This window comes from Manacus vitellinus, unplaced genomic scaffold (genome assembly GCF_001715985.3).
Source record: "Manacus vitellinus isolate BGI_N305 unplaced genomic scaffold, ASM171598v3 scaffold_19_pilon, whole genome shotgun sequence".
Classification (NCBI taxonomy): Eukaryota; Metazoa; Chordata; class Aves; order Passeriformes; family Pipridae; genus Manacus; species Manacus vitellinus.
The window spans coordinates 6450799-6522887 of NW_021939395.1; the positions used below are offsets into that span (position 1 = coordinate 6450799).

Genomic DNA, 72089 nt, shown 5'->3' on the forward strand with positions numbered 1-72089 from the left:
AGCAGGTCTGGGAGCTCTCTGCCTCAGTCTGGAATGGGATCTCCTGCCTTGGTTTTACATGCTGTGAGAGAAGCCCAAATCTTATAAAGAAGCACCGGTTATGCACTGCTATAACAAACATGTTCTGCCCTTGCCCTGGTCCCCACATCTGAACACTTGTTGCTGGTGAGCACAAGATGGGGTGTTGGTAGGGAAGGCTGAGTGAGCTCTTCCTTTGGGAGCTCCTTGACTTTAAGCATCCATTCTTCTGCTTTTCTGGGGCTAGAGATTGGCTGCTACGTTCATTTTAGACTTCTGCGGAGCCAGCAGTAAGATAAGGGCTTGTGTTTACATGAAGAGACTGACTTACTATTTTATTTCAGCTTTGGTAACAAGTTCCTGACTTGGAGGTAGCAGCAGGTTCAGATTATTTCTATATGCATCAGCAAACCAAACTAAAATGAGCTGAAAGATGCACGTTGCTGAATTGCCCACTCTCTACCAACATATATAACTGCAACTAATTGAAAAAAGACAAAGCCATTAATATGTTGCACTTTAAACTAAAGAACTTCAGTTTCATACTTGGTTGAAAGCTTTTGAAATCAGCACCAATCTCATTGTATCACTGCCACCTGCTCAGTCACCAATCCTATGTCTTTTGTCAAATGTGCATAAAACAGGGAGATGTCGGATGCTCCATGTTTACAAGGATAACAAGGATCACTGGAAGGTAAGAACGAACAGCCATTAGCAGATAAATTACTGAACAGTAGTCAATAAACAAATACACATCACCTGTATGGAGCAGTACGTTAATTCCCAAGTTAGGCTGTATTGGTAGTGGAGGTGGCAATAAACAACGGAAATATTAAAGGATCATCACTTGACAAATAGTCCTGCATTGTCAGGGAGCTGTTTATACACGAGGGTAAATGAAACGGCACTGACCATAGAAGCTGAACAGTCATGCATACAAAAGTGATCACTTTTCAGCTATTGCACAAGGAGTGACACTCTTAAGACATACACAGTAGGATTCTTACAAACTGACATCAGAAAGACTGCATGCACCATCTTTCAAGGCCTTATGTGAACTATACATACACAAGAGTTGCTGTATACTATAAATACACTGTGGATGTGTATAAATTCACATAAGATTAAAAGATTAATCTGTAAATAGGAAAGTTTCCACCATCTTCTGCTTTATTTTATTCAGAAGGTGTTTTAGCATGTACACTATTTAAGATAAAATGTAGGACACCACTTCAGAGTTGAGGTTTTATGTGAGCATCATAAATGCTTCGGTAACTGGATATTCCCAAGGGACAGGTTTGGTTAAACCAAACTAGTAAAATGTGAATGTGACTTCTGAAAAGAAGGATATAGAATATGGCTAATAATTTCACATATTTTCACAAGATTAAAAAAAACCCTTTTCAAGTGGATTGGGATTTCTAAGCACAAATAAAACCACTGATAGCGTGGTGTACAACATTTAAAACCCTGATCGAAATTACTTCAGAATAATTGTGCATTCCCCAAATATATTAGGTTGGCAACAGAGGAAGGAAATGAAAAATTAAATGCATAAGTTGGTCTAAGAGGGGTAAATTCTCTCTGTACCACAAGTTTCATAATAAAATACTGTTGTATCTTTTAATTTTAGACATGAGAATTTTTATATCAGTCTGGTTTGTTTTCTAAATGACTGAAAATTTCAACTAAAAAGGTGTTTACACAATATACACATTTCATTACTTACAAAGAGAAATAAGCTTAAAATTTCATATTAAAAACCTGGGATACAGTAGGGTTAGTAGCACCATGAAAAATGTTTTTCAAAACTGCAGTCTCGTTATTTTAAACATACTCAGTGCGTCGTGTCTTTCTCTGTTCTCTTGGTTGATCAAAAAGGTGCCATTTTGGTACAGGGAGAGAAATGAAAAATTTCATCTTCTGATCCTTTATGAACCTCGAGTGTTCTTTTCTGTTTCCAAGAGGTCAATTCTTTCATCTTAGTCCTGTTGTCAAATATGTACTGAACAACCCTTAGTTTGGCACGTGAGTGAGGTACACTTGAATTTGCACGGTTAAAACAGTTTGGATTAGTTCTTTTTCTTTTCTTTCTGCACAGTAGCACCATTGTTGCAGCTGGAAGACAGTGCATCTTAGGAATTTTCAACTGTTTTATAAAACGTTCTCCAAGACGTTACGTCTTCTTCATACAAACTTGACAACGACTAATCCGCGTCCTCAGGTCTCCAGCTTTCAGTGTCTCTGACTGAGGTTTGCTGGTTGACAGACGCAGAGGAAAGGTTGGGTTAGCTTTTTTTTTTGTTTACAGACCTGTTCCTTTTAACTTCTACCTAATTCACATTTTAATACAACACTTAAGTACATGAGTGGGGAGTGAATCCTGGATTTGAGAGTTTTCCTTAAGAGTGATTTTTTGTCTGTCCCCAGCACCAGGTGACAGATGCTCAGTCATGTCCAGTGTCAGTGTCCCCAAGGTATGGTAACCACCTGTTTCAGGCTGGCAGGTGATGGAACACAAACACAAACTGAAGGGGAGGTGAATTTTGTACATTTGAGATGATATTTCTGAGGTCTTTGTTTCTGTCCTTTGGGTTTCTTAGTTGAAGAGTACTTCATATAACAAGTACTGCTACAGTAAGAGCTGTATTTAAGTGATGGCTTTACCATATTATTTATTTTTATTCTGAAAGGGTAAGGAGATGGGAGATTAATGTGATTACTTTGTGTAATGTGTGCATACACAGAGTAAGTCCAATTCTTAAATGTTTCTTTAAAAAATATAATAAGGAAGTTGCTTTTATGGGATAGAGAAAATACTAGAGACAGAAAACTCAAAGGTGCATGGTAGTTCCTAGTAGGAAGTTTTTACTAGAGAATTACCACTAATCAACTAACCAGAAATCTGAAGAGTGATGATTAATCATGGCAAGTATCCTGACTGTAGGGGTTACACAAGAAAAGCTTAGGGGCCACCACTGCTCTGTAACACAGTGCACAGTGCCAGCCCTCTGTGACAAAGCTACACTTTTCAAGTAGGTGGCAGTGGGAATATTATGAGGTTTTTATCAGCACACAAACAGGGCAGTAGTTATTTATTCTATGAAAGCAGATGACTTTTCAAAGAAAAAGTTTTGCTACTCCAGTTGAAAGGGAAAGAGTTTGAGGAGCTGAGGACAGAATGGCCACTGGCTTCCTTGCAGCCAAAATGTCATCCTGTTTCCTTCTGCAAAGTGTGGGGGAAAATGCTGGCCATGGAGGGTAGGAAACCTCCTTCACACAAGACTTTTTAAAAACAGTTTAAACATCTGCCTTAAAAGGTTTAAGTAGAGTTGATCTTGCCCTTCATACCTGTCTCTTGTTTGTCTGTATTTTTCAAATATGAGTTTATTGAAAGGTCTGCTAAGGAAAAACCCAACAAATTGTTCTTTTAGGCTCCAAATAGAGTAAATACAGTAGGACTACTTTCAGAGAAAGTACTGCAACAAAATGTGAATAAGGATTGACACAGAAAAAAACTGACTCCTTTTAAAACAGCATGTGCCCTAGCAAGTTTTTACATATTAAAGGCTTACCAAGGAAACACTTGAAAAACTGGTTGTGAGGGGGAAAACAAGCTAAATTATTTCCCTATACCCCTGTAAACAAATTTCTTTGATCTCTGGAATAAATTCAGTTTCCAAAGTGCTCATTCTGGAATAAAGCAATAGACAAGAAACAGGTTTTCTTACCTGAACATTTCTGACACCTCTACAGTTGCCAGCCAGAAACTGTATGAATTGGCATAGTAATTACAGGTGCCCCGACCGTGGCACTCGATGAACGGCGCTGAGCGGAATTCCTCCAAACAGGATCCAGGCGATGCCAAGGCCTGTCCAGAGCCCTCTGCTCCAGCACTAGTGTGCTGGTGGAGGAAAGAAAGACACAAACAAGAATCTTAAGTACTGAAAAATTCAATAGCACAGCATTCAGCTACTAAGAGTCGCTGTCCATTCTTGGTAGAAGTGATGCGATGTCAGACACCTCCCAGTTACACTGGGATCTGTGTGCTGGAGAATCCCTGTCAGTCTTGGCTACCTTGGTTAGTGATGGAAGGTAAAGGCTTTCAAATGACAACCCTTGCAGTTCTGAACAACATCCCAAAGCAGTCAGCAGAGGACACAGGTGGGCAGTGGCTGCCTCTGGAGTAGGAGGCAGTTCTTACCATCATGAAAGAGTAGCCGATCCAAAGGGAGTCCCAGCCTGGAGGACATGAAGGAATCTGAATGGTCTGGCTGTGGACAGCTATCACCATAGCAGGAGCTTCACACACAACACATCTGGACACAGGGGAAGTAGCAGAGAAACAAATGACATTGAAATATTATAGGAGTATGTTTTATTAAGAATTCTTACATAGAGAAAGGGAAGAAAACTAGCCTGTGAGAGGCCCTCCTATTAATCTAGACTTCTACTTCTCACATATTTTGTAATTGCAATAAGACAGTATTTTGGAGTGTGAGATCTGTCTGTATTTTCACTACATGGGGTAAAATACTGAAGCAATTCCTGAAACAAAAGCTGGAAGCTCAAAGTCCCCAAGTGAACACCATACTCCTAGAGCCAATGTCTCCCATGTTCTCTCTCCTGTTCATGGCGACCTTGCTCTGGTTACTACAGAGATCCCCTGGTTGAGGGGAGCTCTTGCAGCCTTTCAGCCTCTCATTACCACTGCTGCATGGAGACAGACCCTTTAAGATAATGAATACTTTTAAAACAAGCTATTTTCCTTGTTTTTCCCAGAGCAAAACAAGGCAGATTCATCTCCTAGTACCCAACCTGCATGTTGGAAACACATGGATAAGACATTCTATCTATCCAGATATTAAGAGACCCGACAGCCTGCTTTGTCTCACCGGCTAATGAAGGGCTGGATGCTTTGCCCAGTCAGTGGCTCCATGCTCATGGGCATTGGCTCTGGAGTGGACAGCCAGTAGGAATAGTCATTCCTTGATGCAAAGTTACAAACATTGTTGATGTTGCAGAACATGAAGGGCATGGTGCTGAACCGCCTGAGACAGCTCCCAGCAGTACCTACAGAGTAAGATACATAAAATGTGACAGCGAAGTTTTCACTTCATTGCTTTTTATAGCAATTCTTTGAGAGCAGTAATTGTGTATTCTTCCTCTCCTCCTGTGAGTGCACAGCATGTGCTATCAGATTGTCACATGTGGGAAAAACTTAACGTCTGTGTTCTGGTTTACATTCTTTCATCCCGAATTATCATGTGCAGCCTCTGGAGACAGCAGATCTTGGTATGCAATCCCCATCCTCCTCCAAGAAATCTCTAAGACTGTCGTATCTTCAGAGAACCAGAGCATTCGAAGAAACAGCTACAACCTCTTTCCTCTTAAAGACAGCACATACAAAATATCTCACCCAAATCCTGGCCATGTGCTCTTTCATTTCCTTGCACATAAAGAAGAGAGAAGCCATCATATATTCTTGATGTTCCCTGTGGACAAAGTGGTGTATCCCTGGTCTGGCTGTGCCGAGTTATAAGGAATCCATGAGCAACAGAAGCTGTTCCAGGAGGGCCGGGTGGGCCTTGCAAGCCATCAGGGCCAGGAGGTCCCTGTACTCCTCGTGAACCTGTTCACATGAGAGAAACACAACACACAGTAGTTATTAACACCATTTCTTGCTCTTTTAGGACCAATGTAGCTCTGAAAGGCAGCACAGTCCTGTGACTGAGGTGCTGGTGAATTCGGGCACCTGGTATCTGCTCACACCACCCCCTGACATTTTCTCTGTGTTGTAGGGGTATTGTGAAGTTAAGTACATTCAGGGCTGTGAGGCACTAAGATAACTGCAGAGGACATGACAGCCAGTAGAATGAGTTCAAATTAGCTTCCCAATTGCAAAATATATCTGTGTGTGCAGCTTAATAAGATGATGTTGAAACATCTTGCTCAAGATAACAAAATAAATGGCAGAGGCAGAAACAGGAGCAAGTCTCACTTTGGGGACATACTGTGGTAACACTTGAGCCAAAGGCCATCAAAATGAATAGAAAAGCTGCAGCCAGTTTTGGAGTAGGTTACAAAAAGTGGGAATAAGCTAGAACAGCCTTGAATGTGAGCAAAAGTGAGTCAAATGGTTGAGAAATGTATCAGAAAAGGACGTTCTAGAACAGCAATACCAGGAATTATAACTACATATATTTAGACTATGTTATTCTACAGTCATTATTTACATTTTTTCCCTAAAATAACGCTAACAGATTTCATAGAGCTGCTCAGAGAAAAAGGAAAAACAGGCATTATGGATTTTTGTATTCTTTTAACTATTAAAATTCTAAACTTTTTCTCACAATTTTTAATATAGAGCTACTTAATATCTATCATCATCTTTAGAAAATTGTCCCAGTGCCTATTCTGATTTCTCAAATCCTAGTTCAGGGGTTCTAAGTGATAGCTGCATGGTAGCTCGATCTCTGCCTTGGGTGAAATTCTTTCCTTTATGAATCTGTTTTTCCCCATTCATGATTTGCATGCAAAATAAAAATGATTTAACTAATCTCTCTCTTCTGTTTCTTACCATCTTCATTATCTCCTCTACATCATCTGTGCTGCAAAGAAGATGCCAGTCAGCTTGAGATAAAGCACTCGACAATATTAATCAGCAATGACCAAGTAATGTGTTGGTTCTGAGAATATTCCAAACCAAAGTATGTTCAGCTGCTTTTAATATTGTTGCATTAAGAAAATCCCAAAATTGTGATTCTATCATTATTCCCACGAGGCAAAGATCTTACTTCCCAGTATTAGCTTGCACTCAGAAATGGGAGTATCTCTAAACACCATACCTGGTTGGCCTGGAAGACCCCTCTCTCCTTTACGTCCTGCTGGACCATCAAAACCAGGTAGTCCATCTCTCCCGGGGTCACCAGGAAGACCAATTGGACCTAGAGTAGATAAAAACATAACTGAAATAAAACCTCTTGAAATCTCACTACAGAATCTTTAGATTGCCTCGGACTTATCTTTTGTTTCTTCATGATATATAAGAACAGCCCATTGAACCAGAAATATATGGTGGAACCCTGCATTTATCAATTAACCCTGCATTTATCTGTTATCTATTAACCCTGCATTTATCTATTGCTTTTTGCTGAGCTCAGTCACTCATCTCTGCAGCCTCTGGGCGTGACTGGCATTGCATCCTGCACTCAGCTCTACCTCTATCATTTCCTCTGCAGCCACTCAGGATCATACCTGGCAATCCCTGTGGCCCTGGCAATCCAGCTTCCCCTTTGGACCCAGGCTGTCCTGGAGGACCTGGGGGACCAGGATCACCTTTGACAACAATGCTTCGTCCAATGGTACCTGGTAAACCTGGTGGACCTGAGAGAGAACAGACTAGTATTAGATAAAGCAAGGTGGAAAAGAGCATTAGAAACAGTTTGTTTATTGCAAGATCAGAAGCCAAGAGCTCCATCAATGCAAAGAATAAGTGTATATATAGGACAAAAAAGTGCTCTTGGTGAACCCCTCAAAGGACCACTCCTGCAGGAGTTAATCCATGTAGACTGGATACAGAGAATAAAATATTTTAGGATTACTTGTAGGGGCTAAAAAGTACAGCCTGGAGCTGTGTTGAAGCTGTTGCTCACTTAACTACTTTCATTGCTGGGTGAGACCAACTCAGTCTTACATCTGTGCAACAAATTCTGCTGGCAGGGAGCAAATGTGACAGTGCCACTACCCAGGACTCCTACCTGGTGGGCCTGGCAGTCCCTGGCTGCCTGTGAGGCCAGCGGGTCCTGCAGGTCCAGTGGGACCCTTCATACCTGAAACATCAAATGCACACAGTCACACAGTGAAAGAACATGCTGTTTTACAAACTCTGCTGCAGGAACGGCCAAAACAGGCTGTTACTGTGTCTGGAGGTTTTCACTTGAAAGGCTATTTAAATGCCTGGGAATCCCCAGTTAAATACCTGGGAATCCTGGAACGCCTGGAACCCCGGGGTCCCCCTTCATTCCATTCAGACCCGGCCGGCCAGGATCCCCCTGGAAAAACAGCCTCACGTTATTCACTCCTCTCCTCTCAGTTTCAGAAACAGAATGAAAGGTGCCTGTGCACAAACAAGCAAACTGGGGGCTGTGAAGGGCTGAGGCACACGGGAACGTGAGGCTGCATCAACAGCTCCAGCTCCCACAGGAATACAGCAGGGACATCCTGCCCAGATACTGGGGGATAATTAAGGAAAAGACTCTTTTCCTTGCTACGAGACAGGGTGTAGCTACCACATTTTGGTTTTTATTTTATTATGGAAAACTGCATATTCCACCCAAATACATTCCATTTTTATTGCATTTAAAAATTAACAAGGGGAAAACTCCATTTCTTGTCCTACCTGGCGTCCAGGTGGTCCTTGATCTCCCTTTGGACCGGTCAGGCCAGGTGGACCAGGTGGACCCGGGTTCCCTTTTTCCCCTTTAAGTCCTCCAGGGCCTGGTGGCCCTCGTGGACCTTCTGGGCCTGGTGCACCTTAACATTGCAGAACAAATATACACATATCAGTACATTTCAACCATTCTCCCCGGGTTTGTGCCTTCAGAATGAGAAAAAAAAAAAAAAACCACAACATATTTTGGCTTGACTTCCCAGCTCTATTTCAATGCTAAATTCAGGGTAAACAAAAAGGAAAACAAATAGAGGGATCATTTGCACTACCCAAATCAGGAACCAAGGCTCCTTATCTCGCTGAGGTCTTCCCAGAAGGCAGTGCAGCTCACCTGCGTTAGCAGCTTTCCAGTGACCAGAGCCGTGCCTTTACTAGGAGCCAAGAAACCCAAAATTAGATGGTACAAATATCCCCTCTGCTGACCTGCATTGCATTCACCATGTCTTAAGTGCTATTTAACAGCCTGGACTCCTTTTGAAAGCTAGTCTCAACAATGTAAAATGCTGCTGCTTTTTTGCTGTTAGGATATGACACACCTATTGAGCAGCCCTTATATACTGTCACCTGACTGCTGGACAGCAGGAAGCTCATCACTCTGCCTTCCCTAAATAATAATCTGAGTTGCAGAAACTTCTTTATGTTGAATCTCCCTCCGACTGATTTGTCTTTCTTCAGTAGAATTACACTCTATAAATCCAATGGAGGAACTGGGCTGTTCTTTAAATATTTTCCCTTTGCTACAGCCCATTAAACCAAAGCAAAGCAGTGGATTTAAAAGAAAATTAGGTATCTGCAGAGCTGAAAGATGAGACCTCTACCTTTATGCCACCACCTAAATAGAAGGTAACAGTAATTTGTGGCAAAACAAACTGTAAGCAAATGCAGGAACAGCTAACAACATTTTACCAGTTAGATCTCATAACTGGATTAACAAAAGGATCTCTTTGCAGGCCAGTGCTATGACATTCCCCCCTGCAGTACAACAAATCCAATAATATTTATGAGTGTGCTGGATTTTCAGCTCTTCTGCAACCTTGAATAACTTAGCATCTCCTTTGACATCCTCATAGTCTATATTCAATGAATTAATTTGATGACTTGTATTTCTGCATGCAAATTTGAGTACAGAATTCCTTCCCTTTTTAAATCAACAGCAATTTTGTACCAGATTTCACACGTATCCTGTAGCAGTTTCAGCTACAGAAAGCATCCCATCATGCAAGGATTTTTTGTGTTCATTTTGTTCTTTTATACCGGTCTAGTACTGTACACATGCAAAATAATACCAGGTTACCATCCAAGGCATGCTAATCAAACACATATGGTCTGCAGGGTAACCATAGTCCTTAAAGAGACAATCACAGAATTACAGGAATACATCTGTTTCTCTTACATCAAGTGCAAGGCAGTAAAACAAATTGACCGAGTTAAGAGTCTAACCTGGAGGACCTGGAAGGATCAGAGTTCACCAAAGCCCAATGATCGATGTTAGAAGGGTCAGACATCACACAGTACAAAACAAGATTACTAGTTAGAAATAGTACAGATGACAGCATATACACTACACAACAACCCATTTCACCAGCATATTTTGCATTTACAATATAATCCACAGGCATGCATAAAACCACACATGAATACGACAGGAATTTTCAGATACAAGTTATTCTGGTGACTAGGCTCTACTAACTTGACACTTCATTTAACAGCAAACTCAGAGCTTTACTAACAAATGTGTTATTGCTCTAACATTACAGCTAAGGCCTATGGCTGGTTAGTCCTGGCTCACAAGAGGTTTGGACTATGTAACCATTTCACTGACAATATTCAGCCTCTCAGGGCCTGGAACTTGGCAAACAGGCAGGTGAATTGTGAATGACAACTTAGTCTTGAGCAAAATTCTGCTCTGGGTAAGGGGGAAGTCTGACTTAACAGAAGGACTTATCACCACAAATCAGGTGTGAACCTCATCTATCTGTGAATACAATTCTAGGACTGAAAAGTAGGCTTACACCCACTTGGAAATGGAAGGCAGGATTGACATGGATCAAGAGGGCTGCAAATGCTATAGGCAAAAATAAAGCAGAACTTGCAAATTTAGAATTTGCTGTCTTTACTGTTGGCATTAGTCTTTCCTGATAAAATTATTCCAAGATGCTGATTTACCTGTTAAAGGATATTATGGAGAATGGCATGTGAAAACATCCTTGGAAAAATGATTTAAATGTCCTCTTTCAAAAGGTAAGCTGGTTGTCCCTACTATGCTCCTAACTTAATACATATTTTAGCTCCTGTGCCACTTGCATCTTTCATGTCAGTGAAATGATTTAAATATATCAACATACCACCATGCAATTTGCAGCTAAAAACTACAATAAATGCACAACAAGTTTACCTCACAGCACTACTTCTTACATATTTGATAAATTATTTTAAATACTAACTGTAAACAGTTGTTAAAAATAATGACATGGACATTTCATTGTTACTGTTAAGTACTTATAAACTATATTTCACTGATAGGTAAGTTTTGCTATGATTTATAAATCTATTCATCACTGAATTCTGGCTGAGCACAAACACAGGGTGGAACAAAATGTGAGGCAATTGCTGAGCTCCTCCCAGCACCCCCATGATGGCAGCACTCCTTTAAAGTGTGGTTACTGCTTGGGTGACCACAGTTAAATTAAAAGGTAAAGCCACATTCATTTTTTTATATGACTGCATAAAGCTGGGATTCAAACTTTAGGGGCTGCCACATTTGCTACCTCACAGTGCTTAGGACAGCAGGCTAAAAACTGAAATGTATCCCTCTATGGAATTTTCCTGACGTTTCTTTGCTTCCTGAAAGTCATCATAGCAAAACCTAAAGATATCATTATTATTATTAAGTAGATATACCAAGTCATTTTCAATCCAGACACAGACGTTAAAAATCCTCCTAAGTGCCAGTTTGTGTTCCATGTTGATACTCTAAAGTTAAAATAAACTTCTGAAAACAACCATGTTCTCACCAATCCTGTCCCCCTGCCCTAGTGCCAGGGAGGGGAGGCCTGTGAGCTTTATTTTAATTAAATACTTGTAAAAGGAAGAACTTTCCTCGTTTCCTCTAAATGTTCTGATGAAGCAAAGCAATGGAACTAGGGATTTCTCTTCACTGAAAAGTTACAGTGCTCTAAGTTGGGAATGTAAAGCATCACTCTTAGTCTGTATAAGTTTTCTACAGACACTGTTGGTATAAAACAAATATCTAATTTATTTAAGCCACTTGAGAGTGTCCAAAATCAAGAGTGGCAGGTGTTACAAAAATGAATGGTGCCACTTGCCCAAGCTGCAATACACAATCATACAGCAAAGGCACAGGAGGACAGTGCAATGTGCTTTCTAAAAAAAGATGAAAACCACTATATATTATTTTCAACTGCACTGAGAATAAATTTGCTAAAACAAGTTTCGCAGCTGGGGACTTTATAAAAGCCTTGCAAATCTGGACCCACGTGGTTTTCCACCACGGGCAGAGCAATTCTATGTCCTTCCAGTGTTGGTCCCACAACAACATGGAGGAGGTGGCTGAAAGCAAACTCTGAGGGTTTTTTTTCCACCACAAATTAAAAGGTACATCTGAAAAATGACTCCGCATATCTACTTTTAGACAATACAAAAGTATATAAGTTCATTTTCATGCAAAGTTATTATTTTGGAGTTACAGGGCTAACCTGAGGGACCTGGGAGTAGGGGGTCAGAATTCACCAAGGTCATCATTAGAACAAGGGGAAAAACATCAAAATTGTTAGAAATATCAACAAACTAACATATTCAACTAAACCTTTCTTTTTAGATTTAGCTCAATATTCCTTTACACACAGTGTGCAAAACACCAAACTATTATTATTCAGAGCAATGAAAACAGACATGTGGAGTAACAGCAATATTCTGTTGCCCTGGAAATTGGCTTAATTTTATAATCAATTAATAAATCTGTCCCCAAACCATCTATCAATGTTTATTTTAGGGACAACTCAACTGAAGTCAGAGAGCTACATCATGTTTGACTTCATCACTGTTACTAATCTTAGAATATACACAGAAGTCAACAACAAACAGTGTACGCAAACAGCTTCTGGTTTTATTTCTGTCCCTGGAAGGGGTAATTTGACAGCCACACAGCTGCTTTTATGACTAACTGCCTTATGTTGAAATGTTACAAAATCAGCCTTCCAACAACAGACTGTGTTATCATCAGAAACAAAAGGCTGGAGTGCTGATTGTACCAGAACTGCAATAATAGTTTGGTTTATCCACATTAGTTCACACATAACTGAGCAAAACAAATGCTTCACTTTATACATTGCATGCAACAAAAATGGAAATAAGAGAAAGAGAGAGAGAACATGGCTGAGCAGAACCTCACTGATTGTTCCCCCCCGTGCCAATGCTCATAAATCTGCACAAAACGAGCCCCATCATTTCTCCACCTCCCCAACTGATTGGAATCAGTAAGAACCTGATTTCTATGGGGAAGTGTGAACAGGATGAGAAGCTCCATAAAACCCCAGTGCTGCAGCAGAACAGAGAGTCTTAGTTGGCACTTTTATTATACATCAGATACTGCTTAGCTGATTTACTTTACATTTTTTTTTAGAGTTTGGAGATATCCTTTACAAAGAATCTTCTAAAAAGGAAAGCCCATACTGTTACAGACCAATCAGGTTCCTGGGCCAAAATTTTAATTGCTGCACCACTCTACATACAGAAAAATTACAGAAAGTCAAAAGCAAACTTGGAGGACCAATTTGCTGCAGGGATGCTCCACTGCCTGGTCAGAGCCCCTGGGGTACAGCAGGGAGTAGGTTCCTCCAGCAGAAAGGGGGAGGGCATGCACGCCTCATTCCACTGACCAACCAGGAAAACAGGAAGACATTGTAACTGGCTGTGCATTATTAACCCATGGGGCTGTTTCACACCAGTCACACCCAAAGCATGTTTAAGATACAACACAATTCAAGTATTTTTACTAGGACTAAAAGAAAACCTCATTATACTGGCAAACAGCAACCCAGTTTTTAAGGTGTTATAAATTAAAAGCAAATGTTGTTTACAATGACTCATTTTTTGAATGCACAGTTAGGGTAGATGAAGATGAGTTCATAGCCCACTCTGCACAAGAAAAAGCTCATACTGCCATTGAGAATAATAACATGACAATTCCAGTTCTGGGGAAAATATTTTGATATAATTCCATTCTAAAAAACATTTTTCAGTGGGACAGCCTCCTCTTGTATCAGAAGCAAGCATGAGGAAAAAGCAATTCTTAAAATCTTTCCAAATGTGTACTGCAAAACTAAACTCTCCCTTGATACCCAAAGATGAACAATATATGTGTGTAGCAGCGATTTTACCAATATACTAACTCAAAACTAACTCTCCTCAGAAAAGTCTTTAAATAAAAGAATAGTATGAGGGCAGTAAAGGGCAATAAATAAAAATATTACTTCACCATTAATATGCAAAGAAAAAAATCTGTCATCAACCAATGGCTTGGTTTGAAAGCAGTCTCCTTTAGGGAGAATATCAAGCCTGTTAAGTGAGATGAGTCTCGTTGGTAGCAAAGTACTTCTGGATTCAAGATACAGCAATAAGCTTGAGCCAGAGCTGTGACAGGTTCATTAAAGTTCAATATTTTCAAGAGCAGTATCTAAATTCAAATGAACATTCTGTAACACACACACACAAAAAAATCAAACTCTAATACAGGCAAGGTAGTTGCTCAGCCATGTTAACTCAGTATAGAGTTTTCTCATTCCCAGAATTAGTTGGTGCAGGAACAAAATGCAAACATGGAATGGGAAGATGAACACGGAGTCCACGGGAGCCACGGGACACAATGGAGCAATGACTTGTGTTACATGAGACGGAGATGAGCAGCCATCCGACCGGACCATGCTGTGGTGCTAGTGGGAATTTGATTGCCATGACTCTTACAGTGATGGGGTTTGTTACTTTTGGGTTTTGTGCACGATGACATTTGCTGACCATGTGACAAGTACTGCAAAGGTGTCAGACGTTCAGAGGTCGGTGCCGTGCTTGCGAGGTGATTACTGGGACAGCATGCGGAGAACCGCCCGCTCAGCAACGCCTTCGATTTTTGCTGCCAGGTATCAGAAACTCAGAGAAACTGGGGCTGTTTCATTTTTTAGACACTGTTACTTTTGGCAACAAAATGCTCTGGTTGCCCACAGACCTATGCCATGAGGCTTGAACTTATCCATCCAAATAAACTGAGAGAGTTTGAAGGCTGATGACCTACCAGCAAAATATCAAAGTGTCAAAGATGTTTGCAGGTATGGATCATGCTCTTACCTGGCCTTCCTGGAACACCTGGTGGGCCAGGGCTACCTTTAGGACCTTCCAGAGGTGGCCCTGGTAATCCTGGTGGACCTGGTGGACCCTGTAGACCAGGGAATCCCTGGAAACCTGGTTCTCCCTTCAGACCTGGAAGTCCAGGGGGCCCTGGTGGGCCAGGTAACCCCAGTTCTCCTTTTTGCCCTGTAAAACCAGACAGCCACGTTACACTGTTACATTCTGTTACAAAAGGCCAAAGTCAATTTGCAGAGCCATTTCTCTCTCCTGCAGAAGGTCCAAGTCTGGCCACAGCTCCCCTGTCAGTCAGACAGGGTAAAACTGTCTAACATTCAGGAAAGAGTTAAGGCTAATAATTCTTGCAGGAGAAAGCAGTGTACCTTCTGACATGTTAAAAAGTCTTACTAAGTGTCAATTCACTACTCGGTGATGCTGTAAGTCAGAAACATCCTCTGAGATTGTAAGTCTATAAGCAAAACTCTCTGTGAAGAAATCTGTCTATATTAAGCTTCATAATTTTTTTTAGATATTGCTGAAAGTTAAGGCATACTTGCAAAACTTTAAAATAAGCTGGAGGAATTTAGGAACTTTAATGCTACTGGAAAGGAAGCAATATAGCAAGTAGCTATACTTTTAAAGCAACTTCATTTCTCATCTGTTGTATGAATGCTTTATTTACTGAGACAAATCAGCAAAGTTCCACACAATGCACTAGGCTGTAGTCCTGTGTGCATTTATTCTGGCTGCATAATTGCTAGTTTACAAAATTCAGTGGTCAGTAATAAACGTCTTTATTACTGTGGTTAATTTAAGACAGTCTGCTGAGAAAAAAAATTGTTATTTTAGTTGTTGCCATGACATTCATTTGTTGCAGAGCATACAACACACCCTTCTTTTTTTTGGTGTATAAATGTATTTTACATTCAACCTTTTAACAAGGAGCAACAGGGAAACTTTACCTGACAATCCTGGGAGTCCTGGAGGTCCTGGGCGCCCAAAACCTGGTAAACCTGAAAAGAAACACATTCAGTTAATAATGAACATCTAGCTTTCAGGTCTCCAGGAATGGGAATGTGAGGCTTAGAACCATGAAAATGCAGTTCATCTAAATCTGTGATTCCTTGAGATTCCTGGGATTCTCATGCGCTCACCAGTCTTCACCAAAGGCAGAGGTTTTGCTGTTGAATGCATCTGTAACTTTCACAAGCATTTCCATCCATTCCCAATCCATGCTCTTTCAGATTTTGGGAGATGCTATGTTTGCATTTTTTGTTTGGGGTTCTATTTTTAGGGCAGACATTACACTGTTTATGCACCCTGTAACTGAGCTGAAACAATACAGCCAACATGGAATACAGGAACGGGGGCTGGTGTTGAAGTCAGGTAATAAAATTGAATTCTTGTCCTGTGCTTCACTGGCACCTCTGTGAGCCACCCAGCAGCTGGGAACCACAGGAGCAGCTCTGGAGGTGTAAGGGCAGTTACAGGGAAGAAAGGACAGAGTAAGCAGAACATCCCAAAGCAGAGTCAAGAGGAGAAAACAAACAGGAAGGACACCTAACCTGGTTCACCCTTCTGACCCGCTGGTCCCGGGATCCCGTCTCGGCCGGGCTGTCCCTTCTCCCCTGAGGGACCGGGAGGGCCAGGACGACCAATATCACCTAAGGGGGGAACAGAACACATTAGCACAGCCATGCCTAACCTACAGCAAAAAAAAGCAGCATCCCCCCTCCCCACCATCTGAATCTGAAGGTGTGGCAGTGCAATACAAGATTCACAGGAGTGTAATCTTAAAATTAAGACCTTTCTCTCTCTCTTCTGGCAGTTTAGAAGAGGCTTTTAGGCATGTGACCTTTCAAGCAGTCACTGTTTGCTAAAAATAATATAATGCTTCCCTTTAGAATAAATTAAGTCTTTGCTCCTATATAAACAGGTTAGACCACTTGAGTACTTAACATAAATAAAGCTGGTAAATACTGAAACAATTAACTTGTTGTTTCAATAGTCAATAATGAATTGACTATGACAGTAGACACAAGTCCTCAAAAGAAAGTTAAAACTTCTTTCTTTTCTGTTTAATTTCAGTGAATTATGTGTCTGCAATGACAGCACCCATGTACATATAGATGCATTTTCAAGATGTTAAAAAGAAGATGTTAAGAAGAAAGGAAGTGGCTTCATGTGTTATGTTTTTCACAGAAGCTGCTGATCTCTGCTGCTCTGTTCATGCTCACCTACTGGCCCAGGTGGTCCAGGCAGGCCAGGATTACCTGGAGGCCCCTCAATACCTTTTGGTCCTGGAATTCCTGGTGTTCCTGTGAAGCAAAGGCATTTCAATAAAATTAAGCACAAAACTGGTTTTTCAGCAGATCTTGAAACGCCACAATCTGAGATGCCCGGAGTAACAAATGAGCTAATTTTACCAAGAGATTGTAACTGTGCTCATTTTGCAGATTTACAGCTGACCAAGGATGTGAATTGTAAAGCAAAGAGTGTACAGAAACAAAACACACTAGCACAGCTGTCCTTACTGGAACTCTCAAAACTGTCTTCCTAATTGCTGAGTGCCCATGGCCAAGGACACAGCAAGTCCAGCAGTCTGCTAGAAAATTACTATTTTAGAGACAGGTGTTTCTGCTTGACAACAAATTGGAAGCATTATGAACTGTGATTGGATAGTTCTTCCCCAAACCTCTTTTCCTTTTCCTGAAAAAGGATCTTAATAAAAACAGTCTCAAGAGTTTAGACTGCATTCTCACCCCTACAGCATGAGCTGAGTGGGAGGTAGGAAAACCAACGATCTGTTCAGTGTCTGCTCTGAACAGCACCTGAGCCTGACCAAGGCAGTGTCTCATGCACTGTTCTGGCTGTTCAGACTCTTAGGCACAACATGAAGCAGAGGGTAAAACCTGTCAGGTTCATGGTCATAGATTTGTTCTCTTCTGAACTTCCTGCTGCCATGACCAAAGTTATAAATTCCCTAATTTCCTACATCAAAGCAGCTCAAGCATAATTGTAGAACAGGTAAAAACTTTGTTTCTTTAAATTGTGAATGAATAACTGAGATATACCTGTGAACAATCTCTACTAATATTTTTTAGAGAAGATCACAAAACCTAACAATTATGTTTCAGAGATTTCTCTTTACAACATACTTTTAGACAGAAAATGGTATGAAAAACAAGCTCTGTTTTCCTGATAGCACTTCTCTATTGATTCATGAAGGAAAAATATGGACACAAGTATTTGTGGGTCAGAGGATGTGAGAGTCTGATTGCTGTGGAGAGTGAGGAGCATTAGCTAACACAACTGCTACATCCCCTCAGAGCAGATGAATAATTTCAGAAGGCACTCTTAAGAGATGCATTCCCACACTTACTGTTGCCAATTCCAACAGCACAAAGCTTAGAAGCAGCAGACTGCCAGAAACTCTGAAAGAAGCTGGAGCCCTCCCCCAGTTACCCACTGTGTTTAGCTGTGTGTACCAATATAAGCAGGAGGGAAAATGAAAAAAATCTGTTGAGAATTACCTGGGAATCCAGGAAGGCCTGGTTCTCCTTTTGCACCTGGACTGCCTGGAAATCCAGGCAAACCAGGATTTCCAGCTATACCTTTACTGCCTGGACTACCTGGGTATCCAGGCAAACCAAGGTCACCCTAGAAAACACAAAGCAGAAATAAGAACCCAGTCCTTATAAGATGGGTAAGCCTTTCTTGTATGTTCCCTGTCTTACCATCACATAAAGGTCATCATTATATTGAGTAATTGAGTACACCTCTCCTTATATCCAGGTAATGTCAAACATCTCAACAGAAAATTCATTGGAAGTAGCAAGAGTAAAGACTTCAACAGTTTTCCCCTATAATTTTGTACAGAGTATCACAGTTTTTCCTCAGAACTGGCCTACATTGAGAAAAAAGTGTCTTCCTTTTTTCAAGAAGAAACAGAGATTTTTACCCCATGATAATGCAGAATAAAAAAAAAAAGAAGTCTGTGGAGCTTTAATCATGCAATGTTTTTGCTAAATTAATTGTGCTCAACATCAGGTGTAAGGCATCACTGAAGACTGCAAGATATTCTGAAGATCTTTTTATCCCTTTTTTGTGGCTGGCAGAAAGGATGACATACATAAATGTTAATGCAAATATTTTATATAGACTTAAAAATTTTAAGCAGTAGCAATCATGCTATATTATTAGTAATCTATTCTTAAATGCAAGTTGTCTTATTTTTTTAATAATTAACTACATAATTAGACACAGGCACAATGTGATACTAATTGTATAAATCCCTAACAACTATGAAAGTGTCACAGGGAAGACTAGGCCACTAACTGAACCCAGCTTGAAAAGTCTGATAAACTATCTTCTCCTTTAACATGATTAAATTATATATAAATATTTTCACCTTTAAAATTAGAAATTTTTGCTCCCACCTGAAAAGAACAAACCACAGTCAACCCTGCTTGTTATTAATATACTTATATACATATTTACAGTTATACATAATAGATATTAAGCAATAGTTGGAAAAAATAATCAACAGAGAGTCTAATTTCCTCATGGACTTTTCAATCAAAAAATTTTGTAAAGGTACCTTTGGTCCAGGGGGACCAGGAATACCAATGGTTGAAAGCCCAGGGTCACCTTTCTCCCCTTTCAATCCAGGAAACCCCGCAGGCCCAGGCTGCCCTGGACGTCCTGCTATTCCTTGGCTGCCTTTAATCCCTGGGGGGCCTGTCCAAGAGAAAAAGTACAAGTTTTATAAATATAAATAAAACTTCTGCAGTAATTTACAGAAATCACTCAAAGTACAGTAACTGAACTAGAAATGACTAACAATTTCACTGGCTGGCTTTGAATACCTAATGTGGTTTTATTTTTAAAAACAAACTAAACTAATTATCTAAAAATCTCAATTATGTATTTAGGGCTTTATGTATTCCTCAACTTTATTGCTCTTTATTATTACATAGTACATACAAGCAGATCCATCTTTGTACTATATAAAAGGAAAACACTGTCCCAAATTAAGTAAAATACAAGCACAGAAACTAACCTGGAAGGCCCATCTCTCCCATAGCACCTTTTAATCCTGGAGGTCCTGTTGGTCCTGGCTGCCCAGGAAGCCCCATGTCTCCCTTGATGCCTAGGAGAGGTGTGATTTAGTTAATTAATGGCAATAATTAAAAGTTTCAGATATTCATGCATTCTCATATGAATCTGCTTGTCATCTAATTACTAAGGCAGTGGATTTGAAGTTGCTTTAGGCCTCATACTGCTCCTACATGCTTTTTCACACTCATTTGTAGTAAAATATTAAAGACCTTCAGTTTGTTCCAAGCAAAAATTCAATCAGGGCAACTGCTAATTTGTTTTGAAGATTAGTCTAATGAAATGGGTCAAATTTCAGTCCATGATTTAGCCACCATCTGAAAATATTTCGTACTGGTGTGACTTGGTCTCTCCTGAGTTCTGAGTTCTGCAGAATGAACACATTATCTCTTTCTTACCTGCAACAGGTATTGAGCAGCTTCTATTACAGAATTAAATGCAACCTACAATGCCCAAACTAGTTTGAATCCTGGATGGTTAAAAATATTCCCCAAGCCCAACAAGATATTTAGAGCAAGGCCTACATTAGACACAGCAAGCAAGGACTCAAGATCTTGGAGAAATCGTTACAGCTGTGGGGAGAAACAGTGCAAAATAGAATTTGTTTTCCTGATCCTTGCAATTCTTTAAAGCAAAGATGTGACACCCAGAAACACCTTCTGCAATACATTCATTTGGCCATTTGCAAAGTATAATCGTTAACAATATAAGAAATAAACATTTGAAACAACAGGTCCTGTTGGCAGATCCTGCAGTTGTGTTGCTTGCTGAACCAGCAAAGCACTTTTCCAGTCATCCTAAAAGCTACCCTAATCTTCAGTGGGATCAGCTTAAAGCAGCTTTTGGGTCTGTTTGAAGGAAAGAGGTCCAAGCATGCTGTTTGGATAATGACTTTGAATGTCCCAAAACTGTGCTGCAGTTTTAAGTGTAAATTTCTAAGCTTTGCTTAGATATACCTGGATTAACATCCCAATTCCGTGTTATGAAAGCTCATGCAAATTCTTACTCAAAGCTGTCCCTCTGAGGCCTTGTGTACTGACCTGGCAATCCTGGCACACCTGGTGGGCCACTAAGTCCTGGTGGGCCTGGGTCACCTGGGAGTCCTTGATAACCTTTCTGTCCTGATAAACCAGGAATACCTCAAAGGAAAAAGATACAGTTTATTGTTATTACTATTACTACTACTGTATGTTTTCTTTCACCTTAAAAGATCAGATGTAGCTAGAGGTGAACAAAAATCCAAATAGGGATTTTTCTTCAATAAATATAATTCCTCCTACTTTAGCAAAGAGAAGTATCACAGAACACAAAATATTGGTTCTGGAAAGATTAAAATTACTACAGAACAGGAACAATATAAGAAAGGAGAGGAAAAGGTAACTTTCTGACTACTGCAAATACACTTCATTCAGAAGGACTGTCTTTCAGATGAGCAGATTCCATGCTAACCTTTCTGTATTCACCCTGATTATTTATATACAAGTTTAATTACATTGCTACACCAGAATCACTTTGGGACTAATACATTATAAAAAGCAAAGCATGTGTTTTAGCAGATTTTTCCAAATTCCATGTGGTAGTTATCCCATACAATGACTTTGTGTTGCCCTGCCTTAAACCTGCTTCTACAGCTCTTACTTAACAGAGGGGAAAGAAAGAAAAAAGAAAGTAGTGTCTTAGGATCCTACCTAGGCTTCACAGAAATTAATACAATAGATAAATTAGCACAATAATGGCTGGGACAACATTAGGGAAAGGCATTCTGGTTCTCTGCAGGGTAGAATATTTGTACTCTTCTCAAGACTCAATTAGAGTTCAAAGGAGGTATCAGAACCCCAAGTGGGGGAGGAGTGGAAAGCCACCAAAAGTGAGAGAGAAAACAGACTTGAGTGGACTGGGAAAAACTTTCAGGCTGCCAACTTCCCAAGTAGAAACACACACACAGATGACATATAGCTCAGAGGTGGGTAAACTTAGAGACACCCAAAGGGAGAATCTGGAGGTGGTGCATGAGCAGATGACCTGTGTAACTTCATCCTAGAAGGGAAAGGCCCAAAGGCCTTTGAGGCAGCAGGAATGCAGCCAGTGCAGCAGCCATGACAACTATCTCTCATCATGCTTAGGAATAACACCTAGAAGACTGAACTGTAATCCTGCTGAAAGCACCTCAGTGCTATTACAATATTGCCATGTGCCAAATAATAGTACCATTGCAAACTAACCATACAGAGGAACTTGGCCATATAACCCCTTTAAAAAGGCCTAAAATATAAGACCCGTAAGCCACAATCATATTCTCAGTTTATTTCTTTCTGTAAGAAAGAATGAACTGTAATGGATTCAGTCACAGCTCACTTTTATCTGTAGAGGACAAACCACCTCCCCAGACCACATGCAAAGTTCTTTACCTGGAACACCTGGCTCTCCTTTTTCTCCTTTTGCTCCCAGCTGTTTTGGATCAACTTTTCCGGGTGGACCTGGCAGACCTGCTTCACCTTTGATGCCTTTCTGTCCTACCGGTCCAGGAGGCCCCGGCGGACCAGGCAACCCACTGTTACCTACAGCAGGAACAGATAACAAAAGGGAAAAGAATATAATCCTTAAGGTAGGCTAATACATTTGTAATGCTTTTTCTTACCCAGGGAGTCCATGATTTAGTCATGAAGTTGGAATTCACTAAATGATCAGTCAGTTTATGCAAGGCTGCTCACAAGCACCTTGAGCCCTGGAACAAAGCTGAGGGATGGAGTGCACGGGGGTGTCTGTGAGCTCTGGGCAGCCCAGCACAGAGGAACCAGCTGTGTCTGTATGAGCCACGTTTACAGCTCCCAGAGCCCCACCACAATGGGCCACCAGCAACAGCTACAGCAGCTTTGGATTCACAGCCTCCCTGTTCCAGGGAGATAATTGGGGTTTTCTTCTACCAAACTCTTCTTCTCCTACGAGGGGGTTAGGAAAATGCAGATAGAAGAGTTTCTCTGTGATACCTACAGAGCTGATTTTGGATAACCCCATAACCCAAAGCTACTGATTTTCTTTCTGTTCCTTTAAGCAGACTTCACAACACACTTCAGAAATATTGCTTTACTTCAATGCCATCCATCCAAAGGAAAAGTTTAAAATAGCTAACAATTCATGACATCAATTAAGCAGTGTGACTGAATGCTATGGCTCAAAACTCCAAAGCAATTCTGAACATCAGCACTGTCAAAAGAAGATAACTTAAGCAGGTCCCAATAATGAAGATCTAGATGTTAGTATTACAAATCCTCCTTCCACACAGGACATGGAAAACAGCATTCTGCATTCTCTTCTGGGGTGTATAAAACAAACATTACCTTTCAAGCCAGGCAGGCCATTTCTTCCAGGAGTTCCTGGAGGCCCTGGAGGACCAGGAGCTCCCATGACGCCCATCTCACCCTTGGCACCTAAAGGCATTGAATCACCATTGTCATTCTGAACAAAACCTCAAGACCTACCAGTACCTTAATTTTACTTTCCCTGCCCCTCTATGGTATTTATGAACCAGCACATACATATAAAGCCTGTGTTAAGGGAATTACAAGCACTCAGTTCTTGTATAGATCTAAATCAGATACAATGACACTTGAAAATTGTGGCACATTTTCCACAGTTAAGTCCTGGGAAGAAAATTTGCAGTGCTCTGTTATGGCAGAAAGCATATTTGTACCTTCAAGAAGTTTAGTTCCCTGGTTTGAAACACAAATACTTGTTTGAAGCAAACTTGAATTTAGTGAAAGCCAAGAAGACAATTAAGCACACACTACTTTTAGAATGTTTTGTATTGTCCCCTCTATCAAAAGGAGGGACTCTCACTTTTGAGATTTCTGTTTCAAAGGACAAAACAGACTAGCTTAACTGAGTAGTCTAACATGTAGAATAAGGAAAGTAACATTTAAGACTATGTAGCATTCTTAATTATTTTCTTTAAAAAATTTTATTTCTAAATTGTAGCAGTGACTAGAAAAAAAATCACAAAATAAATTAGAAAAGTTTCATAACAAAGATGATCAAAGTCACATTTGAAAGTTATGAAACAGAACAATGTGTACAATATTTGAATCAAGTTACATGGAAAAGTGGAAAGGTAACAAGGATTTTAATGCAACAAATTTTGTTACAATTTTTTTTAAAAGTATGAGATGTAACAGTTACATGTATCCAACTTTAAATAGGTAGGATAAACATCAAAGTTCAATAAGCTGTCATGGCCAAGCATAAAGAGCATCCATCTGTAACTACAGCTTGGTCTTTGTCCACAAGTAAAATATATGAACTTACCTGGAAATCCAGGTATTCCATCCCTGCCAGGTGGCCCAGGTGAACCCTGAGGCCCTGGTAGACCAGGGGGTCCTGGATATCCGGGGGTTCCTCGGTCACCTGGAGGACCAGGAACGTCGAAGCCTGGAGGACCTGGATCCCCTTTCTCCCCTGGGATGCCTTGCAATCCTAGAGAATGTTGTTAAGACACAATCTTTTAGAAAAGTCAGGCAAGGCTGAGATCTGTGTGTCTCTGGGTGCACTGCTGTAGGAATAGCTGTTTTATTTGCAGTCCATTCCTAGCAGTGATGAAAACCCTGCAATTCTTCTAAAGCAATTTATTTTTAATGGCTTCCAAGTGTTAAAAGGCCATATTCTCCTGAAGATAGGCATTACTAAAATTTTACCAAGGTGTAGCAAATGCAATTAAAAAAAATAGTCTCTAAAGAAAAACAATTGTCTTCAACAACCCTTTAAGCCTGACTTATAAAGCAAAAAGCTAAAATTGATTAGACTGGTTTGTGTTTTATAACTAAATATTGAAATTCTTATATTTCCATTAATGACTCTGTTTTACTACATCCTAAGATAACATTGGCTGAATATTTTTGAAGGCTAGCAAAATTTTGCAAGGCCTTACATTTCCCTGAATGAAAAATATGAATTGTCAAAATATGCTTAAGATTGTTTAATGCTAATGACACTGAGCTCGAGGCACTGCTGGGGTTTCCCTCCAGTGCACAGTGGTAGTGAAGATGCTCACTCTGGAAATGTAGCTGACAAAAAAGGATTATTCATAAATCTAAAGTTAAGAAAAGGCTTTGGTAAAGAAACCACAGTACCTGGGGGACCTGAGGTTCAAAAGCCAACGAGTTAGAGCTCATCAGGAAGTTGAGACAGGTAGCAGTAAGGAGTTGTAATAGTCGTTAAGTTAGGAAACAAAATAAAGCACATACACATTAGAACAAGGAAAAAAAAATCTACCTGAAGTTACAGAAAGCAGATCTAAGTACAAAGAATTCAACAGTAATGCAGTTAAGAGAAACCACACTGCAAGGACACTCCAAGTTTTTTCAAAGTCTTTTTCAAAGTGCAGCCACCACTGTATGCAGAAACAACAGTGAGATATTTTCAAATATTGATGGTACATTTTAAAAATAAAATTGTTTTTGCCTCTCTTCTTGTCTAGTATTCTCTACAAAAGTAGAGAATAAGCTTTTCTGAGATGTTTTTTTACAAAACTGCCATACTAGATACTGGCTTGGACATCTTCTGAACACCAGAGAACATCCTACCAATCAGCTTCTTGTTGGCTGGCCTCACATTCTTCAAACAGGGATTTTCAATAGATGCTGCTTCTTTACTACACAAAAAGCCTTTAAATATTTTCCCCCATTCTTTTGGTTCTATTATGCAAATGTACATTGTTACACCCACAGACAGTATATTGAATATGTGCTGTGACATAATCTACTGAGATAATGACACCACCGTGCCAAAACCTCCTAAGTAACTCCCAGGCAGCAGAACTTTGTAATGGTGACCCCACTCTGGGCTGCAGGAACAAGTTTAGGAGTGATGTCATCATGTGTTCTTTGCACACTGAAAAGGCAGATGGAGTTTTCTTGATGGCATAAGCTGTAGACTTGTATTTATTTAATGATAAGTATGCTCCCCTTTGGCAGCAGCTTATCACTGCACTAAACTGTGGGGTCATGTGCCTGGAACTGCTTCCTCTCCAGAGGAAAAACAGTACCAGATGATGCTTAAGGGAATGCACATGCTGTGTGTTTAAGGGCTTTCTATCAGCAGGAGGAAAAAAAAAAGAAAATAATGTATTACCCAATAAGAGGACAAACTTCTTATCTAGAACGATAAAGATACTTTTGCAAATAGAAATTAATTCTAATTGAATTTCTAGTTCTCAAAAATTTAGCCACATCATAATTAAAATAATACAGACAACACAGTAAATTCTAAAGTAATTTGTTACATATTTAAAAAAAAGAAAAATGTTGAGCTACTGCAAACTATTTGAATAAATGGTGGTGCAGAGAAAGGAAATTCTGAACAGGGAAATTCTTACAGGAATTTTCCAAATTATCTGGAAAACAGAGCCTCAGAAACTTTACCCTAATGTTGCATAAAGAAACAGAATTAAAACAGCCTGGTAAAACAAGCAAGGGATGGGAGATGGGAATGTAAGACATTGTGCACAAAACAGAGACAGAGCAGTGCCAAGGGAAATAACAAGGATTTCTCAAGCATGCATTAGAGTTCAGAGCCACCATGCTGTTAGTAGCCACAGTGATTAGTCAGTACAGACATGAAGAGTGAAAACAGAGGCATTTCAAATCCATCAGCTCTAGTGATCATTGTGCATTTGCCAACATTGGTGTTTTGTGGAATAAATCAGTGATCACATGAAATCAAGTTCTGGCTAACACCAGAGATGTTACAGGAAGACAAAAGAACATGCACTGGATGAAACATTCGAACTCATGCTAACACATCCCACCCCTCACCCCAAACACACGCCTGTGTTCCCTGCTGTTCCAGTTTAGCCCCAAGTGCAGCTCAGGACTGTACAGTCAGCACAGCAAGCCAGGCACAGCATCCATCCCCTGGCTCAGGGAACCCCTGTGCACATTGCCCAGACCCCTTCTGTCCCTGGCTCTCAGTACTGGGCACATTACAGGCTTGCTGGTGCACTGACCACATGTTCCTTCCCCGCTCAGAAACCTGTGAAAAAACAGCCCTAGACATGACCCACACTTTATGCATGTGAGTAGAACTCAAGCTCCACGGGTCTACTTATTCAAGTGCTTGCCTACCTTTAACTTAAGCACTTTATGAACTGGGAGCTGAGATTCGGCAAAGATCTGAATATGATCAACTAATCCACGACCCATGGTCTTAACAGCTGGCCATGAATTTGTCAGCATGCATTGCAAACAATGCCAAACCCAGTGCTGGCATACAAACACATTCAGAAAGTGTAGCTCACAAACATGCAATGCAAACATTCACACAGGCATGGCAAGAACCAGATGGATTTTGAAGGGTTTGTTTCAGGGCAAGGCTGCTCAAGTCCACAGAAATGTTCTCACTGTGGTGACTGCCACATATTTGCAACATCAAGGGTTGATGCACAGCAAGCCCATTCACTGAATGAAGGGGAAAGGAATTTCCCTAAACAAACTTTGTGAATAGAATGATGTGCATGCATGCACATGTACCCTTTGTGCACAGAAATGGAACAAGTTCATATCTTCATCAGTCACCAGTCATTTTGGACAAAAGATAACCAAACTCACATCAGAGACATTATTCCTAATTATCACCATTCTTGGATTCTACTTTGTCAATCTAATTTAAAGCTATCAGGACTCATAAAACTTGTTGGTTTTGCAGGGGAAAAAAAAAAGTGCATGAGGGAATCAGGAATCCCAGAACTCAGAGGTTTCTGTAAGAAGACTTCTAAAGCTCTTTTCTAGCTGGGTTTATGACAAGATGAATGTGTGTGACCTCTTTTATTGACAGGCTTTTGTTAAAACAGTATCATGTCACTACCTGAAGAACACTTTCTCCTCTACAAAATAATGAACCTGCTAGTTTGGAATACTCGTGATTTCTTCCTTTCCACATTAACTTGAGTTAAATTGTGCTTCAGTTTCCATTAAAGAAAAAAAAAAGAAAAGAAAAAGTGCCTGGCCATGCTAGGGAGAACCTGAATTACTGACTTGATTTTGCACTCAACAAGTAAGTAGAGGGAAGACAAAAAGCATTGTATAAGGAATTGAGTTTGCTTTTTTTCCAAACCAGAACTTAATTTTCTAGATCAAAATGTAAAAAAAATATTAAAAAATACCTTTCATCCAGTGAATTTGGAATACAGCTTGGTAAGCTAGAAAACCATTTCAGAATTTAAGAACCATCTTGCTGTTTGAAAGCAATGTAAAAATAGCACAGTACAGGCAGCTCAAAGCAACTTTCCTCCTCTTCTGTATCCCAAAACCTCTGCACTAGCATTGTGCTCCCTTCTGTCTTGTCCTGAAGAATATGAACTCTAAGGATAAACTCCTTCACAGAGATTTTGGCACTATCTGTGCACAACACTTTCTAGAATTTCTGTTGAGACTCTAAGCTCTCTCCAAAGTGGGCTTTTACACCCTTGAGATTTATGCAAGTTGTGCAAATGGCAGGGCTGAATGTAATCCCACTCTGATTTCAGTAAACATCATGATGTACCAAGTTTTGCCAGCTTGACTGGCAAAACAGCCAAGCTAATAGACATGAAGTCTCTATCTTTTCTTGCTGCCTTGTGTAGCTGCTTGGTGCAGGCCAGAAATAACCTAAGGGTACAATTCATGCAAGTTTTACCTGGGGGGCCAACTGGACCTGGAGGTCCTGGAGATCCAGGTGGACCTTGACCACCAATGCCAGGGATGCCTGGTGGGCCTGGGAGTCCTGGTGGTCCACTTGGTCCAGGATCACCTAAAAGAACACTCTTGTTTAGTTAAATACTGAACTCAGTTCAGAGACACTCACTTTCAGAGCAGAGTGCCTGCACATTGTACTTGATGTCTCGTTCTTGCAAGCAAACAAATATTGATCCAACACAGGAAAAAACACACTTTGGAGGCTATTTCTGAAAGCCAGAGATTTGTCCTGACTCAGTGTGGAATGCTTGCAGTTTAGGTTTCTAGGCTACCCACAGACATATTGCATCATCATCCACCTCAAACTCAACAGGTGCTCTCCAGCAAACCAGGCTGGGCAGGTCAATACAGACCATGACCAAGAACAGCAATAAGTGAATTGTAATGCTCTGCATGTTGAAGCACAGTGTATCTAAATGACAATTATCCTATTGATAAAGTTTTACCCCCACGTAAACATGATTTGTCTTTAGAACACAGACTTTCAGGTACTGACTCACAGATTGGTATTTACTCCCTTGCTTGCCTTTTGAGAACACAATCTTCCATTTACACAGGTGTGTCTGATTTGGAAAAATGGACCCTGAAGTAATTGCTCTGAAGTCAACACTGCTTGTATTTCACTGCCATATGCCTCCCAGCACATCTTCATTTTTAAAAGTTCAATAGGAACAGAAAGAGGAGAGTTCTCCATACCTTTGGGCCCTGGAGTTCCATCAAAACCTGCTCGTCCTGGGAGACCAGGGTTTCCTGGGAAGCCAGGATCACCTTTAGGTCCTTGAACTCCTTTTATGCCTGGGGGTCCTGGGGGTCCAGGTGGTCCTGGAACTCCGAATCCACGATCCCCCTATTACAAATTAAAAAAAAAAATTAAAAGGGATTTTTCTAAGTTTATCCTCTCCTAAAAACATTCAAGTAGCAAAGGAAAAATGACCATCATCTTACAGTGCAATTTCTATTTTACTACTCTCACTCAGACCTCAGGCAGAGAATGTGACTTCCCTTCTCATCAAAAGCTGAGAACAAGAGGTGAAATCCTCCTCACCATCTTCCCACTGATCCAGAAAAATCTCTAAGATAAGGAAGTTTTATACTAAACACAAATACAGACCTTCTGTCCCGGGAAACCAGGTGGTCCAGGAGGTCCATCTAGTCCAGGGCGACCTGGAGCTCCTGGAGCTCCGGGGGGGCCTGGAGTCCCTGGGAAACCTGCACATAACATGAAGGTTAGGGCAGGAGAAAGGACACCAGAGAGCATTAAAACAACTCTTCCAGACACGCCTAAGGCCCATGAAAAGAGGTTCTGTGCTAGCTCAAGTGTCCTTGGGGGTACCTGTTTGGCTGAGGTAACTTTTGAGCATAGTCTGCCACAGAGGATCTCTGGGACTCTCAAAGTGGGGCACTGCCCATACTGTGTGCTATTGCAAAAATTACAGTCAACATCAGAACCATTAACATCTTGAGACAGCATTTGGAGATCTTTTATTGATTGAAGCTCACTTCCCAAAGTTTTATCCATTTGCTTTTTGGCCTTGATTTACTGAAGAATGTAAGTGATTGGGAAGGAGCAGGACAGTGAACAGTGAACAGAGAAAAAAAAAGAGCTCAGCAGTTTTTTCTCCTGATATTTCTGAAACTATTATAAAGATGTATAAACATAAGACAAACATCTTTTAAAGGATTCTAGAGACAGAAAACAACTCACTAGGAAAAAGTGCAGACACCCCCCCCCTATATACCCTCTTTCAACCACTACAATACAGTACCATGGCAGTAAACACACCTTTTGGGCCTGGTGGTCCTGGAAGTCCAATGCCAGGAATACCTGGCTCTCCCTTTGCACCTGGGATGCCAGGTAAACCACGCTGACCTGGCTGGCCAGGATCTCCTGTGAAAAGAAGAACATCAACGTAGTTATCCAGAATCAGTCAGAATAAAAAGATCTTGGAATTCCTTGGATATCTAGCTGCTGCTTTACCTGGAAGACCTGGATCACCACTTCGTCCTGGAGGACCAGGGGGGCCAGGAACTCCTGGTTCTGTAATAGTCTGTCCAGGGTCACCTTTTGGACCTAAAACAAAAAAGCAGAAATATGAATCACTAAGTAGGAGTTTCTTTTCTGTTTTTCTTTCAGCAGAAAAAGATGCTTACAAAGAACTCAAACACCAGCAACACTTTACCCAACAGGTTTTCCACTCCCAAGCCCCACAGAGCACCCAGAGGCTCAGAAGCCTTGTTCAATGTTAAGACAGTTTTCTTGCAATGTTATTTTTTTCTAGTTTTGTCCTAGGTACCATCAAGTGATTAGTATTTTCCATAGCTGACACCAGCACAGCTTGATTAGGATCTGTGTAGTTGACAAGCAAGTAACAAAAGCAAACTTGTTCAAAGCAAACCCTTGTTTTCAAAAGCTGTTGTAACTGCAGGATGGTTAAGCACATGCCAGACAGTTACAATGCACTTCCACTGCAGTCAGTGGGGAAGGAGAAGCTTCTCTGGAGGTCAGAGCAGAAGGTGAGGCACAGCAGTAACATGGCACAAATGCTGCTCACTCTGTGATTCTGTGATGACCCTCAGCAAGGGAGCTCATAAATACCAAGTCTTACAATGCCTCTGGGAAAATCTTAAAAGCAGCATCGTGTTCTGAGAACTATCTGGAGCAAAAGGGCAAAGCTTGGTTTTGCAGTGTTTGCTCAATGGCACACAGAGACCCACTCACCAGGAACACCAGGAGGCCCTGGACGGCCGGATACACCTTGGATGCCCTTTTCACCAGGTGAACCTTGTGGACCAAAACCAGGAGGTCCAGGAAGCCCTTTTTCTCCAGGAAGACCTGGTATTCCTGGATCACCTGGAATACCCATTTCTCCTTTGAATGCAACGCTGCCCTGAAAACAGAAAGAGTAGCATGGGAAAGATCATGTATTTACTATCAAAGGAGTAAAGTGTTTCATCACTTCTGTTTTGAAACTCTTGGGCACTTTCTACCCTTCCAGCTCTTAAGACCATGAGCTGCCTACATCTTACTAATATGGGAGAGAGCAGGCCTAAACCTGGCTCCTTAATTCTTCCCACTACATATAGACAAGGGCAGAAAGGACCATCTGACACTGCCCAAGAGAAGTCTCAGCTTATTTCTAGAGGCACTGACAGATTTAGGAGGTACCTCAGTGCATCATCAGTAGATTGGCATCTACTGAAGAGCCTTATCACACTCAGAAAAAGTGCATTGCCAGTCCTCTTCTCTGCACTATGTCAAATGCATGCAGGACTTCCCCAAATATCCATCCAATCAAAGACAGCATAAAATGGAACTCACAGGTTCCCCCTTAGGGCCAGGTAAACCTGGCAGTCCATCTCGACCAGGAGTGCCATCTATGCCAGGGAGGCCTGGAGGTCCTGGGAAGCCGGGGTCACCTTTGTCACCTTTCATTCTTGGAGAAATTAGGACATCCCCTGGGTCTCCTTTAGGACCAGGTCTCCCAGGAGCACCTGGGGACCCTGGGAAGCCCTGAGGGAATTAAAAAAAAAAAAAAGAAAAGCAGAAAAGCCTTTTAGTTTTTCTTTCACTCCATCTCTAAGTTTGGCACAATATAAGGATTATGCATTCAAGATAGTTATGGACAAAAAAATTAGTATTAGACAAGAAATTATCTTGACTCTTTACAGATCTATGAATCATGCAAGACAAATGAGACACTATTTTCCCACCAGAACATAACACCACCACTTACTGGTGGCCCTACAAGGCCAGTTAATCCAGGAAGCCCCTTTTCACCTTTTGGTCCAGGAAAACCAGGAGAACCTGAGTAGTGCAGAAAAACATAAAACAAAAACCTAAATCTGGAGAAGCTGTAAATATCAAGCATGCTGATTGCATAGATAATATGTAAGTTGTTTTAAAACCAGGCAAAGTTTACTCGGGGTTGTTTGTTTGGTTTTTTTTTTGAGAGCTCAATTTTATTTTAGCAGAACCAAATTTGCAACTCTAAGTTAAATCAGTAGTATCAAAAAATATCACGCTTTTAAAAAGCTCCAGCTCCTCTATTATTCCAGGAATAGCAAGCAGTAGAAGTTAATTTTTGTCTTTCAGTTAAATCTACAACAGAGCCTAAACCTTCAATACACAGAATTCTTGCAAGGCTGTCTTTGAGCAGAGAAATATTTTTGAAAGACTAGATTTTCAAAAAAAGAGTGATTGTTTTACACGTCTCCAGCCCCTTCCTTCCCAACACTCCCCAACTGTGCAAAATACAACCTGTACCAACTACATACTGGAGCTGGCAACTGTGCCTCTGAATTTGTACCCAACACACAGATGTATTGTTACCATTATACACAGATACTCAGCTAGAAGGGTGACTTTATGGAATATATTAAGCAGACTAGTGAAGCCCAAAGCCTCACCTGGACTACCCGGAGGTCCTGGTGGTCCTCTCTCCCCAGGAGGCCCAGTTACTCCAGTTCCTATGCAGTTGAAGCACGTGTCTCCTCGATCACCTAAAAAGGTTTGCATTGAAAAATCATACTTGAGCATCACATGTTAGGAAACATTAAAAGAATTCAGCACAACAGCAATTGTCTTCTTCCTACTGTTTTAAAATTCCAGGTCCAAAATGACTATTTTAAATAATTATTGCTTAAATATTAGGTTTCCCCCATGAAAGCCAAAATGAATCTTTTTGGTGACTAGGAGTCAGACAGTCAATATCGGATATAATTAGAATTGATTTAAGATGACAGTGCAAAATAAATTAAAACAAAAAAATGCTTTCAATAATAGAAAATAAAACTATGGACGTTTTCCTCACCAAATGAGTCCTAAAGTAGGTACTTGACACTTTAAACTACAACTCTAAAACACATATATCAAAATTCCAAACTTTGATTGAACTCCAAGAGTGCAAAATAAATGCTGGGAATGTTTCACTGATTTGACAATAAACTAAAATTACTTCATTTTTTAAAAAGAGTGGTTTCAAGGAGTTTAGGAATTTTCTTCACAACAGAATTTCTTAATATTTGAGCACTTCATTTAGGTTAATGAATTATTCTCTACAATCTCCATGAGGAAAAACAGTTCTGTTTGAAAGAGGTACAAAATTAAGTGAGATGCCCAAAGTCATATAAGATGTCCATGGATGAGCTAGAAAAAGATTCTCACTTACCCATATCAGCATCCTCATTGCAAGGTTGTCTTTTTGGAAACAAGGATACATATTAAATATGACTTTCTTTTGCTTACCAAACAAAGAAACTCACTGTAGATTGACCAACTCAATTTCAGTGTTGCTTTCCATAAAAAAATCTCAAACTTATTAATGAAGCATAGAAGGTTTTCACACAGACTTGGCAACTGCTGTTACAGAGCACTCAGTTTCTGTCTACCTGGGAGATACTCATAAACCTCAAGTTCCATTTTACTTCATTTTGAAGCACCTGATCTGTGCTCAGCCCTAGCACTGGTTGTACCCTCAGTCACTTTGGGACTCCTGTGCTTTAACATTAGATGAAGGAGTATCCTATGCCCAAAGAAACAGCTGTCTTACTCAGAAACAGAAAATATCTGCACTCAACCCTACTGGGAAGAGACACTGTTAATCCTTATTTAATGCAGAGTTTACATTTTTTAACAAGCTTCAACAAAAAGAGAAAAACCAAGACAGCCATGACACTGCACCTTTCTGGCCTCGCTCCCCTGTAAAGCCTTGTTGTCCCGGAATTCCTGGAGGACCTGGTGGCCCCTGCTCACATAACCCTTCACCTAAGGAGAATCAGGAGAGGTTTAATGATCAGATTGTGTATTCTGACAGCAGCACTGAACACATGAATTCAGGACAAAAGTGTACTTCCTAGTATTTGTGTGGATATTCTAATATATCCCCCTAATCACAGACCAAACATTTTGGCAATTCAGACAGAGGACTGCTGGTGACAACACACACACATAATCCAAACTCAAAAGGAAAAAGTCAGTGATATTACACATCATCAGTTCTTCACAACCTCAACTATCTCCCACTGCTTCCCATTTCCATCTCTACACTACACTCGGATATTCAGCCTCACATTTTGAAAACATGCATATGAAACATCAGAGTAAGGGGACTTACAGATGCCAGTGCCATCTAGACAATAAAATCCTTCCTGAACCATGTTAGTCTCCTCTACTTGCTGTCTGTGTGATCCTCACTTACCAGGAGGAACAGATGGTGCTGGTGGCCCTGGGGGACCTGGTGGTCCTGGAGGTCCTCGTGGTCCAGCAAGTCCTGGCTGCCCAGGAATAGAAACACCAGGTAAACCTGGATCTCCCTTCTGTCCTCTCTCACCAGGTAAGCCAGGTGGGCCAGGGGGTCCAACAGTAGTGATTCCTAGGATGAAAATAACTTAATTCTTTGCCAGCTCAAAGGTGTACATCACATTTTTGCAAGGATGACAATGATATATGAAGACTAACATGCTACAGATAAGACTCTTTCCATGTGAGTACTCCATAATATTACATTTATGGAATCAAACTACAAGTTGATGTGCAGTGTTTGCCATATGCACATCTTACATTTTCAGAGATGTTTGTTTGAAAAATTGACCTGACATTGAACATCTGAATTTATGAAGAGAAAAAAAACCAAAACAAGACTAACAAAAGGAAGTATTGATGGGAAAAAAAAGAATATATACAAGCTGTACCACAGAATTACAATGTTCTTCTCTGTGCATGTACAAGGCACATACAGGTGTCACTGCTCACTCCCACTGCAGACTCAGTTCATCTCCTCCTTTACTACTGGCCAAGGACAGCAGAGAATAGGTTTGATGGCCAGGTACCACACTTATGGTAGACAATACTTTCTCTGTGTAATCCAATGGATAATGTATGTTAGGGGTAAATGATTAGAGATAAATTATCCCCAGGACTATTAAGGCAGAATCTGATTTGCATCCTCAGTTCACCACAGCAAAAGCAATGAATGTTCAGAAATCCTCACGCTATCCCCATAAGCTCGAGACCGCCCTTCAAGCTCAAAGGTAGTTCTAAATAGTTCTGCCTTAATTTGCTGCTCAGTCCTTCTGTCAAAAAGAGTGTGAAAAGACTGTGAAGCCAAATATCAATTCAGACATTTGAGCATACAACTTATTTTAAAGTTTGCACTCCTACCTGGAGATCCTGGCAAGCCAGGTGGGCCTGGCCTACCAGAGAATCCACGATCCCCTTTGGCTCCTGGAAGTCCTGGCAATCCTTTGCTACCTTTTGGTCCCACTGCTGCATCAATGCCTGGTCTTGGAATGACCTGTAAATGTTTCATGCTCATGTGAAACAACTTGCCAAGAAAAGAGTTACTGGAATGGTAAAGAGATGTGAGGGGGGGAAAGTTCAACGTACTTTGAACCTTATACCAATGACAGGATGCTTTCCCTACTGCACTGAATTACCAGGTGGAATTCCAGTAAAGAGCACTTCCCAAGAGGAAGCTGTTTGACTGCCAAGCCAACATAGCTACAGCAGGATTCAGTGAGACTGACTCAGTTCTGCTGGGCTGAGGTTATAGTCCAGCCTGTGTTTGCAACCCAGCGAATCTGAGAGCACAGAATTCATCTTGAAAGAAGGAAACCATCATTTCTATCACTGAATATATGAAAACTTCAATGGAGCTGTTATTGTTGTACCCAGAGAAAAGACTTTCAGTCTGACAAGAACTACAATGAAACAACACTGCCAACCAAATGCAGAAAGAAAATAAAGCATCAGCAACTTACAATTCCAGGAGGACCAGGGGGACCCATGTCACCTTTTTCACCCTACCAACGAAATTAAGAGCATTTTTCATACTGTGCAGTAGTACATAAGCAAGTTATTGCAAATATTCCTCAACACTGCAAAGCATAGGTAATGCAATTCAGACAGAACTGAACTCAGTGATGGCAGATTTTCAATCTATTATGCAATAATGACAGAAAACCTGGCATACCTTTTCACCATCTCTTCCTGGAGCACCATTTATTCCAGGCCCACCGGGTAAACCCTTCAAGAATAGAAAGATAATCACACTTAGATCTCCATATCAGAAGAAAGCTTATAAGGAGTCTGCTTAGATCAGAAATGTATGAGTTACTCACATCCCTACCAGGCTGACCAGGTTCTCCATCTTTGCCAGGCTTTCCCTTCAAAGACATAAATATGCATTGAAATAAAATGCTTCAGTGGTGAAGAATTTTCATGGAAATTATGTTACTTATTTCCCATTTTTTCAGTAACCAAACTGCCTCTAGAATGCAGTCCTTGGGACATATATGTCAAAGACATCAAGCAAGTATAATCAATGGAGTTACCTAAACTGAGGTTTGCATTTTGAAAAACAGAGCACAAAACCATGACAAGTCTCAAAAAAATGTTGGGTGAATACAGCACAAAATTATCTCCAGTTAACTATTGCTCATTCACTGTGGTTACTACTCCCTTTACTTTAACACTACAGAAATCCTTTATTTGGAAAATAGATCCTAAATCCCTAAACACTAGAACATTATATTTAATTAGGAAATTAGTATCTTGTGACCAGTGAAATTAAATACAAACATTTTTGTGTTTGAATTTTAACTCTCCTTCAAATCAAACACAATTTTCTCAATAGTATCAACAAAAATACAAACTGCAATTCTGCTCTAAGAAGTGACTTCTAAAACCCATCTATCCTTGCTGAACAGCTTTGTCATTGCTGCAATAAAAGCAGTGCAAGCTCCACTTTATTCCAGACCATTCCCTGGGCAGACAAATGTCACTCTATTGTTCGAGTTACAGAAGCTGTGTGCCTGGGGGGCACCTGCTGGAACACAACTAGAATAGGGGATTGAGCTTCACCAAGACCAACTCTCAGTCACTGAGAAGTTGTTAATATGACCTCACAGATATAGTGTATCAGAGTATAATGTGATTTGTGAATTCCTTATTATTAGTGATGAATTCTGACTCTCAAAAATGAGGTTTTAAGATTTCCTGTGAATTTGCAGAACTATCCCTTTGAATACACAGCCTGACATTTTTATGAATATACCTGAAATGAGCCATACAGAATCATATGGAGCCCTAAAAGGCAACTTTTAAGTAATTTAATAGCAAAACTGCACTTTAAGTATGCCCAAATTCAGAGTAATAAAACCAAATAAAAATGTTGGTAAACACGATTTTGGCAAAAGGCATCTGACACATCCCCTCAGGACTTTTATCCTTTCAGATCTTTGCAAATTCATGTGGTTTCCATTTACTTTTGTAGAGAAAAGTAACAGTTCAAAACCCACTCAAAATATAATGAGACTTTTGGCTTTTCAAAGCTGCCTCATTTGTTATGCTCCTTAAAGGAGACAAATCAAAGCCCTTCTATAAATCTCAGCAACTAAGAAGGATTTTATCTCAAATACCAAACATTTGTTTCCACTGTATTTATTTCCCATAGAAATTGGAAAACCTACTACCAATATATTTCTAAACAGTGTTTATATATTGTCCAATTAACCTGAGCAAGACTTGTGTCTTGATTTTCAAAGGGGCCCAATATGTTGATGAAACTATGTGTTCAGAAGCTGTGGAAGTGAAAATACAGAATGCTTTGAGCTGCTAACAGCTTGCCTTCTCTTTCCTGGTCCAGCCCATGTTATTTTCATCCTATTTCTTAGCACTTCTATGATCTTCCTCAGCTTTTCTGAGCTGTGATATCCATTTAAATTCCAGGATTGATTTGAATCTAGTCAGGAACAAAGTGACTCATGCTATCCCTAGATACAGCTATCCTGACTTGTCCCCTCCCCAGACAGCACATAAATTGAGGCAATATCTTGGGAAGTGACAAACAGATTTTTTGGTCTTAATGCAGCGTTCAGAGACTTGGTTTTGTGACTCACCTCACAAGTAAACCCACAGAGAATGAGTTTACATAGACCAGCTTATATATACATATATATACACACACACACCAATGTGATGCTGCTTGGCAACCCAGTACATAGCAAACTGAATGAAGCCCCTTTGTAAAAGGGAAAAGAAAACTGCTGCCTCAGACAAGCAGCCCAACAACTTTGAAGAAGGTTACCTGTTAACCAGGTAACATAATTCAAATTATTTTCTCCTGCCCCCAAAACTAAGATCCACAAGGTAGATAATTCTTTCAGAAAGCACTGAGAGAGCCAGAGCTAGAAGCACTTTCATGACCCACGTGCATCATCTACAAGTTTGCCAGGTTACAAGGGGAAAAAAAGTAGTTTCTTACCCAGAGGCTGATGGCCCCACCTGAGTTCAACATTTGTTTAATTCTCAAAGATAACACTGATTGGAAAGATAAATGTTTGGTTAAACAGACTACTTACTCTTTTGCCTGGTTCTCCTTGCTCACCTTTTTCACCTTTTACGCCACCGGGAAGACCCTGGACACACAAATGTCATCTTAAACTGAGCCCACATGCCAGAGTAGAATGAAGTTACAGTTCTGATACAAATGCAACAAAAAAGAACTAAGAGAGTTCTACTCACAGGAGGGCCTTGTGGCCCAGGAAGTCCTGGTGGGCCTGGATCACCTGGAATACCCTGTCAAGCATGGGCAAAGAAAAAGCAGATTAAAGCCTCCATCACTCCCTAATAGCTCAGCTGATTTTTATTTTTTTTTAATAGAATTTTTTTTTGCTGTCACTTAGACTTCCAAGTTCTGAAGGAGCATATTTATTCTTTCTTTGTGTGGAACTTCAAGAGCATCTATAAATTTTATTAACTGCCCATCCTGTTTATTTAGGTGATTCACTCCACTAAGACACAACTGCCTCCTGTGTGCACTGCAGCAGCTGGTTTGGTGGCCTGCAGCTGCTATACAAAAATAAAAAGAAGAAAGAAAGAACAAACAAATTCCAGATCCTGCTGAAATTACAGGAGCAACAGTCATTAGATTACTGGTAATTGCTGAAGTTGAGAGGCCATCAGGATCAAAGTGTGTTTGTCAGAAAGTGTTAAAAAAATTTGGGTTTCTATTTTGTCTTGTTACACCTTTGTACCAGTTATTAAATCTTTTCACCATTAACCTACAGAAAAGTTACCAGCTATTGAATCCACAAAAAGTTTCTGTGCAGTTTCTTTTATTTTCATGGAGGCCTCCCAGACTTTTACAAGCCCATCTACACACCTGATTTTAGTCAGAGATCACAGGTGGAGGCCCACAGCAAAATTTGTGTGTATTTCACAAAAAGAGTAGCTGTAATGTTAAAATTTTTTACTGATTGTGTATTACCAAGCATAAACTTTGTTGAAATAAAAACAAATTTGCAAACTTTGAAATCATTGTTAATGTTGGCCAAAGGCAAGGCACTCAGAATGTGTTTGTAAGTCTTAGTGCTTTAAAAGGAATGTAGGTAGAATACTTTCATTTTGTACATTTACATAACTTAATGCCAGTATAATTAGTCCTTCAGGGATCCCTGATGACAGAGGCAAATTGCTCTGACCCCAATAAAATCAGATGAATTTTTGCTTCAATGAAAGTGTAATCAAAATGTCACCTTGTCTTTCCTTAGAATTACAAAGACACACAGTCCTGCTCTTTATCTTCTGTCCTACCATCCAACAACAGAGAGACAAAACCAGAGCCTGAGACCTTTCTAGGATGACTGCACATTGCAAATGTACACCAGTGCCTAGTTCCAAGTAATGCCTTAGTGGTGCCTAATGTTCTTCTGAAAGGAAGGGTAACAAATGGCTTTGATCAAGATCACCTGCTCCCTGCCAAAATAAAACACTGCTGTGTATCTAAGCTTTCTTCTCTGACACGTTTCCCAAGATAAAAAATTGGAAAGGAAGAAACTGATCCAAATACAGATGGAGGAAACTAATAGTTTAAAGTTCAGTTACCACAGTGACATTTGCAAAATAATCAGAGCATAAAAACGATCACTCACTACTTCTGCCTCAGAATATCTACCTCAACTCTTGTATTACTTAGGGTGGTATTTGAGAATACCACAAAAGCTTCAAAGAAAATGTGACATCTAACCACCCATGATCTTGCTGGTTCTGCTCAGACTGCCCATGACTGGCAGCCAGAATTAAACAGTGCTGCAAAATGTTCCCCAGTGAAAAAGAAAAAAGTGTAATAACTTTAAAAACGGTTACTCTCCCCATGGCTTTTTGGCACTTATGGGTGGGGAAGGATCCATGCAAATCAAACCAGCAGTTTGAGCTCACTGTCACAATACAGCTTGATAATTACTGTTGAGAGGCCAGAAACCGGGAAAGCACTTTATTCAAACCACAAGGAAGAAAAGATCTTGGGGCATCAGTAATGACAAAAAAAAAAAGAAAAAAAAAGGGAAGGAAAAAAAAATCGAATTAAAATTTTTGAAAGACTTCCTCACAATGGATGACATAGCTGGTTAATTAGTGGGAATCTGAATCCCCAGACTGCTTTGAAAATCGCAGTCTGGGTGTTCCAAGGAATGAGAATATTTTAACTGCTTTTACTGTTACTGTGAACTTCCTTTAGGAGAGTTTCTTAAGAATAGTTACTTTACCAAGGGAAGTAACTGGACTAATGTGACTGGCATGCTTGCTATTAAAGGAAAAGTACTCAGGCCTGGAACAGGCAGTACTCTGAGAAAAATAACAGAAGCTCTGCAGTAAGCAGGATGTGAACATATATGAGCCAAACCAACAGAGGCTGCAGCTTAATCACATGCTCATTGCAGATGGATGTAGTGCCCCACTCACCTGATCTCCTTTCTGAAACTCAATGTCATTTGGTCTTTTCTGTTCTCCAATTTGTCCTGGTGGCCCTGGAGGTCCCTGAAGACCTTGTTCACCCTAACGTGCAAGAACATGCAGTTTGTTACAGGCAATACAAGCCAAAATGACAAGTGTAAGCATTTTGAAAGTAATAAGCAAAAATATCATCGTGATCCCTACTCACTTTTTCGCCTTTGGGTCCTTGGAAATTCAAACCCATATTACCCTGCAAAAAGTATAACTCATCAGCCCTTAGAAGTCACAAATAAACAGAACGAAAAAGAAAACAGTCCATCACCACCATCAAAGAGGGAAAGAAAATACCTTGGGTCCTGGCAGCCCTGGTGGACCAGGAGGTCCCTATTAAAAAAGGAAACCAAAAAACAAGTCACTTCCAAGCACTTTACACGCCCTTTGTGGAAAAAAACCCCAAACCACTCCCTGTGTTGACAAGGCACCTTGCCTTCCTCTGAAAACTCTTTTTCATGCTATTCAACTTCACAAATGTGTAAGAAACCAGTTCTTCCTTCAAGCAAGAGAGTAAATGAAATTAAACAGTCAGGTATTAAACATCCTACTCTAAATAAGCTAAATCTTGTCCCTCATGTTTCACACAAATAAGAAGACTGCACAATGATTCAGTCCAATTTAAGCAAAAAAATGTCTGAGAACAGGCTGTTTCAAAAGTATCTTATTTAACCATGCACAGTAACAGCTCCAGGGTGGACTGAATGCATGGTTGCTGCTCTCAAAATACTGAGTCCTGACTACCATGATCTCTGCACTTCACTGACCTGCCTCTGAGAACACGAAAGAAGTAACTGTCCTGTTTAAGATTTTATAAGTAACAGGTTAAAGAAACTTACCGTCAAACCTGGGGGCCCTGGAGGGCCAACTGGACCTGGTATTCCCATGGAGCCAGGTGGGCCCTGTTGAGAAAGTGGAGGAGGCTATGAGACGCACCTTTTTAGGAAAAAAAACCCCCAGGTAAGATCTTCAAGGTCAAAAAAACCCAACAGTGGCATCTCTTACATGTCAAATCAATGTAGTTGACCACTAACCTACCAATGTGTCCTTGTGGAAAGGCCTAAAGGGGTGTACATCATGTTAGGAGTGTTCTGCTCTCAACATCAATACATCTCTTTGGCTTGGATAAGGGAATGCTTTTTTGTTTGTTCTGAACTACTTTTGCACTTTCTTTCTCTTCATGCACTGAGAGAGAACAACAAAACACTTTGTATTTGTGATTCCTCCCAGCCAGGAACAGACAATAGGGAAGCACAGATCAGAGGACCAGAAATGCTAACAGGCTCAGTCTGGTCAGAATAGCCTGGGGCTTGCCTCTCTGTACCAGGAAATGGGAGTCTGGCTTCTGTCCAGTTCAGGCCGATAGACTCATTTTCGGCTCCCCTTGTTCTTCCACTAAAGCAATGAATGGCTCAGTGGGGAAGCACAGGGCCTGGAGTCACTAGCTGTTTTCACAGAAGACTGCTGGGAGAACAGAAACACTGTTCAGGAGGTGCAACATGAGGAGAACAGCTGAGAAATTACCCTCTCCTTCCCACCATCCAAAACAGCGGCTACAGCCCAGAAAGCCAGATGTTACTTACTTTAACTCAGGGTGAAGAAAGGAAGGGAACTCCAGAACTGATACAAAGAATGTCTAGGAAGGGGGAACAGGCAAGGGAAATAGAGAAGTAAGTCAGTAACTGTGAGTGCTGCTGTCTGCTGGATACCACCTTCCTGACCAGGGGACCTTTCTGGCCTCTGTGGGTCAACCTATTAAGAGCAATATGGAATCACACACTTTCCCTCGAGTCATAAATTAGAGGTACATTAAATGTGAGCCCTGAATCTCCAAATAAACATCTGAATCCCCTAGCACCAAATCTTCCAATTGTGCTGTAATGCAAACACTGTTCACATAATCCTTTTTGGCAGAACACAGCCTAGTAGTACTTTATGCAACTTACAGGTATCCCTGGAAGACCTGGAAATCCTGGGTCGCCCTTCTGTCCTGGCAGCAAGGATGTAATTATTTCACCTGCTTCACCCTAGAAGAAAGAGCTGACTTTAATTAACAGCACCTTTTACAATTCTTTACTACCATTCTGACTTTAAAGCACTCAGAGCTATGTTCCACCCTAGCAGTACACTTTAATGTAAGTACCAGATTCTCCAAGAATAGCTCTTTTTAGGAGAGATGAAGACTTTTTAAATGGCTAAACTAACAACTATTAAAAAGTTTCTTTTCTACAAATATATCAGCATTGGTTTAAATTCCAAAAGATTAGGGTATTGAAACAAAAATGCTTCACAAAAGAAACATTCTAGCTCTCCGTAAAAGCAGTTGATAGGGCACAGCAGAAAAAAGGCTCATTCAGCTTTTTCCAGTGTCCCACCTCATGAAAGTACTGCTGAGTATGCTGTTATAAACAGTCATGTTTTGTGGTCTATATTGAAGCACAGTTTCTTACTGATTCCAGGAAATACCTTTGTCTATATTGAAGCACAGTTTCTTACCGATTCCAGGGAATATCTTTGTTTTAAAAATATGTGTTCAGATAAGCTTGCCTTTCGATATCTTGAAAATAATTGGGGCAAAAAGGAGCTGAGAAAAACAATTCAGCTTAATAGTCACAATTTCCCAGCACCAGTGTTTTGTTGTCCTCTCAGGAGTTTATTAGAACAATTCTGTGGGTCAAGTTTCCTTTCAAATAGATTTGAACCAAAACTGATGTTTTGGCCCATGCTCAAATCAGTCAAGGATACAACCAAAACAACCCTTAAAACATAAAAGGGCTTCTTAAGGTTCAACATCAGATCATGAGACTATTTACGTCATGAGAAAAAGCCATCTAGGTAATCTATACAGTTCAAAGCACGTTGTCAAAAGGAACCTAAGTTGTTGTACTATTCCCTGGATATTCTAAGTCACTACTGCTTCGTCTCCAGTGGTGTTCTTGAGTACTCACAGGTAGTCTGATGGTGTGTTTGGGTGCTTGTTTTTGTTAACTTGATGCCTCACAACACCAACACTGTCCCTCACAGTTCCAAGGAAACCACTTTCAGAAAACACTCTGCTACTTCTGGAACTACTGACCCAAACTGAGTAAGCTACTGCAGAATTTCCAGTCAGCTGCACTGGAGTGGCCTGGAAACACTAAGAATGTCACTCCAGAAACCAGTGGATGCACATGGCCTTGCATGAAAGCCAGCAGGTTACTCAGATCACACTGCACACCATGCCTGGTTAGTATTTCAATGTGATACAGCACACTTACCTTCATACCTGGCAGACCAGGGGGTCCCTTTGTTTAAAAGAAATAAACAAAAAAAAATAAAAGAAAGATCAATAGAAATAAATAACTGGTGTGTTATTTGCAAACCACTAATCAGATCTACACCACAAGGCAAACATTAAAGATAGAAATTTAAGAAAAGCTATGAAACAGGAGAAAGTAAATTTTTTATGAACTTCAGAATAAAATGGAAAAATTAGAGAAGAACTTTCACAGTGAGTGTTGAGCATTAGAGAGATTGCATTTCCATTTCTTAGCAATTTGTTTCTTTATTGCCTCCTATTATCCATCCTGTCTACTACATCTCTTTCTGTTTGTACTTTGGTTCTGACAATCACTTTGCTGTACATCCCTGTGTTTTATACTGAAAACATCCAACACTGTGTCTCTTTTTGCTGCCCCATTAATCACCAGTAAGGCTCTTTGGATGTACCAGATGTCAGTATCAAGATCTTACTTTTCTGACACATAAGCATGTATCTGTGTTTTTCTGCAGGTGGTAAAGCATCTCAGCATGTGAGAATTCAAAGGGGTTTTTATGAGCTTTACCACAGCACACAGCAGAAAAGCTCACTTTTATTAGACATCTAAAGTACTCTGATTAACCATAAAAAGAAAAAAATTCTTATTTATTAAAAGAATAACTGCAAAAAGAGGCTGATATTTATCCGATTTTTCACAGATCTAAGTAGATTTTTCACAGATCTCCTTCAGTGGATCACAGGGAGTTGATTGGGAAATCTTTTACTTACAGGAGGCCCTTGTAAACCAGGAAAACCCGGACTGCCTGGGAATCCACGCTCTCCCTTAGGGATGAAAAAAAAAAGATTAGCCAAAACTAAACCAAAACATAACAAAACCAGATAAACAAATTTTGACTGAAAGGTCCAGTTTCATTGCTAGCTTACAACTCCAGAGTAGCAAATTCTATTGGAATAAGCTGTAGAATAAACACTTAATTAATTCACACAACTGATTGAAACACAGATTTCCACATTCAGATATTTCCACATATTTTCAGTCCAAGTACTACACTAGAGACGGAAAACACATGTAGTGCTACAGAAGATTAACTCATAGGAAAATCTGAATGTAAAGCTAAGTAACATGTTAGCATAAAGTCACTCCTTCCAACAAGGACATTGAATCAGTATTTCCAATACAATATTATTAAAAATTAATAATTTAAAAGTCTCACTGTTAAGTAATGAGTTTTTCTTGGTAGCAAAAGTCTACTATAAAGATGAGATGTAGCATCTGATCTAATTATCAGACTCTCAGTTGTAATCTATAAAATTAAGGATTAGAACAAAGAATTTACTACACTGGCTGCAGAGTATAAATGTTGTGTCTTGGTGCTGGCAAAACTTGTGCTTTAAGTACTGGACCATGTTATTATGTTGCACATAATAAACTAAACCTATTGGCTATAGCCAGGAGAACAAGAGCTCTTTACCATATTATTGTTGCATTGTTAAGAATTTTAAAGGTATTCCACCTTTGTTCCATTGCATCCTGGGATACCCTGAGGTCCTGGTGGCCCATCTTGTCCTGGTAATCCCTTCAAAGTGGAAAAGAGGAAAGAAAAGTTAGATTGTAGGAAGATGTTCTGGGCCTGAAAGTACAAAAAAAAAACCCAGATTTGTATCTATACAGACTATTCCTACTCACAGGAAGTCCTGGTGTTCCTGGAAATCCTGGAAGCCCTGGCGGTCCCTGAAGGAAATGAACCACATTTGAAAGAGTACAGTAAGAATAGATGTGCAAAAGGATTCACCAAGATTTTACTCAATGTAACTTATTTGTGCAAATGTAAGTAAACAAAACCAGAAACATCTGAATCACCTGCAAAAAAAGAATGCCATGCTGACAGCCCTCGAGATTCTTACCAACCTTTCAGGAACTATCCACAAAAACACAGAAAAGATAATGCAGAACAACTAAAGTAGAAGTTCATAGATATATAAGTAAAATAAATGAACACTCGTGGTTTGGGAAATGGATGTGTCCCAGTGAAATCAGAGACGTATCAATTCTTACCAGCTGAGGGGTCTGCCAGAAAAGCAAAGGCACAAAACCTAAAGGACTTCCAGACAAGTCCACCTCTCCCATATTGACCCTGGATATACCCTGTCTCTACTTCAGAATACATGGAAGCAAAGTTACTGGCACTGGTTTAGGTCCTGCATTGCAAAACAGATCAAATAAGTATTTGGGCTACTCTCCCTAATGAGTTTATGAAGTCAATACAAGCAGCATGTAAGACTATTGCTTATGAAATCTTGCATTACTTACAAAAAGTAGTACGATCTCTTCTAGCTGGTAGGTAAATTACTCTTCAGGTTTAAGTTAATTTTTTCTCCTGTAAATCACCCCTTCTGTGAGGACCCACTCAATGTCTGGCAGTCTTTATCCATAATTCCAATATATCACCCTAAAACTGCACCAGTACTTACTCTGATTCCTTTGGGTCCAATAGGTCCTGGCAGACCATCATCACCCTACAAAACAAAAACAAACAAACAGAATTCCACATTCAAGTTTGCAGTCTGCCTTTCCATCAAATTAAACTGTAAGCACGATAACATTTCTTCCACATGTTTACAGTAAGAGGACTAGAAGTTATATTAGTTGTCATTTCCTGAGTAAAAGGGCTCAAAATTATTTTATTTTTGGTGTTGGACTTTGAGTGAAAAAGTATTTGTCCCAGCTGATTTACCATGACTTAGAGGAAAGGTTTTATAAAGGTCACAGCTCTCTCAGACACTTGTCAGGTGCTCTCATTGAATATCCTGCAGCGGCCTCTTGTGGGCAGAACAAGAGAGCCAAGATTAAATGTGACTGATACTGCACAGGCATTAATTTGTTTTATAATAATCATAGAATCATAATGCAGAACTTCATACAAAAATCTTAAGAAAAGGCACTTATGGAATAAAAGTATAACAAAAGTTTCTAGTGCAAGACTCCTGTGCTGTTTCACTCCTGTTATGTCCAATTAATCTCTTCTAGTAAAGACTTTTTTTTTCTTATCATCTGCCTATTTTTTTCTTTGCTTCTTTTTGATGTGCTTCTTTTTAGGTTTATACTGTGAGCATATGCAAAAGAAACGGCAGATCCTGGATATCCTTGTGTATATTAAAGACAAATGCATTCAGAGGTATTTTACTGCTGTACTGTACCACCGAGTGTAACGATGCAATTCAGTAATAAATAAAAAGAAACCTGACCCCTCTAGGGAAAGCCAGGAGCATTCCTCAGCTCTCTGCACACAGGTTCAATGAGGCCTTCATTTGCATCACTCCATCCAAACCCAGCCCAGGAATGCCACCAGATGCAAACAACAGTTTACCTTCGTGGTGGGAACCCTCGGGGCAGCTGAGATCGAACTCAGCCCTTATCAGTGAACTCAGCTAAGGCAGGAGCACGTTAGTGCAAGGACTATCAAACCTCCATTACAGCACCTTGCTAAACCTGTCCTTTGACCTGAATCTGCAGCACCTAGTGAAGGGATACACGTGTGCAGGTAGTGCTGGCAAGCACCTGTGTAGGTGAAGAACAGGACAGGAAACCCAGAGCAGTCTTTTTCCTCTGGTTGACCATTCAAACCAACCAACCAGAAACCTCTGTTATATCCTAACATCCAAAGATTTTGACTATTAAACCAATGATAATCAGGAGTTCTGGAATTTAGGATCAGCACTACAAGCAAGCTAACACTACCCAGCACCTTCATGCTATTCAAGTGAATTGGGACTTACCTTCGAGCCTCTTGGACCAGGTGGTCCTTCTGGTCCTGGAAATCCAGGCAAACCTGGCTGTCCTTCCAAGCCTGGGAATCCCCTTTCGCCCTACAAAAAGAATAGGTGGTAGTGGAGGTGGAACGTGGCAAAAACATAAATTATGATAGATTATGATTTACCTGCAGTTTCAGAATATGCATAACTGCAAACTCACAAAATATTTACTTTTATTTCTTCTATAACACAGATTCACAAAAATCAGTAAATATTAAGGTTTTGACTGGTACAAAGAAGTTAGGAAATTCCAGAAGTAATATGCCTTATTGCATGTATCTATATAATGTTACGCTTTTCAACTGTGTAAACAGTTATTTCCTACAGCTCTGTTACACCAATCAGTGTATATATAACTGTTTACAAAACAGGTAGTTGTTCAGCACTATTCTTTATTGCTCTACAGATAGGTTTGGTTTGGTTGGTGGATTTGGTTCCTACCTGCAAAACCCCTCTGTTTATTTACCCCAGTTGTTTTTTCACAACAATCACAGGAACTGCCAAGGAAAAGTTCCATCCAGACACCTTAATCACAAGGTTTTGCACATTCTCTTTGAAACCAATTTGTCCTGAACTTTTCTTTTCTTGCACACTTCAGCAAGAACAGGAGTAGTAGCTCCCACATCTATTACCTGGCAATCTACCAGCTATGGCACTCTAGGAACCTGGGAAATCCTGCCCAGCTCTCCTCAGTCAAGTGAAACAACTGAACCAGCAACCTCACATCATCACAGCAATGAACTGAAGACTGGGCACTGCAAGCAGCCAGAAGCACACAACTGCAGCCTTGACCACAATATGTAAAAGCCAAGTTTAAGGCTTTGCTCATGTCCCATTTGTTTTCCATACAGAGCTGTATGCTAAGCACAACAGCAGTGTTATGTCTTATTCTTAAATCCTAGTTTTCTCACTGTATTGCTTAGGTAGATGCTCTGTATTCCAGTGTGGGAGGCAGGAACTTGGAAGTTGCATTCAACACACCTACAAGATGCTGAGATCTCAGAAAAATTTTCTGAGAAAGTAACAGGACTTCTCTTCCTGCCTTCTTTGCCAGTGCTTGCTCTACTGCTTTCACAGTGGAAACACAAGAGGAAAACCTTTGGATGAGATTAAAGGCTGCATGTGAGCAAGAGCTGCAAACTTAGAGGAGACAGCTAAGCTGTACTTAGTCCTACCTACACAGTGAGTCTCAAAGACTCCTTGCATAGGAATGAGCAACTCATTAACTGGTCTGCTAAAGTTGGTTTCCTATTAATTGAAATGTAAACATACTCCTCTTTTACTGTAGGTCACATATTGCTGTCTTATACAGTGTCTTTTCTCCCCTGTGAAAATGCTGAAATTGCACTATAAATTGAGGCAAGCTTAAGTGTGGCAGTCAGAGTCCAGACTCTCTTTTTGTACACGAAGTGCCAGGTTGTACTGTGGTGGGTTGACCCTGGCTGGACACCACTCTATCACAGCCCTCCTGGGCAGAACAGGGGAAAGAAAACATACAAAAAAAGCTTGTGGGCTAAGATAAGGTCAGGGAGAGACCACTCACTGACTACTGTCCTGTGCAAATCAGACTTGACCCAGGGAACTTAGTTTAATTTATTACAAATCAAATCAGAGTATAATGAGAAATAAAACCAAATCTTAAAAATACCTTCCCCCCCCACCTCGCCTTCTTCCCAGGCTCAACCTCACTTCCAGTTTCTCCACCTCCTCCCCCATAACAGCACACAGGGACAGGGAATGGGGGCTGCAGTCAGTTCATCACATTTTGTCTCTGCTGCTCCTTCCTCCTTAGAGGGAGGACTCCTCACACCCTTCCTCCTCTCCAGCATGGGGTCCCTCCCATGGGAAGCAGTCCTCCATGAGCTTCTCCAGCAGGGGTCCTTTACACAGGCTTCAGTCCTTCAGGAACAGGCTGCTCCAGTGTGGGTCCCCTATGAGGTCACACATCCTGCCAGCAACCCTGCTCCAGTGTGGGCTCCTCTCTCCATGGTCCATCCACATATCCTGCCAGGAGCCTGCTCCGGTGTCAGCTTCTCACAGGGTCACAGCCTCCTCTGGGCATCCACCTGCTCTCTCTTGGGGTCCTCCCCAGCTGCAGGTAGGTCTCTGCTCCCCCACACACCTCCATGGGCTGCAGGGGCACAGCTGCCTTACCATGGGCAGGAGGGGAATCTCTGCTCTGCCACCTGGAGCATCTCCTGCCCCTCCTTTGTCACCAACCTGGGTGTCTGCAGGGCTGTTTCTCACCTATTCTCACTCCTCTCTCCTGACTGCTACTAGTGTTGCACAGGTTTTTTTCCCCCACCCCCTTAAATCTGTCATCCTGGAGGCACTACCACCACTACTGTTGGGCTTGACCTTGGAGCTGGCTGGCATTGGCTCCATTGGACACAGGGGAAGCTTCTGGCAGCTTCTCACAGAAGCCACCCCCGTAGCCTTCCCTCTACCAAACACTTCCATGTAACCCCAATACAGGTGCTTTTACATGGAGCTATACAGTTGGGGTGCTACCTCATCAGAAAAGCAACACTGTGGAGGAGTGTTACTGTCTCAGGCCAGGATATGAAAGGGTTAGTGTGTCCCTGAAGGAGTGAGAACGAGGAATTCGGGAGTGCCAGATAAGGAAAACATTAGGCAGAGCCAGATTTTGGAGCAAGCTCTGGCAAGAACTCTGTTTGCACACTAAGAGAACACACCTGTGTACAAGAGGTGTGTCAGATGGGTCAGGTGTGAGCTGGGCTACACAGTGTCTACTAATCTCAACCTGGTCACACTTCTCCACATTTTCATTAGAGAAAATAACATCTCCAAATGGTTGCTAGAGCAGACCTTTAGCAGAGAGTTGGCCTTGTGAGTCATTTAAGGCTGAAGAAACTGTTCTCCAAAATGCAACTATGCCAAGGTCTCCACTCTAAACAGTCTCAGAACTTGGAATCCAAGGCCTTGAAAGAAAGAGAAACACGAAGCCAAACAGTTAAGCAAGAGGAATACGGGAGGCAATAACTGATTTAATTAAACTGCACTACTGAAATTGAGTATTTCCCAAGCTCAAAGTGAGCAGCAACAATGAGATCCTTGCATGAGGAAACCGTTGCCAGGGCAACTCCTTGGAGTTTACCAGTAGATTACCCCCAAGAACCAACAGATGATTTGAGGACTCTGCTCAGGGACAGCTGAGGGACTACACCAGACAATTCCCAAGGGAACTGTATTAAACTAATTACAGTGGAAAATAGCTGCACTGTAATCACTATTTTTGATTAAAAAATTGCTTGAAGAAAGAAATGTGGGCAAATTGGGAAGGGGGAGAAGCTGATACAGCTCTCTTGAATACAGATGTTTTAATTGTCTTCTACTTCAACAGCATATAGAAGGATTCCATAAGTGAGAACAGCTTTCAGGTGTTGCTTCTGTCCCCAGACTTTTCCTCTTGCACACACTATACTGATTTCCATGAAGGTTTGTATGCTACAGATTTGCCAGGAAAAACTGCCTGCTCATTTCAGGAACATACTGAAACTGAAAATAAATTTAACAAGTCTTCCACAAAAAGTCAATGCCAAAAACGGACATTATGTCATCAGGGATACAAGACTGAAGTCCTTGGCTAGCGTGCAATGAATTTTCTTATGAATGCAAAACCTGTCACTACCCTATTCTGCTTACACAGAAAGAATTGAGGAAGTCTGGGTACTTTCTGTTTCAGACTGGAAGCTACTCAGGAGAAACAAATAGCAAAGGTTTAGGTCAACTCAGATCTCATCTTTCAGTCCTGAAAGTACAGGACTGTTTCCATAGCAAAATAAAGATGCATCAGCTATAAAACCATCATTTCCTTGGGGAATGGGCGAGGAGTCAGATTCTGATCTCATTTAGTGATAATCCAGAGTAGCTGGCAAAGCAATTGCCCTCAATCAGCTCCACAGGTATGGCAAAACTGTCAGCTCACAAGCTCGAACATGACTGTTGCTTAGGGGATAGAAAGAAAAAAAAATAGTTGGGAAACACCCTAAAATTATTCTTTAAGCTGCAGCAAGATATAGCCAATTAAATATGGATAAAAAATTTGGCATAGTTCCCTGTACTCTAATAATAGGCCACAGGTACTTAAGAAATCAGGGGTAGATGCAGTTTTAAAGCATGCTCAAGTAATTTACATTTCTAGAATTTATTCCAAAAAATTAAATATTTCTGAATAGACAGTATGGGGAGAGAAACCAGGATAGTTATTTACATAGATGTGGTATACTCATGGCAAAAAGAAAGTCTTTTAAAAAATGGAACAACAACAAAAAAAAAAAAAAAGGAAAAAAAATCAGGAAAGCAGTAGTTGAACAGCCTATTTCAATGCCCAAACACATGCAAGAGTGTAGCTGTAACAGAAATAGTCTAAAGACAGTTAACTAAAGGTGGCTACTTAAAACTAACATTACTACAGACATTTGTACGTGAATCTAAAGACAGATAGCATGGAAGAAGTGATGCCACAGCCAGATATATTATTCTCTCCCTTTCTAAACAATAGGGTGAAAATAACAGCTGCCTCAGATTATAATGCTGGCCAATAAATTCTGCCTCAACTTCAAGAGCAGTAACTTAACAGATTTAGAACTACAGTATCTACTCAAGACATCATTCAAAACAAACACACCAACCAGTCACAAACAGTAGTGTTAAAGTTATACTTTAATGCAATGAAGATATCCCCTCTGACAGAACCTGTATTCTTCAAAGTGTATCAATTTTTTTTCAGGATATCACCAGTGACTTCTTTTGCAAGATGAAACAGTCGAGGTTTAATGGCCAGTGGTCCCTTGCCAGGGTTGTAAATGTTTCAGAGTACAGGGTTCTATTAGTGCAATTCAGGCCAACAGTTATTAACCACATACATCAATCATGTAATTATTCTTGACAAAGTGATTAAAATCAGAGAAGTTTTAACTATTTTTTAAGAATTTGTATACAACAGTGAAAAGAAAAGTTGAGCTTGGGTCACATCTGTACTAAATTTTACCATGATGAAGGCAGAAGGAAATAGGGATCTTGAGGAAAAACACTGATAATTTTCTTCTGAGAAAAATTTTCTTCAGAGTTCCAAGAATATACATCCAAAGAGACCAAGAGTATGTTATTCTTCCTCTGTAAGGGGTACGGATTTCCCAAAGCACCTGAAATCCCTTCAGAACTCAGTTATTACGAGCTGCTCCTGCCAGAATCCCAGGCACCAAGCTTGTATGAGATCATATATTAGGAACTTACAACCCAGTTGAGACTTTGGACTTACACCTTTTATATTGTGATCAACAAATCCCATCAACTCAGCAGCTGCCAAAGTTCTCTTTTAAAAGGCCATGGACTAACCATATGTAATAACTAAAGAACAGCTTTTTAAATCAATTTATTTAATTTTAATGGGTAGAACCTGCTCATCAAAACCAGCATAATTATTTGCAGCTATTTTGAGGGGAAACTGCAAAGGGACTGTTCTGTGAAAAACAGTCCCTTCCATCTTAAGCCACGAGTTTCTATCACAGCCACACATACAGTTGTGCTGCAACATGATGTGCATGAAGGAATTGATTGGGCTGAAAACCAGCCAAGTTCAAAAGGAAACTTCTTTTCAGTGAGATCAGTTCAGCCCCATAAGTGCCAGAGGAGAACAGGAAGACCCAGGCAAGGGAAGGTGTGAAAGCTGTTTCAGCAGCAGTGTGTACCACCACTTGTGCAAAAGCACTGCAGTGCCAGGCTAAGGGCCCTCTCAGTGACTGAGATGCATCAGGTTTGCTCCTGTGGCCCTCCTCTCTCAGCCCTCATCAGCTGGAGCAGCTGAGATTCACCACCATCATAACCCCCCTCCTCCTCCTTCCCCAGTCTTTGTCAAGCTGATCTTATCAGCATCTTCTGATCTTGTTTTCAGCTGAGATAAAACCAGCACAATAATCTACAAGTCTTACTGGTTTGTCTTAGAAACTGCTCTGAGTGCAGCATCTATCATGTTTGCTTCTTTAGCAAGCTTTTACTCAGGAACTTGCTTTTAAGCATCAGAGGATGTTCACTTCAAAAATGCCAGAATTTAAAACCCAGTTGCTTAAGTGAAAAAGATACACTTACACTTGAAAAGTGAGAGCAATTCCTATAAGCACCTGTATGTAATAGTTTAATCATATAGTTCAGCTTTAATACTCTTAACAAATCCAGTTCACTACTGAGATGATTACTGTGAGTAACAGCAGATTGGCTCCCAGCTGCAGTCAGTTTTTACTGACTACTACAGTAAATTCCTCTCCTTTCTTCATTATACCATTTTAGGCATGTTTGAATTTTAAACTGCCCACTTTACATTTGAGTTTAGTAAGGTGGGTTTGAGCAGGGGAAGAAAATTTTAGTGCACTGCTTTTTGTCAGCTGTTGTACTATGGATTTAAAAACAAATAAAGCTTTGATTCTGCTAGAGACAACACTACTCTGCTACTGATGTTACCAGGGCATGTGGCAGAGGCAGAGCTAAAGAAGAATCACTGGCAGTATGGAAGCAGTTAAGTGAGAGCTGTGGCTCCCTAAAGCAAGAGAAGAAAATAGTTTTCCTATTTGTTATGGTTGAATTTGTGTGGCTTTACCTGATCTGTTAAAATTGGGATGTCCTAAAGTGAATGCTAGGATGCTTAGGAAGAAGGCTACTTTTGAGTCTCAAAAGAAATGCATCAGGCTCTGCTAAGCTGAACAAAGCAGCACTTCTCAGTTGACTTAATGCAAGTGGACAGTGGCTTGGATGCACACACTGGTTTAGGGCCAGAAGTGAAGCCCAGTGGAACAGAAAGGCAGGGCTCAGCTGAGTGCATCAGACCAGGCTTTTCCTGTCTTCCCAGTAGAGAACCATGTTCCATACCCCTGACTTCCAGTGGTTCTTCAAATACATTTTCACGCTTCTAATGGGAGAATCAAAGAGGAGAGATTAAATAAACAGCTCTTTTTCTAACGCTCTTCATACACCAATTAGGCAAGAAGCTCCAGTTCAGAGATCACTGCAGAAGGAAGGAGAAACACCAAATGCCAAGTGGCAAATACAAAGCGAAAGCCTGAAACTTGTTGTAGCAGCAATTTACACACTCAGCTGGAATAAAGACACTATTTGCAAGAAAGCTGGATTGAAGATAGTATTGGATTTGGAAACTTGGATCAAATGTATAACCAGGTGGTACTCTGTGAGGGACCAATCATCTTAAGACAGCCCTTGATGTCTTGTACTAGGTAAAGGAATCTAGAAGAAGTTTAAGGCTGTTAAAAACTCCAAATGAACCAAAGTGACGAATTTATAAGATAAAGCGTTATGGATGTCAGTGATAGAGAGCTCTTGGGGTTCTCCAGAGCTGAACTGCTGAATCCAGCAATGCATCCAATACTGAGGGTTTGTAATTACAGGGCAGCAAACATAGCGAGGTGTGTGCACGTATGATCAAACCAGTTCCACTAGCAACATATCCTACCTAAGAAATATGGGCTTTGCTTTTCATTGCTCCTTTACATACTGTACATGATGGTCTGCAAGCTTCAGAAAGACTGTTTTAAAAAAGCCTGTCTGGCACGCCCCAGGATTATGCTGTGTTTACCTTGGTTTAGGAGGAAAATGAATCACAGCTCCCTGATTTCAAAGTGAATTTTCCACTCTAAGGATGAAAACTTGCATTATATCCACACTAGCCAGACAACAGCTACTTGCTCACTGAATTCACAAAATAACTGTGAAAAGTCCAAAAAACAAGCCAGCTTTGAATTACAGAAAGGTTTTCCAAAACTGTACCTGCTACAACTGGACTGGGAATAGAAGCCTGATGTTTAAGTGCCTTCAAACTGAACCTGAAACAATCTGTGACTAGTGTTAGGATGCATCTGGTTTGGGCACCTGCAGATCCTCTAGGATCTAGGCACCTAGATCCTCTACGAACACATTAATCAGGTTCGTGTTTGGCCAACCAAATGTAACTCAGAAGGCTTGCCATGAAGGGAATACTGTTCTTCACTAGGTATGTAAACTGGGAATATACCCAAAGAACTAAAGTAAATGCCAGGCAATGACCTCATCTGTCAGGAGCTATCTGGATGGCAGGTGTGGCATCAAACATTACCTGGAATTTTGGACATCTGCCTTGTTTAACTTCAGCCAATAGTGAAATTCTGCATCAGCATGTTACAGTGCCAGTGCAGTGACTGATTATTTTGCATTACTTGCGTTCATTTAAGGTTACACTTGTTCATGCAAGTCAAAAAATCACCTTTGAAATGTGTCAGAAATTAATCCAGACCACTGAAGTCCTTCTAGAACACTGCTAAGGTTTGTAAGAGGTTTGATAAACTGGGCTCATCAAACTCTGTTATCAGTTCTGTTATCAGTCCTGTTATCAGTCTTTAAGAAGACTTCATTGTATCTCAAGCAAACTGTTTACAAGACTGAGAGTGGGATTGTTTCTGGCAACCCTTGTCCCTTGCAGTGATCACATCACATTCCCTGTGACAACAGCAGTTACAAGGGAACTATTTAGCCACAACTTAATTACAACCAGGCAACAACCAGCCACAACTTAATTACAACTTAATTCTCAACCACAGTTGAGAAAAGGCTCGATTCAGGCAAGTACTGAGCTGTGTATCTACAGTGCATTGTAACTAAGAAAGATGCTGGGCACCTCCTGTTTCCTCAGTGGGAAAAACTGTAAAACAATAAGAAATAATTGTAACAGAAACATGAAAGATATACTGAGCACAGATATACTGAGCTCAGGCAATGAGAGTGGAAGTCAAAGCTGCCTGGAAGCAGGAAACCTCAGAGATGTCAACATGCAACTCTTGGCCTTAGGACACTGCCTGGGCAGATCAAAACAGCCTGTTGCACTGAATGAGGCACACAGAGGTGCTTTTTGGGTTGGGGATAGTTTTTATTTTGCTTGGTCCAAGAATACACGTTTGGCCATTAACCAGCTGCTTACTCTGGTGGCAGCTACGTGTGTAGGGAGAGCTCTAGCTGAATTTTGTCACTTCTGTGGTCCAGCTCACATCTAGACAGCAACAGCAAACACCTTTGCATACAGCTGTACAAATTATGAGGTGAAAACCAGTGCAAGTTTAGAACACGTTAGTGAGCATCAATTACTTATGAGCTGGCAATACAACAGAAGAGGGAAAACAACCCACACTCACTCTATTTTAAGTTTCCACTGAAGCATTACCAGCATAACCATTATTGTACATTCCACACCTTAGCTTGTCAACACAAAGTAGTTAGTGTAGGCAGGCCTGGGCAGTAAATAGGAATTCTTTCTATTTTACTAAAATTTGTGTCTTTTCTATTTTTATTACTGTCAGATAGCTGGAAAAATTTTTGTCATCATTCCCTCCTCTTGAGAAAATAATATGAAATTCTCTACACTGTTGGATGGAGCAGCCAGTTTGACTCAATACCTCCAACTGTTAATACAGCTATGCTCTTTGGTGCATGCCCACACTACAGTCAAAGAAAATAAGATATGAGCAAGAAGCAAAAGCTATCATCCACAAGCTTCTGTTATCTGAAGTTAGCATATGGCTCAGTGGTTTGTGGGTTAGTCTGCCATTAAAAAAAAAAAAGGAAAAAAGTTATATTTACCTTTTCACCTTTTACTCCACTGCAATCACATTTGGACAAAGATGTACATCCATGGCAAGCCTTTAAAGACATAAGAAATAGAATATGTTTTTAATCAGTATAAGACTACACGAAGTCTTTGACAGACTCACAAAAAGTTAGAAAGGTAATCTAAAATGTAAGCCTACAAAGTTTGTCCTCTAGCCATTAAACACATGTTCAAAGCAGACACAGTTAACTGAAAGTTCAATCACCTTTGGTAATATATATGTTTATTTGTAAGTATTTTACAGTTAGTCCTCCAAAATCTTAGACTTTTACATTTATGCTCAAATGCCATCTGCTCTTAGGGTAAGGTACAATGCAACACCTACAGCCAAAGGGGCCAGCACTTCCACAATCTTCAGCATGTCCCCAGCAGAGAAGAGCCCAATTACACCTCCCACCAGTAGATGTCAGGTTTTGCACGAGAGTTTCATCAAGCCTAAAACTTATGAGCATATTTGTGATAGTTATTAGACAAATACTTACTAGATAATTCTTCCCTGCACAGATAAGTTAGTGAATAAAGACTTTTTTCAAAACTCTAGATTTCATGTAGCTGCACTCAGACTCCAGTGCAAAGCATGGCAAGGCAGCTACAACACTCTCCAGCATAAGGGGACTGTCAGTCAGATTTTAAGGAGTCAAAGGAGGGGGATATAGTAGCTTGGTCACAGAGAAAAAACGAAGTTAAGTAACTTTTCCATACCACATTTACTTAAATTATATTCTTCCACCTCCACCCTAACAGGGGATTCTCAATGGAGCTCCACGTTGATTTCAGAAAGTAACAAATGTGTTAACAAAAGTGAGGTTTCTATAAGAATTTTTTTTGGTAGAATGCCTCTACATAATATATAGGGTCATCATTTGTCAGACCTTTTTATAGTTTTAAAAACCACAAGCCACATTAGAAGATAAACCCTGAAGTATTTCAGGTAGTGTAACTTGTTCTGAGAACAGGTGCAGCATTGTATTAAAAACATACAGAATATAATTTAAAAGTTTTAAAGTCTGAAAAGCTGGGCATTTGGGGTCCTTCCCTCCAGTAATCTACAGAGAACATTATGTACCAAGTTTCAATCAAGCATGAAACCAGCCGGTGTGTCAGATCTAAAGCACACCCACACTTGAATTCTAGTCTTCATTATCATAGAAGCATTTAGAGACATGACCCATCACCTACCTGGCATTAGGAATGTCCTGGCTCTCGGCCTAAACACACTACACCAAGCATCAGACTCAATACAGTGAAGCAGTTTAATTCACCTGGAGCTACAAAAACCCAGGATCAACTAAAGCATCTTGCAGCAAAAGGCAGAGCTCTAAGTACAGCAGCAGTGGTACATGACATGACCAGCCTGTCTCTCCACATCTTCCATTTGGCTTTTGTAATCAGTTTCTTGATTTTATGTACATGAAACCTCAAAATTCTTAGTTAACAGGGATTTACTGAACCATTTCCTAAATTGAAATTGAACCATTCTAGCCAGTTCAGGTTTTCAAAGATCAGACTGGACAAAGGCCTGAGTAACCTGGTCTGACCTCATGGCTGTTCTGCTTTGGAACAGGGGTTTTGGCTAGATGCCCTTCTGATGCCCCCCTTTAATCCAAGTTATCCTGTGAATTTAGTATCTGATCCCTTTCGCTTTTAAAAATGGATTCTTAAAAAAGCAAGTTCCTTGGGAACCAGTTTTAGTATTAATCTCGTTAACAAAGCTTCATTTAAAAGGGATTAACCTTAGTTACATGCAATATTCCCTCACCTCACAGTACAAGCCTAACACACAGAACTAGCAAGTTACCTGGCTTGCTGTGCCACAGCACTGATTCCTTACTACGAGGACAGAACAGTGAGAGCAACATGGAAAACCTTTTCTGCCCCCAAGAGGTGGTGGTGGGGGAATAAACTAACTCAGTACTCATCAAAACCCACCAAAAGCTGTGGTAGAACACACATAGGCTACAACAGCACATACTTGAAAATCATGATCAAGATCCTACACAATAAGGAGGATTTATTCGGATTGTCTAATAGAAAAAACTCATTTAGTCTTCCTTACAGCTTCTACAGAATGTTTGTAATAGAAATTTTCTAAGCTTCCAGGTACCAGCAAACTGCTGGGGTAAACAGGGAGAGAAAATGATGGTATGAGACGACATTGCCTCTTCACAAAACAAGTCTGATGTATGCAATGCTGTGAAGGTGAGCTTTCAGACAGTGAAGCTCAAGAGTCTCTGCCCTCTGCTACTGCATCTCTACAGGAAACCCACAGTGATTCTGGCAGCATCAAGACCACATGAAAAAGACCCAATTCATAAAGCAAATGAAATTTTGAGATAATTTGGTATGGAAGGAATCACGCAAAGCAGGGCAACTTAGGGCAGGTTGTACAGGTGCTTGCCCAGCTGCATATTGAGTAACTACAGTGGTGGAGATCCCACAGCCTCTTTAGCCTTTGATCTGGTGTCTGATTGCCTTCATGGTGAAGCTGTTCCTCCACAAAACATCTCACCGGAATTCCCTGTGTTGCAACTTGTATCCATTAAAACAGTTTCCTGTACAGAGTTTCTCTCCCTCATTCTATTTGCAGATAAAAACACCCAAAGTGCTTTGATTCAATCAGTGTAGGGGTTCTTTTTAAACCCGTGACTGTCTCCCAAAGCAATTTATATATTCAGACTGGATTCCTTATGCTTTGAGCGGCCTCTTAACATATACAATTAGCCCGTCCTGAAGAGTCAGGAGTACTCACTGAATCCTTTTTGACAGATGGTTTTGGACATCCAGTTCAGATGCATTACTTGCAGGAAGGAAACACAGTCTTTCCCAGACAACAGTGAAGGGAAACTACAAGTCTGTAATCAGAAAACTCTGCAAATACCTCCTGTAATCAAATGATAGTAAATTTTTGGCATAAATCCTGGGAACATTTATTCACCCACAAGCTTATCAAGAAGTACTCCCCCAGCAGAGTCACTTATCTTCCTGTACAAGAGCTGCATTTGGCAGATTGTATTTCTTATTTGCATCAACCTGTACCCCCACCAAATTAAGGGATTTTTAACTAAACAGTTTGAAGCAAAATTGCTTTGAGAATTCTTACTATATCAATTCATGCCACTTATAGGTCATATTGCTGTACAGCTTAAAAAAAGCCAAAAAACCAACAACAACAAAGCAAAACATGATGGCACAGAAAAAAAAAAGTTTAATGACCTACTCTAAGTGAAAACTTTCCTCCTGTTTAGACTTTTAAGTAACCTCAAGGCCTTTTTTTACTTGGCAAAGCAGGCACAAAAGTAGTGCAGGAGACTGCATACTGCATAACAAGCTAGTACAAGTTTGAAAGCCACTCAGCAGCCACAGGCTAGAGATTTTTGATGTCACAGAATCAGTTGTGTATCTCATATTAATGCAAAGAAAATCCTGCACATGAACAATAACTTATCTACAGCTCAAGCGAACAAAGAAAACGGATACAATGACAACATTTCAAGAGTAGAAAAAGCTAAATTAAGAGCAAGATTTAGATGGTTACAATCAGTAAATTGCCCTTAGTAACAGCTTAACCACCACTAGTTCTGAAAATTAAGTGACTGACTGTTTTCAGATACAGAAAATTAAATTACTCCAAACCTCAGGGGGTCTCCAAGTTACACTTGGTGCATATATTACAGGTTGGGAACCCGAGGAAGTCTCCTGCCTTGTATTAGGCAGCCAGAAGCCTCCAGTAGCAGTTCAATTCCTGGCTCTGGCCAGTAGGACACATTGTCTTAGGTGACAGGGAAGATGATCAAACATACTGTACGTAATAGTGAGTGGTTGCTGGATCATCAGGAGCTGGTCACAATCTGCACGTCTATTAAAATCTTCTAGTTTTCAACTATGCAAAGATGAACAAGAAATCAAGGCAGCTTTTAAGAGCCAGACTGGAACTGCTCAGATTTGCTTCTTACTATATACCTGTTGCCTCCTCTTCACACACCTCTAAAGATGAACTTGCCATCATTGCCATTTCCTTTGCTGTGACTTTTCCATAAAAAGACACAACCAGAGGCTCTAATTAATCTATTTGAGTTTAGCTAATCCTTTCATTGGATTTTCCTGACAGCTTCTACCCCATTGAATCTGTGTGTGGAGAGCAAGTTCTTTTCATTAGTATATAAAAGGAGGGATGGTATTGGTTTACTGGTCAAAGGATAATTCTTCCAGAACAAGCTCAGTCTTTTGTGTCTTACATGGACTGAAGAAAACTGCTTTCAATGCCACCAAAAGAATGGAGTTTTGTTTGTTTGTTTGTTTTCCAGTTTGAAGAAAAAAAGCACACTCTTGGATGCAGGTTTCTCAGTGAAGTGAATAGTCTAAGTTATCCTCAGATTTTGTTTTGGTTAGAAGCCTGCCTTACACATTAGGCACATATTACCCTCTGTTCTCATCAGGTGTAAAGATATTGGTTACAAGGCAACTTCAGCATATTCCACATTCTCCCCCCTCCCAGCTGCCATTCACAACAGTACTGGACAAAATATTTCTAAAAACTAACAGGCAGATGAATGTTCTTCCTCGAGAGAACAGGAACTTGAGACTTTACAACACTGTGAAGGGAAAAAGAAGTGATTTGCAATTACGTACATGCAGCTGCAGGGAAACTTAACAGTGAATTGTGTAAGGTAAGGTAATATCTAAACCTCCACACTAGAGTATGCATCAGTACTTAAATAATGTATTAGTATTTGAACACATAACAGGATTTTAATACTCTTCCCATGGGAAAGATTACAGAGGTGGGGAGGGAAGCCAGTCATTTACAGACCTTGACACTTACAAATTAGAACCTGGCAATCAAGAGGAGGTGCAGCTTCTTACAGAATCACAGTAGGTGACTCAGTAAGGTGCCTTTGCAAAATATCAGTAGTTCTGACATGACCCAAGTTGCTTACAACTGACTTCTCAATCCAGGCATCAAACAACTGGATAAGAGAAACAAGAAATAGTTTGAACATTTACATACTTGTGCAATTTCTTTATTTTGACATCCTCCTTCTGCATAATTTTATAATGAATTCAAAATTTCCTATTTGTTAACCCATCCCATTTCTAGAAGAGCACACAGACATTACTGAACCTCCCCAGCAATGCAGTTTGTACTAACACACCACTTGCTTTTCTTGCCAGCTCCTTTCTGATGGCAGCAAGAGGTCAAGTAAGCATCAAAAAACTGATTGTGTACAGCCACTGATTTTAAATGCTGATGTGTCCTGCAATGCATTAAGACCCCCTCAGAGATTTAAATGACCACTAAGCTTCAGCATGCAACAGCACACACCAGCTTCATAAACAGATGTCCTGAAGGAAACCAGGCAGTTATTTGACACCACAACATTGTCAGCTACTTCATTAGGTGAGAATAGTTCCCTCTAGCAGGGAAAAGACGCACAGAAATCACGGAAAAAAGTTCTGCCCCAAACAAAGTTGGCCAGAATTTGAAAGCAAATTTAAAACTGCAACAGACTCTGATGACTGGAGCATAACTCAACTGTGGAACAATATTCCACAGTTTGAGAGGAAGGAGCAAAGACCAAACAGCAAAGGCTAGAAAAAAATGTTAATATGTACTCAAGTAACACTATGTAGAATTGCTGTTTGGTCCCATATTTGCATCTTCCCATACTTTTCTCTAATGACTTCACTAGGATTTATTTGCATACGTACAATGAAGCCTTTTGATAGTTTGGTTTTACTAAGACCCCCATTCACTAGAATGGTCAAAAGAAGAACCAGCCATAAAACCCATTCAAAAGCAATTCATCTTTCAGGGTTTCCATGCAGCACACAGTCCATCTCCCCTAACAGTTCCTGAACCTTAAACTTGCCATTCAATCCCATCCACTTTTTCACAGATACAAGTAACAGAAGCTCTTCTGATGTGGTTACAAGTCTTTCCACTACCTGCAGCAGGTTTAACTGCACAGCTGCTCAGGCAGTGAATTGCTGTTATTCAAAGATACAATCTCAGTTTGAGAATGGACACATAGAAGCTTTATATTTTCCTTTCCTTCCAAGTGCTATAAAAAGTTAATAGAAAGAGCACTTGCTTCTAATAGTTTTAAGATTATCAAGCACCTCAGGTCTCTCCCTTCAGTATTTACCAGCACGACATGACCAGCTCCTCTAGTCAGCAGGTTGATCAAGTAATGAAGTTAACACAGTACTGCTTTCTTTGGAGAGCAAAGAAAAAAAACTTCTAGCACGTTATTCATCAGCCCCACCAGCTTTGTATTGCCAAAATGGAAGGGGGAGAGGAGTTACCATGTTTTTGAAGTCTTCTAGTCCAGAAAAAAAAAAAAAAAAAAATCAAACAGGACTTCACAATTCACCAAGTCTGTCTCTAGACCACATATTTGGTAAAAGGAATTCCTATAATAGCTACATTTACTGAAATACATGCAACCTCACTGCTGAGGAGCAGTTTAACAATATTTTGTACTTCACAAAACTGTGGAAACTGCAGATTCTCACGCTGCTCTTGCTCATGATTTAAGGCTGACAGAAGAGAATTTTAATGGTAGAGACTGCAATTGCCTGTTGGACAACTGTGGAAGACATATTCCTAGAATAAAGCTTATATACAGTAGACAAATTCTGCACCTCACAGTTATTCTAGCTGCTATAGGAGTTGCCTAAATGTTACTAACATCACCCTCCACATTCAAGTATGACAGCTTACCAGTCAGGAGCATAAGTTTAATGTCAGAGAAAAAAGGAGCATAAATACTGGATAATTCCATCAACATAAACAGACTCTGTTGTTAGAAATTCACTCTGATTAAAAATCAGTAAATTCAACACATAGCAAAGCACCAGTTACAAATGCCTTTGCTGTGGGAGGATGAAGGCACTACCCTTTCTCATGCAAAAGTCACAAACTCAATTATTCATACCCCTATTTATAACAGAAATTAAATTCAGTCTTTCAGTTCCAGTCAGACAAAGGTTAAGCTTTATTTTGGTGGTGGTCCTGAAGGACATCCTCATATTTATTATCTTGCCAAGATCTGTGTAACCAAACACCTGGACAGTTATCTAGCTAAGGATTTACTACTCGTCCAGGTCAAAGATTTCACTATTCATCTTCAGCCAGTTGAGTTTCCTTTCACTTGCTTGGACAGAAATATAACCAACAAACAAAAGCTTTTGTGGGGATTTGACAAGCTGCTATTGTGAGTTCTAATTATGATTTCACATATATGCTCTTTAGGCTTAAACAGGAGTACAAATCTGCAGGTAACAATTTATTACTCAAACACCTGTGTGAAGTCACCTATGGCAGCAAAGCCATCACAGCTCTATAATCCAAATGGCCATTCTTTTCTCACTGAAGTACTGCATTTATGAGCAGTAACATTGCTAAAGCAATGAAGCTGAATTAAAAGACTATTACATGCCCTTTTAAGGAATTATTTCCCTCAATCTACCTAAAGATGCAAAGAGAATAAATTTTACGGTGTAAAATGTAAGAGTCAAAACATGTTTGCAGAAGTTCTTGACCAACTTTTTTTTTTTTTTTTAAGTAAGAGAACTTCTGACATGTAATTTAATCTGTTGCACCTTGAGGCACTATCTTTCTTTGAAGTCTGCACAATACAAGACCTGTTCAGACTTGCAGAGGAAGCTCTTAGCTGTAGTAGCCACAGTTCTGGTCACTGTGAATGAGAACACAAGAGGTGGGTTAAAAAAAGATTCTTAAACACCTGATGAATAAATAGCCCTTCTTTTTCCTCTTAAGGCACAGCACTAGGTGTTTGTTATTTAGATACCTGAAGAGCATATACTATGGTAATAACATGAAACATAATTGTAAGAGACCCACCAAACCAGTTACTGTACTCTAAATGACCGCTCTGGTTATATGGAAAGTTTATTAAATAATAATTTTTCTTTCAGAATACAGTTAGCATGATTTCACTGGAATTAAAGGGCTACCTGAAAAGCCCCAAAATTATAAGCAAGAAAACCTTGGTATGACTACCTTCAGAATATGCAAAAATTGAAACAACAGGCTGACAACTCTTCAGGACATTAAGAAACTTTGAGCAGGCAGTATGGGGAATAGAGTTAGCCCTTGCAACTCACAGTAGCTCATTCTCACTTTCTACAGAGCCTTCCATCTTCAAAAATGATTGTTGGGCCTCTGCTTTAAGGAGTGCTGCCAGCCTTGCACTCAAGTGTAGGCAGGGAAAAGGACGTGGACAGTTCTCAGCACTGTTGAAAACTCTGTGGCCTGTTGGTGTTACAAGACAGAGAATGGGCTCCAGTGCAGTATATTTTACTGGGTGAGACACAAAGAAAGCAAAATAATCATATCAGCTCCACTGCCCTTCTCACAAGCATTTCAAAGCTAAAATTAAAGAGACCTGAGAAGCCAAGTACTTCTGTCCTAATGAATGCAAATTTCCAAAGAGCTCCACATCAGGCTGTATGAATTGCCAAAAAATCTCCTTTAACAGCAACTCAGGTCAAGTACTACCTTTATGCTGCCATCCAGGGGCAGCACCTTACAAAGCATCTATGTTTAGATTTGGCAAGTACATCTCCTGGTAAACAGTGCAACAACAAGCAAAGAGCATTAAAACAGAATGTAAACTACCAGGTGGTCTTCTCAGCCCACTTCATCTCCAAGTTAATGAACTGACAGATGCCAAACACCACATTTCCCTTGTCAGCAGGCAATGCAACACCTGCATGAACCTCCAATATACAGTGTAAACAGAGAAACATCCTAAACAAGGTAACTCTGGTTGGCTTTTCAGTTTTGGAATGGGAGGCTTTGGGGATGGACAAGTTTCACAGCACCTCTGTAGGCAGTCTACACTACAGCTCATTTCAGTTCAAAACGCTTAGCTCTGAGTGCAAGCCATCCTTTACTTTTTATACAGACCATAAATGAACTCCTTAAGCACATACATAGCTAATGAGAGGAATGGTTAGTTTTAAGCATGCCCCCATCTTTGCCTGTGCAGCTACACCTCTCTGCCACTAACACCAGCCCTGAGACACGAGCATGGAGCAGCAGGCAGGCAGTGGCAGGGCACAGTGAGCCACTTCGCTTTTCAGGAAGTCTCAGTTTTACTTTTATTTTACACACAAGTCTCTAATCACCAGTCTCTTGGGGCTTCCTAATTTTTTCCAGCTGCAAATAAGAAGTGCCATATGGTACTCATTACAGGTTAAGATTTACTAGTCATTTAGGACCTTTCCCATGTGACAGGTGTTAGATGTTGCCACTTTCTATAACCATGTCCAAACGTAACACAAACCCAGACCAAACTGTCAGGCATGTAAGTCTCAGGTATGCTTGCAAGTCAAGTATTATACAGTCATAACACCAGTCATTATGGCACTCCATTTTTAGTCCGTTCCTGGTTAAGGAAATGGAATAAAGTCACAAGCTTCAGATTAATTCCCCAGAAAATGTCCTGTTTCTCACCTTCCTCTATGGATGCATCTAACATGCAACAGAGGAAACTTCATATCCAGAGTCCTGTTAATGGATGTCAGTCATTTGTCACTGACAACTGCACCTTCAAGTGTCAAAAGCATGAAGCAGACCACACAAGAACATAAAACCCACTTCTTCCTCGGAGACAGGAGAGGCAAAATGGAACAGCGTTTCAGATTAATCTAACCCCACTATGGTCTATCTTGAAACTACTGAAAGCACCAAATTAATACCAAAGATGAAGCAAGTATACATGCTAAAGAGAATAGAGACTCTGCAGAGTTATATTGCATTGAGATGTTATCTGAAGTACACACACCCTCTTAACTGCCAGAACAAGACCTAACTCACTTTAAGGCTTGGTGGGTGTCTGGGGGATTTTTTGTGGTGGAGGTGGTTATCAACTCCATTCCCCTTCAGTTCTTGGACCAAGTATCATAGCTTCAAGGTTCTTCTAGCTAAAGCTGTTTTATCATTTGTTTATGCCCGTGGCAGCAGCACACTCTGTGTGTGCACTTTAACACCTAAAGAGAGCACTACGGGCAGCACTTTCTCTGTACCACTCAATGCTAAGAAAGAGCTGCTCTCCAGCCTCAGGTAATCAAAGCTGAAAAAGTAAGTGGCACTGAAGAGAGCCAAGTTAAACAAGGAAGCAATGGAGACAAAGCAATTGTCCTAACCCTGAAAGTCAGAGGCACTTGTAAAACAACAGCATCAGGGCCTGATGAGTTGGGAAGCCCTTTTCTTTTACCCACAAGCTGACAGAAGTTGAATATTTAGTGAGAGCTCTCAGATGCCTGTTCAGGAACTCACATACTTAACTTCAGCAGATACAGAGTACCCTCAGTGTTAGCCTCTCAAGTTCATTTATTTAAGCCCTGGCTATGCACTAGTAATGGCTCAGAGTCTCTTTAGAGCACTCACTTCAAGCGAGGTACTTCAAGGTGCACCTTCCTACCAAAAAGTGACCTTATACTGAGAATCACAACAGTAATTTCCCACAGACTATTTCACAGGAGCAAAGTAAAAGGGGGCCTGAATGTATTTTATTGGCTTTAAAACACTGGAAGACAGCTGCAGGCTGGTGCTAATAGAACATTCTGTCTAGCACATACAAATTGTGGAATTACATACTCAAACTTGATTAAAAAAAATAGATCTCACTTCCTTACACCAGAGAAATTACATATAGAGGCAATACATTACATTAACCTGAGAATCCTTATATTTGGATTGCACTGATCACCACTAAACAGAAAGCATGCCCTGGAAATTAAGTCACACTTCTCAGAGACTCGTCACATGAAAAAACTTTTGAATCCATGCAAAGAACTAGCTAAAAAGACCATAGACTAGATCTTGACATAAAGCATTGAAAATTCAACAAGTTTTTTTAAGTGTTAACAGAGCATCAATAATGGCAAAATAAATCTAATCAGCACTGGGGGGGTGGGGTGCAGAAGGACAGGAAAGACACTTTATATTTTTGTTTCTAGGGAAACAAGGGAGGAAGTCTTCAGTAGTAACATTAAGCTTCTCCTTACTTTGATACATGTAAATTTAGTTATTGCTTTCTTCAGCAATTGATTTTATTCCCAGTCCCTCTGGAGGTTACTCAGTAGCAAATTAACAATATCTCACCTAAAGTATCTCATTACAGTGATTCTCTGACCAGGTCCCAGGATGTCAGTGAGCTGCCTTCCTTGCAACATCACATTAAAATACTGTCAGTTTAAAAGAGTGGGAGTAGGCAATGAGAGAGGACACGTGGTTCCAACACCCCAGCACAATAATTAAAGTCAGGAGATCCATTCATAAGAAACAGCTCTCGAGTATCATTAAAACTAGAGATGCAGTCTGAAGCTTGGCAGGAGTAAGAAACAGACCCTGGCATTTGTACACATTCCAAAACAAAGTCACTTTCTCTAAGGGAAAGTGTTCCCTGAGGTACTCTGTTTTAGGGAATATACCAACTCCCAAAAGTGCTATTCGGAGCTGAACATATGCCAAGAAGATAACCTGCTTCAAGTCTGTGATATATGCTCTGCATCCTGCAGTAGCCAGTAGGTTAATTACAAGCACTCAGTATGGAGCCTTTCCACTACATTTTAACATTAGTCCTACAGCAAGCAAGGTTTGGGATAGAAGATATTGTTTCAACGTCCTTTTAGTCTGCAACTATCAGAACAAACAGAGAAATTCCAAGACAGCTCTGCTTTGAGCAAGAGGTCACCTAATCTAGATTCCAGCACAGAAGGATTATACTTACAGTTTTACTATGATTCTACAATAAATTACAAGTTTGGGATACTAGTACTTTTAAATTTTGTTATCTACATCTAAGTAAAATTATTCAGTGTTAAATCCAACAATGGTTTTGTGCTGGGTTAATTCTGGCTGGATGCCAGGTGCCCACTAAGTCTCACAGCAATTGTGGTCACAGGCAATACAGACTCGACTCAGGGAAATAATTTTTATTGCCAATTAAAAGTCCGAGTAGGGTAACAAGAAATAAAAAACAGACCTTCAAACCCCTTGCCCCCTGCCTCACTTCTCCCCAGGCTTAACTTCACTCCTGGTTTCTCAATCTCCTACCCCCCAGCAGCACCAGGGGATGGAGAATGGGAGTTGGGGTCAGTTCATTCACCACGTTGTCTCGCCTGCTCCTTCTCCCTCAGAGGGAAGACTCCTCACACTCATTCAAGCCTAAAGTTAAGAAATTTTCTAGGTTCACTCAGGATACAAAATTCATACTTTACACATACACATTTTAATACTTTGTTACTACCACTGCTTTAAGACCTTGAAAACTTTTAGAACAGAAAAGATACTTTCTCTTGATACAGGAGTGTCATCAATTCTACAGCCAAGAATTTTCCATAAGCATGCTGGATCAGAAACTAAATGACACTACATACACACTTTCCCTTCAGTCAAAATTACAAGTATCTCCTCCACCCAGACAAACACTAACTTTTGCATGGATGTTTTCACTGTTTGCCTGGGCAGACTCTGGGCCCAGGCTTCTAGCAATTTTCATGGCACTGCTTTCCCTATTAAGAAAGGACTAAATGAATATTGGAAGTTAAACTACCAAAACAAAACACAAGACTTTCAACTTTTCATCCTCTCTGGATTTTCTCATTGTTGTTTTAAATATTTAATGACTCAAGAATTAAAAGATAAGTAATGGTTTTGCAGAAATCTCAAAGTTTTTCCTCATATCTGACTAGATGAAAAGAGATAGCTAAATCAAATATAAATTCTCATTTTTCAGTGCAGAGAAGCAGCCTCCTTTTCCTTCTGAATTTGTCCTTTAAGGTTGAATATACAAGAGAAGTGTTCTTAAACTAATTCAGAATAAGTATTTTCTATGATTAAGTCAATTCACACTGTCTGAATGACAATTAGAAATTATTTTGCCCTTCAGAAACAATGGCTTCTGATGTCTTTCTGTGTAACAGGTTGGTTCAAAGTAAGCTGACTTGAGAAAAATCACTGCCTCATAGAAAGGATTATTTTTAAAAGGTTTTTAAACTGAGTTCATAAGCTCCTTCACCCAAACACTGCTTTGCAGTGGCATTTCTTGTCAGGAAATCAAATTTTCTGGGAGCTGAAGGCTTGTCTAGCCTTGCCTGCAAGTCACGTTAGTTTCCATTGCTTTAAGTAAAGCAATTTAATTGTGGGTTTTAATAATTGCTACTTTAATTCAAGGTGTAGAAAGAGTGCAGTTCATTGCCCAGGGTGGTCATTTTCTTTCTCTCTATTGGACCCCTGTGGGATTTAAGTACATAAAGAGAAAGGTTTGCTTTTGAAGAATCAACACTGTATTTAACAGACACAGACTGATGTTAGATAGAAATATATTGAAAACTTATGAATAAACAGACTTTCTTAATGAAGGAAGATTAGCCTTCATTGCTTACGAGGTGAAGCACAAAAAAATCAAACATAATTGTTGAATTAATCATTGTTTAAGCTTGACAGCTTTACGTAGTTTTTAACCAATGCTTGTTATGTTTTCACCCACAGTGCAGGAGTTGGAGTGGATAGGAACCAGAATAGACAGAAATAAAATTAACTATTCTCAATATACTGTAAACTTTTGAGATTTGCAGAGTAATGGAGAAATACAGGTAAGTCCAGTATATATCATCAAAATAATTCTTAATTTCCCTAGCAACTTCTAAGCAGTCCTGGATTTCAAGTCACCAGTTTTGCATCACACATTTATACTATGATATAAATTACCTCTTACTACAAATAAGGATACATAAGCCACATCTTTCTAGATTAAGACAGAAAAGTAGAAAACTCCCACTACAAGAGTATCATGAGGGAGTTGATAAAGGGGCAAAAAGATTGCCAGCCTGTAGCACCATAGGCAAGCAAAAAAACCAGCATCCAT

General features: G+C 40.3%; 1 protein-coding gene across 1 annotated transcript; it reads right to left on the reverse strand.

Moving 5' to 3' along the window:
* Window positions 1–953: 953 nt before the first annotated feature.
* COL4A5 (collagen type IV alpha 5 chain) lies at window positions 954–58229 on the reverse strand. Its single transcript, XM_029959102.1, has 50 exons — window positions 58158–58229; window positions 48486–48575; window positions 47181–47225; window positions 46396–46440; window positions 46223–46285; window positions 45477–45530; window positions 44707–44733; window positions 43396–43476; window positions 42289–42351; window positions 41747–41782; window positions 41607–41648; window positions 41408–41500; window positions 39191–39244; window positions 39028–39084; window positions 36787–36831; window positions 36639–36692; window positions 36427–36468; window positions 35828–35960; window positions 34866–35039; window positions 34349–34432; window positions 33076–33168; window positions 32403–32473; window positions 31988–32179; window positions 31388–31556; window positions 30647–30739; window positions 30452–30556; window positions 29780–29877; window positions 29365–29515; window positions 28610–28723; window positions 24248–24415; window positions 23284–23373; window positions 22354–22503; window positions 20986–21084; window positions 19890–19979; window positions 19428–19567; window positions 18361–18487; window positions 17065–17145; window positions 16393–16491; window positions 15790–15840; window positions 14831–15016; window positions 8420–8553; window positions 8000–8072; window positions 7779–7850; window positions 7276–7404; window positions 6867–6965; window positions 5438–5650; window positions 4914–5091; window positions 4223–4337; window positions 3750–3922; window positions 954–2276 (listed from the first exon to the last, which is right to left on the reverse strand). The coding sequence occupies exons 1-50, from the start codon at window positions 58227–58229 to the stop codon at window positions 2195–2197; spliced, it is 4989 nt and encodes a 1662-aa protein (XP_029814962.1). The 3' UTR covers window positions 954–2194.
* Between the last annotated feature and the right edge of the window lie 13860 nt (window positions 58230–72089).

Excerpts from the sequence above, each read along its gene's own strand:
- COL4A5 (XM_029959102.1), bottom strand. The coding sequence starts at position 58,229 with ATGTCTTTAAAGGCTTGCCATGGATGTACATCTTTGTCCAAATGTGAT. Across the intron at positions 34,433-34,865 it reads AGCACCATCTGTTCCTCCTG|GTGAAGGGTTATGTGAGCAG; the intron begins GTAAGTGAGGAT and ends GATTCTCCTTAG. Across the intron at positions 5,092-5,437 it reads AGCACATGGCCAGGATTTGG|GTACTGCTGGGAGCTGTCTC; the intron begins GTGAGATATTTT and ends CTTACTCTGTAG.